This window comes from Lissotriton vulgaris, chromosome 9, assembly GCF_964263255.1.
Source record: "Lissotriton vulgaris chromosome 9, aLisVul1.2, whole genome shotgun sequence".
NCBI lineage: Eukaryota > Metazoa > Chordata > Amphibia > Caudata > Salamandridae > Lissotriton > Lissotriton vulgaris.
Genome location: NC_141697.1, coordinates 601,635,625 through 601,707,713, shown reverse-complemented (window position 1 = coordinate 601,707,713; position 72,089 = coordinate 601,635,625). Strand labels below are relative to the sequence as shown.

General features: G+C 45.9%; 1 non-coding gene across 1 annotated transcript; it reads left to right on the top strand.

Annotated features, from left to right (window-relative positions):
* Window positions 1-57,613: 57,613 nt before the first annotated feature.
* On the top strand, window positions 57,614-57,919 carry LOC147691942 (Nuclear RNase P). The gene has a single exon (XR_015300208.1).
* Window positions 57,920-72,089: the final 14,170 nt, after the last annotated feature.

The window sequence follows — 72,089 nt, the reverse complement described above, 5'->3', positions numbered from 1 at the left end:
CAGGGACGTTATAGTTAGGAAATAGAATTTAAAAGAAATTGGAAATCCATTGAAAAAACACAAAGTTTAGAGGGACGTTATAGTTAGATTCAGATTTCACTTGTACAAAACCATAGAAATTCAGCAGTTAAAGTTACCCGAGCTAACTATAACTTAAAAGCCTGCAATGCAATTGTATGACATCGCATATTACATCACTCATGACATGGTAAGTGACATGACTGATGGCATCTCAAATGACATCACTGATGACATCATCTAGTGAGTGTAAGTATTTTCTAAGAATTTATGATTGTTAAACATATATACTAACCTACTACAAAAGTTAAATTAGTATAATAGGTGCACTACTACTGAGTGATGCTACTTCTAACATATATTATGTGACTGTCTGCGTGACTATGTATCCTTGTCTTTATGGGTGTGTCAGTGGCTGAATGGGTGTATAAGTGGGCAAATAAGTAGCTGTGTGGGTGAGTGATGTGCTGTGTGAGTGGCTGTATTGGTGAGTGAGTGGGTGTGTCAGTGGCTGTATGGGTGAATGAGTGGTACTGTGAGTGGCTCTATAGGTGGATAAGTGGGTATGTAGTGACTGTATGAGTGAGTGAGTGAGTAGGTGTCTGATTCAATCAATCAATCAGGGATTTGTGAAGCATAGTACTCACCCACAAGGGTCTCATGGCGCATGGGGCACAGGGGGATTTCGCGCAGCTTCGTATCACCTGAAGAGCCAGGTCTTGAGGCTCTTCCTGAAAGCTTGCAGTGTGGGGATTTGCCTGATGCCAAGAGGGAGTTCATTCCAGGTCTTGGCTGCGATGGGGGTGAAGGATCGCCCCCCAGCTCTGGCTCTGCGGATCCATGGGATTTCGGCTAGGACAAGGTTGTTGGATCGGAGGCTTCTTTTGAGTGCGTAGAAGGAGATTCTTTCGTTGAGGTATTGAGGTCCAATGTTGTTGAGGGATTTGTAGGCGTGAGTGAGGAGCTTGAAAGGTCGCTCTCTTTTCTACAGGGAGCCAATGGAGTTCTCATAGGTGTTGGGTGATGTGGTGGTGTTGTGGTATACTGAGGACAAGTCTAGCTGTGGTTTTCTAGATTGTCTGGAGTTTGAGGAGTAGAGATTTGTTTATTCCGGCATAGAGGGTATTTCCGTAGTCCAGTCTGCTGGTTATAAGTGCGTGGGCGATAATCCTTCTGGATTTGTGGGGATTCACTTGAAGGTCAGGTGGAGGATGCGTAGGGTGTTGAAGCATGTGGAGCATACAGCGTTGATCTGTCAGTGCATGGTGAGGGAGGAGTCGAGTACGATGCCGAGTTTGCGAGCATGGTCGTGGGTGTTGGAGATCGCCAAGGGTGGTGGGCCACCGGTTGTTGTCCCATGCTGAGAGGGTCGATCCAAAGAAGAGGAGGCGACGTCTTTCATACCTTCCTGGAAGCAGTGTCTGGTGATGTCGGGTTCTTTGGAGAGGGAGAGGATGAGCTGGGTGTTGTCTGCGTAGAGTACTATGCTGAGTTCGTGTTTTCTGACGATGGCGGCGAGAGGGGCCATGTAGATGTTGAAGAGCGTGGGGCTGAGTGAGGATCCTTAGGGTACTCCGCAGCTGATCTCTGTGGGTTCGGAGAGGAAGAGTGGGAGTCTGATTCTTTGGGTTTGGACGATGAGGAAGGAGCAGATCCAGTCTAGGGCGGTTCCTTGGATGCCGGCATTGTGTAAACTGGTGGTTAGTGTGTGGTGGGAGACGGTCTCGAAGGCTGCTGATAGGTCTGGTAGGATGAGGGCTGCCATGTGGTCCTGTTTGAGGAGGGTGTGGATGTCATCTGTGGTGGCTAGGAGGGCGGTCTCAGTGCTGTGATTGCTGCAGAATCTGGATTCGAGGATCGAGTTGGCATCTATGAAATTGGTGAGCTGGTTGTTGATGATTTTCTCTGTGACCTTGGCTGCGAAGGGGAGTAGAGAGATGGGTTGGTATTTCTTGAGGTCCATCTGGTCGGCGGAGAGCTTTTTGAGGAGGGGCTTGACCTCTGCATGTTTCCAGTCACCGTGAAAAGTGCCTGTTTCTAGGCAGCAGTTGATGGTACGTCGCAGTTCAGGTGCAATGGTGGATGCAGCTCTGTGGAAGATGTGGGGTGGGATGGGCAGGGGACCGTGCTTTGCTGTGCGGGAGGCAGGGGCACTAGCAGACAGAGCTGAGGCAGAGCTGCATGCTGGGAGAGCAGAGCCCAGGGGGTCTTGCCTGACCTCAGCACGCAGCAGTCGCCATCAAGTAGGGATGGGGGAGGGCGGGACCAGCTGAGAGGCAGGAGCGGGAGGGGCCGTGGGGGCTGCAGTTGTGAGAAGCAGGAAAAACAAGGGCACAGCTGAACGAGCAGCTTAAAATAGGCACAAAGGTGAATAAAAAATAAAAAAAGCAAAGATACAATCAGAAACAAAATGAAAAAGAGCAAAAACACAATAAGTCACAATAAAATCAATCTATAAAGTAAAAAAATAAAGCAGGCAGAAGCAATTAAGATGCCAGAGACAGAGGCAGAAGGCAAAGGAGAGTCCTGGGGACTCAAACCATGCTCTGAAGTGAGGGAGGCAGGGGCACTAGCAGACAGAGATGAGGTGGACCTATGTTCTGGGAGAGCAGAGCCTAGGGGGTTGAATGAGTGACTGGGTGTGTAAGTGGCTGTATGGGTTAGTTAGTGGCAGTTTGGTTAAGTGAGTTGGTGTGTGAGTGGCAGTATTTGAAAGTGAGTTTCTGTGTGAATGGCTGTATGGGTGAGTGAGCGGATGTGTGAGCGCTTGTATAGATGTGTGAATGGGTATATAAGTGGTTGTGTGGGGGTGTAAGTGTATGTGTCAATGCTTGTATAGGTGAGAGAATGGCTATGTTGAGAGGCTGTATGGGTGTGTGAATGACTGTGCAGGTAAAAAAGTGGATGTGTGAGTAGCTGTATGGGTGAGTGTGTGAGTGAATGGTTGAGTGAGTGGCAGTATGAGTGAGTGAGTGGATGTGTGGGTGGCTCCATGGAGGAAGGAGTGGGAATGTGGGTACTGGTATGGGTCTGTGAATTGGTATGCGAGTGGTTGTGTGGGTGTGAGAGTAGGCGTACAAGAGGTTGTATGGGGTGTGAGTGAGCCAGTGGTTCTGTGGATTATGTCATCAGTGAAGTCATTTGAGATATCATCAGTGAAGTCACTGACCATATCATAAGTGATGTAATATGTGAGGTCATAAGCAATGCATTGCAGGCATAAGTTATAGTGAGCTCAGGTAACTATAACTGCTGGGTTTCTATGGTTTTGTGTGACTGAAACCTGAGCCCATCTATAACATCCCTGTAAACTTTGACTTTTTTTAGGGAATTTCCATGGTTTTTCAAATTTTATTTCCTAGCTATAACATCCCTGTAACTTTTGTTTTTCAGTGAATTTCTACGGTTTGTCAAATTATATGTCCTAGTTATAATATCCCTGTAACCTTTGGTTTTTTAAGTGAATATCTATGGTTTTTTAACTAGTTGTCACGTTTACAGAGTGGTGGAAAAAAGGGAAGGGCCTCCAACCAGCTCTCAGGAATCCTTCTGTGTCGGACTTAATAGAGGTAACAGGAGGGCTTCTTCACCTCGAGGACCCTCAGCATCCAATAGGACTTCATCCTCAACTAGTAGTGCGCCAGGAGACACATTTTAGAAGTGGTGGAGAAAGGGGGCAGGGTCTCTGACCAGCTCTCAGCAATCGCGCTGCTTGGGACTTACTGGAGGTAACAGGAGGGGTTCTTGGTCCCCAAAGACCCTCAGCATCCAAGGGGACATAATACCTCAACCTGTAGTGCACTAAGAGGCACATTTACAGAGTGGTGGAGAAAGTGGTCATGTCCTCTGAAAGCCTCTCAGCGATACCATTTTGTGTGGGACTTATTGGAGGTAACAAGAGGGATTCTTGGCCCCCAAGGACCCTCAGAAGCCGAGCAGACTTCATCCCGAACCAGTAATGCACCAGGTGGCACATTTGCATTTGCATTTACAGAGTGGTAGCGAAAGGGGTTGGGCCTTTGAAGATCTCTATCTCAACAATCTCACTGTGTGGGATTTACTGGAGGTAACAAGAGGGGTTCTTGACCCCCAAGGACCCTCAGCAGCCAAGGGGACCTCATACCCTACCAGTAGTGCACCAGGAGGTGCGTTTACAGAGTGGTTGAGAAAGTGGTTGTGGTCGCTGAAGGCCTCTCAGCAATCCCATTTTGTGTGGGACTTACTAGCCGTAACAGGCGGGATTATTGGCCCCCAGGGACCCTCAAGCAGCTGAGGGAACTTCACTCTCCAACCTGTAATGCACCAGGAGGCGCGTTTGCAGAGTGGTGGAGAAAGAGGACGTGGCCTCCGAAGACCTCTCAGCAATCCCGCTGTTTGGGACTTACTGGATGTACTAGGAGGGCTTGTTGGCCCCCAAGAAACCTTTCTCACAGCGAGGCTAACGGATGCGGCTCATTTGCTGTAGAAGCTCTGGATTTCTCTACTCATACAGACTGATGAGTTCCTTAACGCACAACGCCGAACTGTCCCACTCTCAGCGAGGATGACGCACACAGCACGTTTTTCCACTTATATGATTACTCACGTTTTACCAAGATTGATGCCAGTTCCTTAACGCACAACGCCGGACTGTCCCACACTCAGCGAGGCTGACGGACACAGCACGTTTTTTTATTTATACGATTACTCACGTTTTACCAAGATTGATGCTATTTGTGATTCCTACCACACCACGACCACGCGTCGTTTCTCCATATCGTGGTACTGGGAATTGTTCCCACAGTTTCCTGATAAGTTTACAGGATTGACTACTTATTATAACCAATATAGGATTGATCAACCAATTGTTTCTCACCTGACACATCCCATGATACCCCTTGTCCCCGTTCTGAATAAGACCCGCTGCTGAGGACTACACTAACCCTTACGCTACAGGGTCGAAATGTCAACACCTCCCGAATAAGCCCACACCCTTCACCCGAACCCCTATACTTGAAAAAACAGAAAAGATTACACTGTGAAAATAACAGTCTAAACAAATGTTATATCTTACTGTACATATAGGGGTAGGCCTGAATTGTGATGAGAGACTGTTTTCTATTTTTTATTGGATCTCATATACCAGAAGATATTTGTAAACAAAGTATTGCCTTTCTTTTCTGCCCTTTTTCTATCTCCTCCACAAGAGCACTGATCTGTCACATATCACTTCTCTCTCCTGATGATAACCATGTGGATATAACATTGTATATTCCTTCATGAACCATTATGTGTCAGTTTGGATAAAATTCCACATGATTGATTAAAACTGCGCTTTGAATCATTACCCTAGTGGCCTTTTGAATTTAAATGTATATTTCCTTCATACTGTACGTGCCTTATTAGTAAGCATGGGCTGAAAATTCGTCCCGCTCGCGGAATTTGTGGATTTTCCGCGATTTCGCGATCCGCGAATCTCGCGAAATCGCGGTAAAATCCACGAATCAGCGGGGACGAATTTTCAGCCAAGCACTTACAGGGTTACAGCAGCAGGTGCAAAAGTTGAAGCTATTTTTTTGTAACCTTTTACAAAAGGTTTAAAAAGAAATTACATTCAACTTGGGCACCTGCTGCTGTAAGCCTGTAAGTGCTTCCTGGCGCCTCGTTGCCTACTTGCAACTATTCTCTGACCCTGCGCTGACCCTTGAAGCAGGGTCAGAGAATAGTTACAAGTAGGCAATGAGGTGCTTGTCACGAAAATTAAACCTCAACAGGAAGCACTGACTGATATAAAAACAAGCATTTGCAATGCAATAGGTCTCGCATTAGGGAAGTTTGAGCTATTGGTCTTGTAAATGACAATTTTTTTTATTTATGTGTTGGTTTTGAAATTAGCTAAATTAATAGCTTTGTCATTTACAATGCCAATAGTTAAAACTTTCGCAAATGTGAAACCTATGGCATTTGTAATGCAACATGTTTTGTATTTACGTGACTTAGATGTATTGATATTACAAATTACAATGGCTTTTAATTTTTTTAAATAATTAATACTTAAATAAAAGTGATTTTAATTTATAATGGCAATAGCTTAAACTTTTGGAAATAACTTTTGTGAAGATTATGTTCAGTGTATTTTATTGTGACGAAAATCCAAGAACAGAAATGAAATATTAACATCTTTTTGTGACATTTGTAATAAAGCTTGAAACATTGAGAGAACATATTTGAACCAGTTGTTGAATGGTTGCGCAGATTGTTGCTGGGGTGGCGCTGAGTGGTGCTGTGGTGGTGCTGAGTGGTGCTGTGGTGATGCTGAGTGGTGCTGAGTGATAATGTGGTGTGCTGAGTGATGCTGTGGTGGCGCTGAGTGATGCTGTGGTGGTGCTGAGTGATAATGTGGTGGTGCTGAGTGATGCTGTGGTGGCGCTGAGTGATGCTGTGGTGGCGCTGAGTGGTGCTGTGGTGGTGCTGAGTGGTGCTGGGGTGGTGCTAGGTGATGCTGTGGTGGTGCTGAGTGATGCTGTGGTGGTGTTGAGTGATAATGCGGTGGTGCTGAGTGATGCTGGAGTGGTGCTGAGTGATGTTGTGGTGGCGCTGAGTGATGCTGTGGTGGTGCTGAGTGGTGCTGTGGTGGTGCTGAGTGATAATGTGGTGGTGCTGAGTGATGCTGTGGTGGTGCTGAGTGGTGCTGTGGTGGTGCTGAGTGATAATGTGGTGGTGCTGAGTGATAATGTGGTGGTGCTGAGTAATTCTGGGATAGCGCTGAGTGATGAAAGGCACAAAAAGCAGTCTAACAAAGGGCAGAAGGGCAGAAAAACAAGGGAAAAACGAGTCTAACAGAGGGCAGAAGGGCACAAAAGACGAGTCTAACAGAGGGCAGAAGGGCAGAAAAACAAGGGAAAAACGAGTCTAACAGAGGGCAGAAGGGCACAAAAAACAAGTCTAACAGGGGGCAGAAAGGCACAAAAAGCAGTCTAACAAAGGGCAGAAGTGCAGAAAAACAAGGGGAAAACGAGACTAACAGAGGGCAGAAGGGCACAAAAAACGAGTCTAACAGGGGGCAGAAGGGCACAAAAACAAGGGAAAAACGAGTCTAACAGAGGGCAGAAGGGAAGAAAAACAAGGGAAAAACAAGTCTGACAGAGGGCAGAAGGGCACAAAAAACGAGTCTAACAGGGGGCAGAGTGAATCCCGCCCTTATGTTTCTTATTATTATGTTTCTTATATAGCGCCTGAATCGACCCCCGAAGGGGTATCTCCGCGCTTGCCTTGGGAACCCGTCCTGGCTTTTCCCTGTGAGATAGCCCCTACAGGGCATCCCCAAGGTGAAAGCCAGGCATCCCGCCGCGGGGGGCCGTTGTGGAGATTAAGCAAGCTTAATGCCCAGAGTTGCAGAGTGTGAACCCATGATTAGGTCAGGCACCGAAGCGAGAATTATCGAGTCCATGGACATTTGAGCTCAAGACCCTGCCGCGTCAGGAATTGAACCCTGGTCCCGGGTCTGACCTCTGCTTCAGGGTCTGCCTGCTCTAACCAGTGAGCCACACTTCGCCCTGCGTGTTCGTCCACGAAGATGCCACAGTTTTGTGCAATACCTCTACACAACTGGAGTACTTTCTACTGTCTAATCAGTAAGTGCTCCCTCGTTGGCTAAATGTATAGGGCAGATTTACAATAACTGGCGCAGCGCATTGCTGGAGCTCCATCGCAAGCGCGACGCAGCTCCAGCATGCTCTGGGGGTCCTATCTCCCCAATGCTGTGTCAAGCCTTGCGCCTGCAAAAGTGACGCAACGGAGGCGCAAAAGAGGCGCAAGCGGCTTGTAAATCTGCCCCATAGTGCATTTACTACACTGCAGCTGCGTAAATGGCCAGAAGATGTGTCTCCAGTGACCATGTGTGCCTGTGCCTGTGTTACAGGCACACATGGTCACTGGAGACACATCTTCTGGCCCTTTACGCAGCTGCAGTGTAGTAAAAGCACTATACAATTACCCAATGAGGGAGCACTTACTGGATTAGCCAGTAGAAAGTACTCCAGGGCAAATCGCAAAAAAATCCGCGATTTCGCGGAGAAATTCGCAAATTCTTTTGCAATTTCATGGGGAAATCCGCGAATTCGCAGAACGCAGATTCGCAAATTTTGTCCATGCTTACTTATTAGATATATACATATATCTTTCAGCTAGTGAATGCTACGACTCTAGAAATTCATGCTACTTTAGTCTAAGACCATTTGTTCTTTGTACCGACTAATACCCAGGTCCTTTCACTTTATTGGGTTACCCCATTTTTATAATGGCCCCAAGGAACTTCCGCAGTGAAGGGGACTTCGTCCAACAACCAGTGGTGTGCCAGGAGGTGCATTTCCAGAGTGGTGGAAAAAGGGTGCATGGCCTCCGTAGACCTCTCAGCAATCCCGCTATGTGGTACTTACTGAAGGTAACAGGAGGGGTTGTTGGCTCCCAATGACCCTCAGAAGCCAAGGAGATTCCAGCCCCAAACAGGAAATGCGCCAGAAGGGGCGTTTGCAGACAGGTAGTAAAAGGGGGCGGGTGTCTAGTGACTTGCCGGGCCCACTTTTTTTGTTTCATTAGGGTTGGTGGGCTGCTTGTCCCACCTTCCCTTGCCCCATTTTGGCCCCGGGGACCCCATTCCCTGGGGCCAGGTCTTTTTTAAATGGGGCGGGGTCCACGTGCCACCCACATCCTGGGCTGGTTTCGGATATGGAGACCCCATCGCCCAGGTCCCGGCCTTTTTTTATTGCTTTTTTATACAGGGGATGGGAACCCCACCCTGAGCCAATTTTGGCCCCAAGGACTCCATCTTTACAATAATACTAGGAGCCCTCCACAGTCCAATTTACCCCTGGGGACCCCATCCCCCTGGGCCCGGACACTTACAGATGGGGAGGGGGCTGCTCCAACCCCGTCCGCGGGCCCAGTTTGGCCCCGGAGGCCCATCCCCCTGGGTGAGTACATTTGTTGTGGCTGTCCTCAGGGCACCCACTCTCCACCGGGATGGCGGGAGGAGCCTGAGGCCCCTGCGATCCCAGCTGGCTCCCAGCCTCCTGTGGGAGCTGGCTTTGCTTTCGCACACAGGGAGCTGCTGGAAATACAGCTCCCTGTGTGAGAAAGCATTTTTGCTCTGATTCCAGCAAATAAGAGCATTTTTAATGCTCTCGCTTGCTGGAAGTGGAGGTTTGCTGTGGCATGACGGGAGCAGTAAAGCTCCCGCCAAGCTACAGCAAGCATCTATGTCCTGGGGAGGGTCCACCCGGTGGGCGATTACCAAAGAAACACAGCAGCCCGTGCTTCATTTTTAAAAACATTTTCACCAGGATGCACGGATCCAACACGACTCCTGACCAATATATATATATTTTTTAAACGTGTTTTGCCTATGGGAACCCCCCCTCCGAGACTTAGGAGTCTGGGTATTTCTATCCTGCTCATTTTAAAAAATGTTTAAAGTTTTCTCTAGGACTCGGCTCAAGCAGAGTCCAAAGATGGCTGCAAACGCTTCCTGGTTGAAAGTGTTGTCAGCAAATCATTTCTCAGCAGAAGATCGGGAGGGGTCGCAGATCCTCTGCTTCCCTATATATACAAATTTCGATTTTCTTTAATATTTAAAAAACTACTCAACGGATTTACACCAAATTACAAAAAGACACTTCCCTGAACCAACATCTACTTTTCTGCCAAATTTGGTATATTTTCGTTCAGCAGTTTGAGCTGTCACCGTATCTAAAGTTCATATAGGAATTAACATGGGGAAAATTCGTTTTGGGCCCCCCTTTTTCTCAGCCACTGCTAAACGAATAACCCCGAAACTTTCCAGACTGCACCTGTAGTGAGTGGCAAACTAGTTTTGAAAAATTTGTGAGGATTCATCAAACGGCGCAAAAGCTGTTGGCAAATGAAAAACGCTCCTTCTATGGAAATGGAAATTGCATCCTAGCTATAACTACCTACTGGAAAACACCAGTAGGAACTTTTTGCTTTTCTCTGTTTTTTTGTGTGATGAGATATCTGTATCTTCTATGTACTAATAATTTGATACAAATAAAAAAGAAAAGGAGTAGCTATCACAGCATCTTTGTATTTAGATTACTTTTCACCATTGGAAACTACTATTGTCTAGATTCAAGCTCTAGAGTCCTTTCTTACTCACCAGAAAGCACATTGGTAGCTGTTTGCATCTCTTCTAGTTGCTCTCCTTCTTTCTAGATGTACTTTCTCCAATTTAGATTCTTACATCTCATGCAGCTTTGTATGTTTCGTTGTTATGTTAGTTTTCTGCAGTAGAACCAATTCACATTACTGTTAGAATAAAAGTGTTGGTTTCCAGACCTTGCTTGTAAGTAATCCACAGACAACCTTGCAGGTTCTTTTTGAATGTCTCTCTTTGTTGGCTGTCAAATATCTTGCTTGCTTGAAGTTTGAAGTTTCTGTTACTTCTGTCACTTAATGGCCTTGCGGTGCATACATGGATGGACATCCAGAGTGGGACCAGAACCAGCAAAGATAGCAGACCCATGTTAGCAGCACTCTGGGCACTCATGGTGTCAGGAACAAAGAGAGCACAATCAGTGAATGGGAATAAGTGAGCCTTTATAAAGGAATGGCCTGTATTTCCTGGGAGCAAAATGTTTGGTGTGGTCACCACTTGTCTTATCAACCCTCTTGGAAAATTGAAAGAGACTCGTGAGCCTTAGGAGGCAATGCTCTAGCCCTTTGTGTCTTTTTGCATTCTTTAAGGATCTCCACCAGTTTCATTCTATTAGATTATCTCCTTCCCCGGTCAAATGTCCATGTGCCCAATTGGAATTGACCTAGCAGCCCTAGTTGTGACTGTCTTTCTGGATGTTGGAGCCACAAGTTAACTTTTTTTCTGTCATTACTGTGAAATGACAGCCTTCCTTGCCTGTTGTGGCTGCTGTCTTACTCCAAAATGCCAGTGCTTAGACCATATGTGTATCTCTCCATGGACTCTCTGCACATCCCTGGTGGCCTGCCTCTTTATGGTTATTTATATGTCTTTCACAAAGCTCTTCTTGAAGCTCCATGTTTGCCTTTGAACCCAGTGTTTCTTGGGACTGTTTATGGTCTTCTCGTGTGCCTCTCTTCCTTTGTTAAATATATTTATTTAGGGTTGCCCCCACATCCATCTCAAGTTCTAGTTGTTTGGGTGGTGGGGAGGGGGGGGGGGTATGTTTAAATGTTGTAAATGTTATCAAAATGTGTACTATTGTTACTCTCTATCCCTGGCGGTTCAGTCTGTTCGATTGCAATGCCAGGGCTAATGGCTCCTTAAGTGTTATATTAATTAACACGAGTTTGTAATGACCTCCATTTTAAATGCAATAAAATGATTTTGAATAATATATCTCTTTGCATTTCTCGTCGTGTCTCTTAAAAAACATCTTGGTGTGGACTGTTGGTAGTTTTTAATAGTGCCTTTTGTATGCCTCTTCCTGAATTCGCTAACAGTGTGAGGCAAATCATTCTGATGCGTCTAGCTTTCTGACTGTCTCGTCGCTTCCGGTCTGTGTATGAATCTTGCAGAACACATCTAAAGGTCTCTATATCTGTGGCCCTGGGTGTTGTCCGTCTCTGCCTTGAGCACGTGAGTCCTCCTCTTCTCCCTCACTGATTGTCTCATCCCCCTCAACATCGGCTGCATGGTACTGAACACCACGGGATCGCTCCTGGGTCTCGGCAGGGCACCATGCACTCCCGGACATGCCTCCTTCTACAGCCCCCAGAGTGCCTCCTCCTGCACTTCCTTTCACATTTACACTTGTAACCTCTTGCATTCCCGGACCCCCCAGCGTATAGCTCCAAATCGAAATGCTTCCCCCTGCTTCTACTGCTATGTCTCCCTGATTCGTACCCGTCTGAATTATTATCCTTCTTGCACACTACTATGTGGATCGTTTTGTGAAGCAATACTCCCGTGTCGGAGTCTCCTCCTTGGCTATCCTGTGACTCCGAATCTTCTTTTGTCTCGTTTTTTCCCCCTTTCTTTTTTTTATCTTTGGAACTCTTCTTTTTTTCATCTTTGGAACTCTTCTTTTTTTCTTTTGCTTTATCTTTCTTTGCTGTTTTTTTCTGAGTTCCACTCGACTTTTCTCCTGAGCTACTCCGTGCCTCCTTTCCTCTCCTGCTCGGAGACCTTCCCTGTTTGACTTTTCCTCCTCCTGTCTGTTGTGTCACTCTCGAAGGTGCCCGAGCCTCTTTTCTTCTGTCTGTGCTTGTCTTGTTTGCCTTACCTCCTTGCGTCGCCCTTGACGGAAGTCTCTTTGACTTGTCTCTTGACTTCAGCGGTGGCCTTTCTCCTGGTCTTCTCTGTGTTCCTGTTCCTGTTCTTGTGCTGGCACGTGACGTACTCCTCTGTCGCACTCCTGAATTGCCTCTCGATTTCAACCCCGGCCTTTCTCCTGGTCTTCTCTGTGTTCCTGTTCTTGTACTGGGGCGTGACGTACTCCTCTGTCGCATTCCTGAATTGCCTCTCGATTTCAACCCTGGCCTTTCTCCTGGTCTTCTCTGTGTCCCTGTTCTTGTGCTGGCCCGTGACCTGCTCCTCTGTCTCGTTCCTTGCTGACTTTTTGTGGAACCCTTGCTTGTGTTTCTTTGCCCTGATGTTCCCTTTGCAGGTTTCTTGGATCCTGGTTTTGCCTTGCCTGTGTCCGTCCATTGTTTTTTTCCCACGCTCTTTTTTGTTGGTTTCTTCTTGGACTTGACTGTTTTCTTAAGTAATGAAAAGAGTGGCATGTGGTACAACTTCTGGCCTGTGTTGTGTTAGTATGGGACAGGCATGTTTATGTTGGAAAGATATGTGCCCCAGTCTGGGTGCATAATGAGACATAGCAGGGCCCACTCATCTACCACCCTCCCAGCCAACCACCAATCAGGGCTGCTAGAGTTCCATGACGATCAGGGAGTTCTTACCACAGCGTGATTGGCTCTGTGGAGGCATGTCACAATAGGTTCATCTGTATGTAACAGTGCGGGCAAAACATTCTGATATTGTCATGGGGCTAATCTCTAATGATGCACTCTCCGTATTGTCTTTTAATTCTGTGGAATCGGTGTGTTTCCAGTTCCTCCTTAGACGGAGCTCATTGTCCTACCAGCTAAATTTTCAGGATATTCACAATGATTATTTATGAGGTGAATCTACATAAAATTCATTTCAATGGAGGTCACTAGGATATTTTCTGGACTTTCTAAAACGTACGTGGTTCTCACTTTGTTTGCTCAACGAGTCCAGCTCTCTACAAGTATGTGAGCACTCCTCACATTCTTTAGCATACTGGCATTTCATTTTATTTAAGTATAGCTTACACCTAAGCACCTTGTAAAGTATGAATAAGGCATTAAGGGAAAAAGGCAAACAAACGTTTTATTTACAGTTGGGAACGAGCATGCAGTTAGTTAAGATTTATTGGAAAACGAAAAAAGACAGAAGACAGAGTTGGTTTCAGAATGTGGGAGATTGAACAGTGAATAAAAATGAGCAGAGGGCCACCGAGAGCTGGTTGTGGAGAGTGGGCCACCTACAGCTGGTGGTGGAGATTGAACAGAAAATCAAAAGGAGCAGAGGGCCACCTAGAGCTGGTGGTGGAGAGTGAACAGAAAATCAAAAGGAGCAGAGGGCCACGTAAAGCTGGCGGTGGAGAGTGAACAGAAGATCAAACGGAGCAGAGGGCCACCGAGAGCTGGTGGTGAAGAGCGAACAGAAAATCGAAATAATCAGAGGGCCACTGAGAGCTGGTTGTGGAGAGTGGGCCACCGAGAGCTGGTGGTGAAAATTGAACAGAAAATCAAAAGAAGCAGAGGGCCACCTAGAGCTGGTGGTGGAGAGCGAACAGAAAATCGAAAGAAGCAGAGGGCCACAGAGAGCTGGTTGTGGAGAGTGAACAGAAAATCAAAAGGAGCAGAGAGCCACCCAGGGCCGGTGGATGAGAGTGAACAGAAAATCAAAAGGAGCAGATGGCCACCTAGAGCTGGTGGTGGAGAGTGAACAGAAAATCAAAAGGAGCAGAGGGCCACGTAAAGCTGGCGGTGGAGAGTGAACAGAAGATCAAAAGGAGCAGAGGGCCACCTAGAGCTGGTGGTGAAGAGCGAACAGAAAATCGAAAGAATCAGAGGGCCAATAAGAGCTGGTTGTGGAGAGTGGGCCACCGAGAGCTGGTGGTGGAAATTGAACAGAAAATCAAAAGAAGCAGAGGGCCACCTAGAGCTGGTGATGGAGAGCGAACAGAAAATCGAAAGAAGCAGAGGGCCACAGAGAGCTGGTTGTGGAGAGTGAACAGGAAAATCAAAAGGAGCAGAGAGCCACCCAGGGCCGGTGGATGAGAGTGAACAGAAAATCAAAAGGAGGAGATGGTCACCTAGAGCTGGTGGTGGAGTGAACATAAAATCAAAAAGAGCAGTGGGTCTCTAGAGCTGACGGTGGAGAGCAACACATAGTCATCACGTTTTGGAAAAAGAAAACATAGATTTGAGATCCATGTGAGTAAATATATGAGAGAACAAACAGGAAGGGATGTTAACTGGACTGAAAAGTGATATCTGCTTTGCCTTCAATGACATTCATTGGTGTCATGCACAGTGATGAGACGTTCAGGCCCTTACTGTCAATATGAAAAGAGACCTATGAGACTCTGCCACCTCACTAATGTACAAGTTGTTTATGCCCCTCACGGAGGGTGGATGACAATTGTAGTACAAGGGATACTGAGGCCTTGTCACAACCATTATAATAATTGAGTATTGTTCGTGTTTAAGAAAACATTTCCTTAGACTACGTTCCATTAATAAGGCTTGTTAAGCTTTTTTTCACCAAAGTCTCGCATGACTATTGCACAAATTATGTGCTACAGACATGTAAAAGCAATGGATTTTAACGTCTGGGTTAAAAACCTTTAAGTGCTAAGTTCTAAAGAATTCTATTGTTCAGGCATTAATGTCAGGCACTTAGTACTGGGACTGCGCACTGAAAGATTACTAAGAGCAAATGAGATGCTTCTACATTAAAGAAATAATTAACACACTTAGGGCCTGATTTAAATGTAGTCCGACCTGGTCCCGCCGTCGCTTTTCTGATTGTTTTTGATCCAGCGCCCCTATAGAAAATGTCTCAACAACACTACCCAACACCATGATACTCACCATTAATCATAAATTCTCACAAGGCCCATAAATAACCAAGACAAATATTGGGCAACTGAATCATGTGACCAAATTAATCGGAACTATTCATAAACTATTTACATATTATATACAACTGCAGTTTATCATAATCATGTAAATATAACAGAACAATTAATTAAGCCACTTAGGTATTTGATATTTTTGATATTTATTGGCATTTATAAAGCGCTAACTTTCGCTCCGGAGGGAGCATCTTGGCGCTGAGCACAACAGAAGGTCGTCTAGGGGGGCATGGATCAAATAGCTGCGAGAACAAAGGAGTCGGACTGAGAGTAAATCCAAGTTTTCAGAGAATTCCTAAATAGGCTTTCTGAGGGAGCGTGCCTAAGGTTGGGGGGGGAGACGGTTCCATGCCTTAGCCGCCAGAAAAGAGAAGGTCTTTCCACCCTTGGATTTTAGTTTTATACGGGGTTCAGGGGTTAGGTAATGGATCAACTGATGGTAACTAGACTAAGAATAAACAAGACCAGCTTGTCATTTCAAAATCTATTTTATTACTTTTATTTTCAATCAAAGAGCATTTCTAGTATATTGAAAACATTTTATTAGCAATTTAGAAAGCATCATTTAATCAATTAAAGGCACATTTGAGGGTCATCTCAAAACGGATCAACTTGCAAAGAATTAAAGCAGCAAAGGTCTCATTCCCTAAATTCTATTTCCCTAACTAAACTCATTAGAACCTAAAGGAAAAGTCATTAGTTCAGTTTATCCTTACGTGAGTCAAAAGCCCGACAGCACTTCATGCCCTTCAGGAATCAGGAACGAGCCAGCAAAGCTCCTCCCAAGGCGTCAGGTTTTATACCTTTTCTCTATCTAAAACGATTAAAAGAATACTTTTTCTTCGTCATTCAGCATTTTCATTGGCTGACAACTGTCAGTTCATGTGAGATCATAACTTTTTCAATCCAAAGTTGTGCCTTTCTAAGACGTCTTTGTCCTTTGTCCACAGGCGACATTAGCTTCCGAGGATTTTGCAACATCTTATTAAATAACAGTTCGCTGCTTCCTCAGCTTGGCTGTTCTGCAGCTTCCTGACTTTGAAGTTATTCAACACAGAGCACGTCTTGCACAGTTCCATTTATTTATTTACTGACGGACATCATTGTGGCAAACTTTTCCACGTTCTTAGCTGTGCTCGGCTCATCACGACAGGATTCCAAAGACCCTTTGAAAAAAAGCTAGGCCTCAGGCCTTTTTCTCGAAAACTAGTATGCAAAGAAACACAAAACATTAATTAATTCGAGTAATGATGATTATTTAGTTACCCACCCCCTTGCTAAATATTAACCCATTAGTTTATGTTAACTAGCTTTAAGCACATAAATGCAGTATTATAAAAACCTTCTTCTTAAGGCCTCCAGGATTCTCCACAAGCCTTTGCCACATAAAAGACATGACATAGACAAAAGCACATTCAAAATAAGCACATGCCATTAATTAAACAGCCGCAATTGATGTTGACAAAACAAAGACAAAGTTAGTTCATTATTTTTCAACGTACTTGCAATTGCAACAAAGTGCACATAAAGTTGATTAGTACATATCCGTGCAAAAACTCATTAATATGATTAATAATTATGGAAGTTTAACTTCGCGAGTCAAAAACAAAACTTATTTCTGAAACTCGCTTCATCAAGTCCCTCATCTGGTGATTTCAAAATCACCAAATAATACCCCAAATTTTAACAAATTTTAACTTTTGAAGACAACATGTTTTGAACACTCTGTGTTAGTATTTCTAAACTCCTGTCTCAGCAGTTTGTCTACAACTCTCATATTGTGCTCTTCGAAACTCTTCCAATTCTATCTCCTTCTCCTGTTCTTTTCTGAGTTTATAAATCCTTCTCTTTTCCCTCACATGCTTCTTTCTCTTATGTATCATGCAACTGATTTTTAACAAAAGTGTCACTATGACTATGATTATTACAGGATAAAGTACTTTGCCAATGATTGAACTGCCAATTTCTCGAAACCAATTTCCAATTGCTGCAAATCTTTTACTCAAATGTTCTGAAAAATTGTCATCTTCTAGGGGTTCTATTTCAGAATGAAATTCAGTGATGTTTTTAATAAGCATTTCTATATTCTGGCTCTAATCTGTGATATATGTACAGCAATGCTGGACATGTAAAATCCCACAAACTCCTCCTTCTTTTGCTTGCAGAATGTCTAAAGCAAGACGGTTCTGAATTACCATGCTTCTAGTGGCAACAAGTTTGGTGTTAACTAATTGGAAACCACTTGCGGTGTCTGTGGACAATCTATCTACAATTGTGGAGACTTTTCTGATTTTAATCTCATTCAGAGTTATTCCCACCATAGGAATTGTTGCACCAAATATGTCACCCATGATTTCTGAAAAAAACTTTCCCTCCTGTACCTGTTCAGGTTTTTGCCGATTTCGAATGAACCTTCTGTATTTCTGTCTACATTAAAGATTTTTGGAAAAACCAAACCAAGATAACACGTCCCTTACCAATGGTCTGGGAGGCTAAAGTAAGCTTTGTTCCCAGAAACAAAATAAATTCCAGGAAAAATTGGGTCTTTGCCACCTTTAAATCCCCAACCACCTATGATACGATAAGTATCCTCACATTGACTTGCACCCACAAAAAAGTTATCATATAAGGTATTGTCTCTCCTAATACAGAATTTTCCACTAACCGGTTCATCTATGTGAATAGCAGCATAACCATTTCTACCATTAAGCTTCTCATCCTCTATCTGCCAAAATCTGGATTTGTTAAGTAAGAACAGGGTTAACCCAAAGAAGTCGCTGGGACCTGGGTAGCTAACGTTAAGAGTAAGGGGTCCCAGTGAAAGAAAGAACATGTAATTACATAAATTATTAGAATAATGCTAATCAACAAAGAAAATACCTCTATAATGTTTTAATCACATTATAGGAAAAGAGCGATATTACACATTCACAAAGCGTATACAATTGAAGTGGTATAGGTGCAACCCTCCTCAAATTACATAATACACCAGCGGACTTTCAAGCCATTCGATTGTTCGAGTGGCTCTCCGTCCAGCACTAGGACCCAACAGGGAATCCGGACTTTACCTTATTAGTTTTGAACCAATGTCATGGACCTTTTTCTGGAATAACTCCATTCCCATCGGATGTACGCAGGTTGGCTGCCCCTACTATACCGCCCGTCCTGAAGAAGACCCATGTGCAAGGAATTTGACTAATCCTGCTTTCCAAGGGTCGAAACGTCGACATACATCCCTACCCTCCATCAGCCCCGCTCAACCCACTATTCTTGCATAAAATGGACATTGGGGCATGTTTTTTGAAACTGTGACATTGATTAACCGTTTATTTTGTCTACTACTGAACATTGGAATTTTATTATTACTATCTGATCAATATCGCGCTTTTATTGTCACTAAACCCTCCCCCCACCCTACCTTCACTATATCACTTCCCCTCCACCCCCAGGGGCACCTATACCACTACAATTGTATACGCTTTGTGAATGTGTAATATCGCTCTTTTCCTATAATGTGATTAAAACATTATAGAGGTATTTTCTTTGTTGATTAGCATTATTCTAATAATTTATGTAATTACATGTTCTTTCTTTCACTGGGACTCCTTCCTCTTAACGAAAATCTGGATTTGGTCTGTTTCAGCATCTCATTTCTCTTGTAAATCGCCCTTCTCTCCTCAACTAAATTTAGAAATGATTTTTCTTCAGCTCTCATTTTGCAGGTTAAATTGTTTTTAAAAGCGTACTCATAGGTGAGTTCATTAGTTACTAAAAAATAATTCCCTCATCTGCTTAGCAGGTTTAATATTGTTCAAGCTATTTACAACTTTCAGGTTAGCAAAAATGTCATCATAATCCGAGTAATAGTACTCCAGACGACCTGTTTGATAGAACAAACTAGCTATAACACTGCATGTAATGCCATAAGTAAGGGGTAGCATGTTATATTTAACCCCCTCTGAAACAGAAGCAGGAAGCTTCACACAGACATAACAGTCCTTCACATCCATAACTTTTACATATTCTGACAATCTTGAGACAGAATTAGTAGAAAAATCACCAACAGATCTATCTTGGTGGATCTCTGGTTTGTGCTCAATAACTCTATTAGTTTTGCCTGCTACATCATGAACAGCTTGTTTGGTTTCAGTTTTACTAGTCATGTTAGCTTTATAATCTTCTTTATCAATCCCAAAAGAAAAGATAACCGCCAAAATCAACCAACCCAAAATTATTAGGATCACACAAATAGAAGACATTTTACAGCATCTTCGAAAAATAGCACACCTTGAATTGTCAGTATTAGGCATCTTTTTTTTTTTACAAAAGTTTTTACTTAAATCAGAACAAAAATTTAAAACAAAAATTAAAAATACTTTTAATATACACCTCCCCTTTAAATTTTTTCTTTTTTAGAAACCCTCTTACAGCTTTTCTTCGACCTTGCGTCTTACATCAATGTGTTTTTCTAATGGTTGAAGAAGAAAATAAACTATTTCCTGCTTTTGATAAAAATAATTTACCTGAAGAACTGAAATACAGTTAATGCAAAAATCTGGGATTTAACTGGACATGAAATGGGTTTAATGGAATATGTAGATCCAGTGCAAATTACTGTAAAACAAGGAGTAGATTTCCCAAATATTCCTCAGTATAAAATGAAAGCTGAAACTATTGAAGGTGTCATTCCTGTGATTGAGAAATTCATAAAACAAGGTGTTTTAAAAGAAATTGAGAGCTGCCCATGTAATTCACCGATTATGGGGATCAAAAAGCCAAACGGAACTTACAGAATAGTTCAGGACCTGAGAAAGGTTAATCAAATAGTTGTTTCATGTTGCCCAGTTGTACCAAACCGAGCGGTAATTCTATATCAAATTCCGCATGATGCAGAATGGTATACGGTCATAGACCTATGTAATGCCTTTTTTACAGTTCCACTATATCCAGAGAGCCAACACATTTTTGCGCAGGTTTACAGGACTGCTGTTACAAACTACAAATCTGTGTTTATCTTTGAAATTACCAATCTCAACTTTAACTGGTTCTGTTAAATCTGTTTTAATGTGTTGATTTGCTACACCAACTACTTGGATGGACTCACCAGAGAGAGGAAGGTTTTCTATTTCCACTGATCTAACAGTAGAACGGGTAGCACCAGTGTCGACAAGAAAAGTGATTTCTACATCATGCACTTTACCATTTACAAATGGACCGGACTGATCTACCTCAAGAGTGGCTCCAAGCACACACTCTTCCTCCTCTCTCAGGCACCGTCATGAGAAATCCTCTGAATCACTCCCTTCAATTTCTTTTAACCAAAATTGTTGAGAAACATTTGACACATTCACTCTTGGCGATCTATTTACCTGTTCACCTTTGCAGAATCCTGTCTCAGGACTGTACCTTTGCCCATTCACACAATTTGGAAGTGGCGGTTGTGGAATTTGACTCTGCTGATTCACTAACTGTTGCTGTAGCTGTTGCTGCTGATTTATCTCATTCTGCATCTGTGGATTTAATGATGTATTTTTTAAATTTCTGGGCGGATTCTTACATTCACGCTTCTGTAGTGTAGTTCCTATTTTCCCAATAGGAACTGCGCATTGGAATAACATAAACAGTAGTATTGACGTAGAAGTGCGGATCTTCCAGGCCTCCACTGACTATGCTAAACTTAATTGGGTTTGTTACCAACTAGCTCAGAGGTCACTGGAAACTTTCTTCTCTGAAAAGGAAGTGATCAGCTTCCTTGGTACAGACAAGAAGGGATTCAGTTTTCCAACAACCATGCAACATGACAACTTTGCTCCTCAGATAAGAGTCAATCTCTAGGGTCGTGTGTACAATAGACAGTTATTTTACTCAGTCAGTTGTTGTGCAGATTACTTTCACAATATGTAGAGAATAGAGAGACAGGCGTTTTCAATAAAGGGTAACATTTATTGAACAGTCTTTCTTCTCGTACAAGAGAAATGAATTGCCACAATTGCAAGACTTGTTATCATAAAAAGTACGTACAGTAAGATGAGTATTGCGAAATAATACTGTAAAAGCATTGATATGGTTTCTTAGCCATACAATGGTTTAAAATGAATAAAACATATATACATTCATACATACATTAGGCTAAAATACTCAACTGGTGCTTCTAACTACGCCTACTCCGGTGTACCTGACCTAAGCCTAATACTTGGGAGGGGAGTAAGTAGCTTTAAGTTAAGTTGGTTTTGCCAAGGTTTGCTTCAAGATTTCTCTCTAAGGGTTTAGTCAACACCATACCTCTGGAATAGAATGATGGAGGTCTGGTATCTCCTTCAGGGGTCGATATCCCAGTCACCCGCAAGGGTAGCCTGGAAACGCCGGAGCTGGATTTCTCTGCAGGAGAAAAGACAGCGTCTCTCTCAGCGCGTCGAGGAAGAGGAGGGGCAGCTTGCATCTGCTGGGCTCTTGCAAGGGGACGGCTGTTCAGCTCCTAAGTTCACCACACCATCGTTCGCTAGTTAGCAGCGATAGCAGTAGCGATAGCAGCTATGGTATCATCAGCATAACAGCAACTTCAGCAGCGTTTGCTTAAGGCAACGTTGGTAATATTTATACCTGAAAGGTGCCTTGCTTGACGTAAGTTTTTGGACATAAGACGTCAATAAAGATGTCACTAGGAAGTGATCGTCTATCAGTGCTCATTAGAGTTCTATTACTAATCAAAACGTGGCAAGCGGGGCTTTCCCAGGTTGCTGAGTTTTTATCTTGTTGAAGAACTAGGAGTGTTAATCTAGGAATCTTAGATAGTAACTTCTGCTATGTCATTGCACTAATTAGCTGCAAAGGAAGTGGCAGAGAAAGTGATTCTGAAATGTGGCTCTGTTCATGTGAGGCCAGAGACGAGTTTCTGAATATTGCATTTGATCGGTTATGCCAATATAGGGAACAAATGGATTTATAGCCGTATAGGGGCATAAGGTCACAGTACCGATCAGGGTCCTAGATTAGAACGCTACACTTCCAGTGTCCAATTTCGCCGCAATTAAAACATGGGAGCTTCTGCTTGAGCTCTTCAATATTTACATTAAATTTTGGCTTGTTAAAATTTCCTTTAAATTTGCTTTGATTCTGGTGAACATTTTTATCTTCTACGGTCGCTAGTCGCTGTTCAGCTACCTTCACCTGTGCCCACATTGCTTTTTCCTTAAGCTTATTTTGCTTGGTATCTATCTCATCACTGCAGTATTTTGCCTTTCTCAGAATGTCGTCAACTGTAAGTGATTGCCAGCCTACAATCCCATTTCAGATCATTTCACCAATTTCAGGTCTCAGGCCATAAACAAACCTGTATATGAAGTGGCTCATGTCTTTCTCACTTAATTTTTCATAGCCACTGTATTATTTAAATACCAGCAGTAATCTTTCATAAAATAAATGTACTGACTCTTTTGGTTCTTGATTTGTTCTGTCAATTTTAACCCAATCTACTTCTTTCGGGGCAATTTTGTTTTTCAACCACACAATTACTTTGTCATATAAATCCATGACATCTGCTGAAGGAGCACATGTTATTTTATCTCAAGCTGGTTCTTCTTTGGGGCAACTTACAGAAATGTTACATTCTGTCCAAATATCTGATGGGACAACAATGTCAGAGAATCTATCAAGATCAATCCACAGAACTTTCGAAACCTTAATAATCTGTCTACCTGTCTATACCATTTTACTGGCTTTTCTCTCAGCCGAGGAAAATCATTTGTAAACAGTAAAATGTCCTGTCTTGTCCAAGGGACATGAACATACCCTCCGCCAGCTATTTCTCTCATAGGAAACTCATTTGCGACTTCCCCTCTTTCTCTATTTTCTTCTTCTCCTTTCTTTGTCCATTTCACTCTCCATTTACTTAATTCACCTAATCTTTTTAGAAACATAATTAATTCCTTTACATGAGTTATCCTACCTGGGGGCGTGGCTTGGACGCCGATCGGGATGGCGGCGTGAGCTCGCAGCTCCGCGCGGAATCCCGCTAATTCTCCTGTTTTTCGGGACCCTAGGCGACCCGGAGACGACGTTCCTGCCCTCTGAAGTGTAAGGGGACAGCTGGGCGGAATCGGAGAGTCGCTGGGGGGCTGCCGGCCCCGAGGAGACCGAGAGAAGTGGCGGCCGAGGTGTAGCCCAGGGTGAGAAGAAAATGGCGGCGAGGAGGTCGGACGGTCCCGAACTTCAGCCCTGAGTCCAGCTGTCGCCAAGTTGCAAGGGACCCCGCACCCGGCTGCCCGACACACTAGAATTGGCGGTGCGATGTCCTGAGACCAGGGGACGCTGACCCGATTCACCCAGACGATCGGGGGCCCTCGTTGGCCACCGCCCTAAGACTCATCCTTCCCCCCGCAGGCCGAGGGGGGTGACGGAACGGAGCTCGTCCACCTGGTCATTGTTCCTGAGACCGTCGGCGGGGACATAGCACGGCCTGGTGCCCGGTGGCTGGCACGGACCTACGGGCGTGCTCGCAGAACGGGTGACCGAACTGGTGACGCAGCGCCCTGACATGGCGGCGATCGGAGGGCCGATGCCCGGGAGCCGCGAGGGGGACTCGGCGACATCAACTCGGCCGAGTGAGAGTCCCTCCCCGGAGCTTGATCAGGAACAGCGGCTGAACCGGCGTTTGGATGCCATCCTTGAGGCGATCACCTCCACCAAGGAGGCATTGCACAATGACATTGCCCAAGTGGCCACGGGCCTGGGGCTGCTACGCGCGGATCACGCGAAGCTGGCGGATCGGGTCAAGGATCATGACCAACTGTTGCTGGACCTGAAGCCATCGGTGGTGACCGCGGAGCACAGGATCACGGACATTTTGGCCCGACTGGACACACTGGAGCGGAGGGCGGAGGATGCCGAAGGCCGCAATAGGCGGAACAACGTGCGGGTCGTAGGCCTGCCGGAACGGATTGAGGGGGAGGATGCGGTGGCCTACATGGAGAACTGGTTCCGCACTGTGGTGGCGCCGGAGGGGCTTACTCCATTTTTCACTCTGGAGCGAGCTCACCGGGTGCCCGCTCGCCCGCCGGGGCTTGGCTGCCCCCCCCGACCGATGGTGGTGCGGCTCCTCCACTACAAGGACCGAGATCTCCTCATCCAGCGGGCCAGGATGTCGGGCCCTTATGAGGTAGAGAACAGCAAGGTAACGATCTTCCCGGACTACACGCAGGCGGTCCAGAAGGATAGGGCATCGTTCCTCGCTGTGAAGAAGGAGCTCAGGGAGGAAGGCATCCAGTACTCCTTGCTCTACCCAGCCAAGCTGCGGATTATTATGGATGGCACCACGCACTTTTTCCAGACTCCGGACGAAGTTTGGCATTGGCTTGAGTTGTATAGAGCGGGGACGGACAGATCACATCAAAGTCGGCGAGACCAGCCCAAGCAGCCCCGGGTGAGGCAGTCACAACGCATCAGATCCCGCAACAGGCGCCAGCGGGAGAAACGGGAGGCTCAAATGGCGGCGGAGAAGAGGGATGCACTCGCAGCGACAGCAGCCATTACAGGGTCGCAACAGAACAGTGAACGGGCTGACACGGACTCGGGAGGGGAAGGCAGCAGAACAGGAGAGGAACTTTCGGAGGCGGAAAGCCAGAAGGGGCCGATAGTAACCCCACAGACTTCGGAGGTTATTTTCTGCGGCTGAGATAGCCCTGGGACTAGATCGGGACTTCATGGTAGGGTGATATCCTGTTGATGGAGGGCGGGTTGCCGGGAGGGGGAGCTGTGTGTTTTGGAGGGGATGAAGTGCGGGACGCGGGCTCCGCTAGCTGGGGTCGGCGACGACTCACCCCCCTTGGGCCCTTAAGGTCGACTGTGGTGGAGACCACAGGGTAGGTGTGGGAGAAGTTGGTTCAAGGTTTGGATGGGGGCGGCCATTGGGTTCGTGTGCTCTGTCCTGGGGAGTGGGGTTTGGGGAATGTTTCAGTTTTGGGACTGTTGGGGGGGGGGCAACTGCATTGGGGGGGCCATGGACCGTTGTTATCTGATTTGGACTGTACGAAGTTGGAATGGGGACATTACCTAACTTGAAATGCCTAACGTGGAATGTCCGGGGGCTGCGGACTATGGTGAAACGTCACAAAGTACACGCATACCTGGTGCGTAGGGGGGTTCAGATTGCTATGCTCCAGGAGACTCATCTCACCAAAAAAGAGTGCGCTGCCTTGCAGAAAAGATGGCGGGGCCAGGTCTTTGGCACCACTTACTCAGCGTATGCCAGGGGGGTCTTGATCTGGGTGAGGGCGGGGTTACCCTTTCAAGTACTGAATCAAGTAGTAGATCCGGATGGCAGGTTTGTAGCGGTGGAGGGGAGGTTATATGGACGGGATGTGGTTTTCTGTTGTGTTTATGCACCGAACACTGACCAAGGCCGATACTTTGATAGCCTCTCGGGGTCCTTGGCCTCTTTCCTGGCGGGTCCGATAGTGCTAGGGGGGGACTTCAACTCGATTACGGATGTGGCTCTGGATAGGTCCCATCCCCCCCTAGTAGACTCCCCTGTGCGTAGGCTGGCCGCGCACAGGAAGGACTGGCAAGAATGATGGGGGTTGCTGGATGTCTGGAGGGAGAGGCACAGGGGAACCAGGGATTATTCCTTTTATTCCGCTCTCCATGATCTACATGTCAGGATCGATTCGGTGCTTTGCGGGGGATCCCTAGCCCCATTGATTACCCATGCGAAGTACCTGGCTAGAACTATATCCGATCACAACCCCCTATTGGTGCATATTCAGTGGCAGAGGGAGCGCTCAGTGATACCAACATGGCGGCTTCGGCCGGAGACGCTAGAGGATTCTGTGTTTGACGATGCGGTCCGGCAAGGCATTGATAGTTATTTCGGAGTGAATGAAGGCACGGCTGCGAGTAGATCTACTGAATGGGATGCAATGAAAGTGGTGGTGAGAGGGGTGTGTTTGGGCAGGTTCTCGAATGCTCGTACGACTGTGCTGAATGACCTAATGAAAGCGGAGGAAACTTTGAGGGACTTGGAGCGCCGCAGGCCAGCTAGGCCAGATCTACAGGCCCGGTTGTTGGAGGCGAAGGAAGTGGTAGCTGCGGAGACGGAACGTTTGAGGTGTTATGACTACAGGCAGTACATTATTAGGGCACACGCAGAAAGGGACAAGGTGGGTACCCTCTTGGCCAGACTAGCTAACCCGGAACTTAGGGGCTGCCCGATTCTCAGCATTAATAATGCGCAGGGAGTGATGGTGTACTCCCAGGCAGCTGTACTGGACCGCTTTAGGGGGTATTATGAGGAATTGTACCGGAGTCAGCTGGGAGTGGGGGTTCAGGACATCGCGGAGTACCTGGGGGAGAGGCAGCTCCCGGTCCTGGACGAGGAAGACGCGAGGGAGCTGGGTAGCCCGATCACGCTTACGGAAATTCGGGTGGCCATTAAACATATGGCCCGTAACAAGACGCCCGGGGTGGACGGACTCCCAATCGAATTCTATCAACACTATGTGGACAACCTGGCACCCAGGCTACTGGTGGTGTATACGGAAGCCTTCGAGAAGGGGGCATTGCCTAGATCCATGCGGGAGGCCTTGATAGTACCGCTCCTCAAACCTGGCCGGGATGCCGCGGACGTGAGGTCTTATCGCCCGCTATCCATGCTGACGGTGGACTATAAGATCCTGAGTCGCATCCTAGCCACCAGGCTGGCCCCGCATATGACGGGCCTGGTGCACAGGGACCAGGCCGGGTTCATACCCACGAGGAGCACGGCGATGAATATCCGCCGCCTGGTGGGAATAATGGACGCCATCTTGGATGGGGAGGGAGCGCCGGCGGTTCTATCTGTGGACATCGAGAAGGCCTTTGATAGCTTGGAATGGCCTTTCCTGGATGGAGTGCTGGAGAGGTTTGGCATGGGCGACTGGTTTCGAAGGTGGACGAGGGTCTTGTTTACCTCGGCGACGGCGAGAGTACGATTGGGCGGCCTGGTGTCTGCGGCATACCCGGTGGGCAGGGGAACACGACAGGGATGCTCTCTCTCCCCTCTGTTGTTTGCCCTGGCGATGGAGCCCTTGGCGGTCCATGCGAGGTCAGGCGACCGATACGCGGGGATAGTGAGTGATGGGCAATGGCATTATATATCGCTATATGCGGATGACTTGCTCCTGTACCTAGCTGATACCTCGGGGGCATTGGTTGGAGCGATGGATCTGTTGTCTGAGTTCGGCCGGCTGTCGGGCCTTAAGGTTAATTGGGCGAAGACTTGCGTGTTTCCACTGAGAGCGGGATCGCCAGCCCCTAGCAGCGATTTGGGTGTGGTATGGGAGCCCTCTTGCATCACCTACTTGGGTGTCCGCATTTACCACGCGGCTGCGGACCTTTTGGAGGGCAACATTGGCCGCTGTGTCCGGGCGCTGCGGGGCAGCTTGTCTTTCTGGTCGACCCTCCCGCTGACAGTCCTGGGCAGGATAGCACTGTTGAAAATGATGGCGCTCCCCCGCTTCCTCTATTATTTCCGAACGCTACCGGTCTGGATTCCCCAGGGGGTGTTTAGAGAACTGCGATCAATGATAATTGGCTTTCTATGGGGGCATGGCCGCCGCAGAGTAGCCCTGAGCACGCTACTTCGCCCCAAGCTGGAAGGGGGCATGGCCGTGCCCGACCTCGAGCTGTATTATCTAGCGGCGCAGTTGCAGGTCCTTATGCAGAACGTAGCCAGGGTGTTCCGGGGACCGGAGGAGGACCGGGATCGGGGAATACAGCGCCACGTGCTGTCCTACATCATCATGCAGCAGCGGCTCGAGTTACGGGCCCTCACCATGGAAGAGCGGACGCTCCGGCTGTGCTGGCAGAGGAGCCTTCGGAGAGCGAGGGCATCGCGGCCTTATGCCCCGGAGATCCCGATCGGGATGTTGACGGCATTGCCGCACGGAGGAGATTGGTCCCCGTTGTTGGATTGGGAGGAGGCGGGGTTGCAGGTGGTGGGCGACTTGTACATAGATGGGGCTTTGGCGCCGTTCGAAGTGCTCCGGGACCAGTTCGGACTGCCTGAGGGGGGCTTCCTCTTACATGCGGCAGTTGTGGCTGCCGTGCAAAAGCACTGGAAAGAGGGGCTCTTGGAGCCCGCGACGACTGTGGCGTGCCAATATGTGGTAATGGCGGCTGGCACATTCAAAGCTGTGACGTGCCTCCATAATAGGATGCTGAACGAAGGGTTGGAACCACTCCACGGGCTCAAAGCTAAATGGGAGGTGAGCGTTGGCCGGCCCATACCGGATACGGCATGGGGCCACATCCTGCGACGCACGTGGAAGGGCTCTAGGAACGCGCGCTTCCAGCAGGTCCATTTCTATGTGCTCCATAGGGCCTATTTAACTCCTGAGAAACTACAGCGGTACTTTCAGGTGCCGGATGCCTGTTGCCCCCGGTGCTCGTCCCCAGGGGCGGACATGGACCACTTGTTTTGGGGGTGTCCACAACTAGGGACCTATTGGGCGGAGGTAGGGGAACTCCTGAATGAAGTGACTGACAGGGAGGTAGAGTTCGACATGGCGGCGTGCCTCTTGCTCTGGTTCCCGCATACTAAGCACACCAAGGTGACAAGCAAATTCATAGACCTGGGTCTGATATTGGCACAGAGGGAAATATCGTGGCACTGGAAGGCCAGGGGAGGTCCCTCACTGCGTAGATGGAAGAATGAGCTGCTGCGGTGGTCTGACTGCGAGAGTGTGCTCCGGATGAAGCAGGCAGTAAAGTTGGGGAATGAGAAGGCACTGGATGCGGCGCGTGCATGGGAGTTAGTGGTACAGGCTTTGCGTGATTCTTTGGTTGAGGATGAGGATGGCGAGAACTAAGCCGCTGGACACCGCGGGGCGAACACAGAAGTATGGTACTACGCACTGTAATGGACCCATCCAATTCGACAGGGCGAAGCGCACGCCTCAGCAGTTGCCAGGGGGGGGGGCTTTGGGGGGGTTGGTTGCAGGGTGTTTGGGGAGGGCCGGAAGCCATTGGAGGTTTGCTTGTTAGGGCCTTGGATCTACTGGGTGGTGGACACAGAGTGGAGGGTGGACTGACTGGGTAGAGCGGCCTGGTGCGAGGACCCATAGCGCCTAGGGCAGGCCCCGGCAAGGGCGATTTCATTGATTATCACGGAGATGGCTGACGGGACTGTTGTTGTGGGTGGGGGGGTAAAAGCGGATACACGAAACGACCTTCCGGCCAGGGTCCCAATGGGACGTACACTGTGATGTGTTCCTTTTGAGCGATGTGATATGCCGCCCGGCCCCCGGGATGCGGGCTGAATGGCTGTGTACGACTGTGAACTCTTATTGGACGGGGGGAGCCCACCAGTGTACTGGCTGTTTAATTGTATCCTGTGGTTTATAACTCTGCAATAAAAATATATTTAAAAAAAAAAATGAGTTATCCTACCTGTGGTGTTCAAATTTTCAATATCTTTTTCAGAAAAATCCACTCTGTAATGCTTTTGCAATTGTTTCTGTCTAGTCAAATCTATTTCAAGTTCAGCAGCCATTTCCTCTAATTGATCATACTTGTTTTTTGTTTTCCATTGTATGCTTTTGCATATAAACAGTAATTCATCATCCTGATACTGCTTTAAACTGTCAGTTCCAATTGTGCCAATAATTAATTCTTCCAAATCTGCCTTCAATTTTGTAACATCAAGGTGTTTAAATTCAGGGACTTTTGGGGTTTGTGGAGTCTGTGTTAAATCTGTTTTATTTATGCTCTTTTACGGAGATCCGGAATCAGATCCTGCAACAGATGGTGTCTGATCATTTGACAAACTTTGATTAAAAGTTAAATCTGGCATCGTTTTTCCTCGATGTATTTCTGATAAATCTGAATAAAATTTTTCAGCCACTTTCTGAATTTCGAAATTTAATGGAACAGTCTGAGCTGAGTGTCTATTTTCTCTTTGGTCAAAAACCGGTACAACAGGACCAATTGTTACTGGTACTGTTACTGCTTCCATCCCTTTAGTTAATTGCTGTATTAATTCCTCTTTTGCTCTTAAATATTCTGAAATTTCTGGTATATTCCTAAGTCTCTCTGTTCTTTTTACATTCCTCGGGAATTCGTTTCTCTGTTCTGGAATCTCATGATAATTTCTGTTTACTTTTGGAGTACTAGAATTACTTCCTGTCCCTACTCTTTCAGGTAAACTTAAAAATCTAGGTGAATTTTCATCAAATTCTCTGGGAGGTGCACTTGGAGAGGTTCCTGAAGAAACTCTCAGGGTAGACTGTGAATCTGCTTGATAGGGTGGCGGGTTACGTTTTGTAGAATAAATTTCTTCTAAAACCGCATCATCTAATTCTTCATCAATATTAATTTTCTTTCAGGTATTCTTTTGACCTGGTGTTTCAGTAATCATCACTCTTACTGGGTACAAACCATCACACATGTCTGCTTTTCTCCAACGTTATACTCTATCTTCATGAGTTTCCCTATTAATTTCTAATTTTGGGCCTCTTGCTATACCTCTAGTTTCTCGTTCGAGTTCCATCATTTCAACCTCCCATCCAACTAAAGCCTCAAATTGAGTAGGTCTAGGCTTTGGCACAAGAGCCATCATTTTTTCTCTCAAGTTTTTCAGAACTTTAATGTTAAATGACCCATCTTCCGGCCATGCTAATACACCATCATCTTTGGTATATTGCATCCAATTTTCAAACCAAAGGACAGTATGATAACCATATTCAGCTTCCATATATGCTGCGGGTGTTTTGTACTTATGAAGTAATTTTCCACCACGCGTTTCAATTTTCTTATCAGGGCTGAATATATTTTTCAATTTCTGAAACCATGTAGGCTTCTTTTCCACCTTTCCGTACCAATAATTCAGGTTTTAAAACTATTCCGCTTAATTTGGAAAAGATCGTAAGTATTCCTTGTTGTTCCGCTACTCTAACTAATCCGTGCGCGAAACTCACCAACAAACCAATCAGGTTAAGCCACGTCACTACCTTGCACAACCAATGAAAGTACTGTTTTCAGAAAGAACCAATCAGCTATCAGCTTGTTTTAGTCACGTGAACCAACCAGTGCGCTTGCTGTGACGTATGTTAACCAATCACAGCGCGAACCTTGTGCTGCATACTGCCGCTGCAGCTTCACTGTCTCCACTCCGTAAACTCACCCCTCCTTAACAAAATATTTTCACAGCGCCATTTTAACAATTCTTTCGATGAAATTCAATTAGTAACTACAGAAAAACAAACCATTTGTCTGTTTCGCTAAATAAAGTGATAGTTTTCTCAATCATTCAAGTGTTCTTTCTCGTGAAATAGATGACGCTATACTCACAAAATCATTTATACACATTCAAACAGAAAACCCTAACCATGTATACGTGAAATCTTTGGTAGGACTTTAACCTGCCAATAGAAAATCTTCATTCGCCAGTAAGAATAGACTACGCTTCCTTACCCTTCACTCAAGCTTAGATAAAACCTATTACTCTTTTCACAGCGAGTTTTAAAACAAGCTCTTAGTCCCTATACTCAAAGCTACGATTTCATAGGCAATTCTCACTATACATTTTACCTAACACACCTAAAATCCCTAAACTTGTGCTGTACGTCCACAACACTAGTGATATGTCAATACCACTATTTTGGAACAGAACAAATGCACTGTGCAACTTCACCTGTTATACTACTCTTTTGCCGGCAACCAGGAATTTTCACACTGCTGGACAAAATCTTTCGACTACATGTAACAAGAGAACAAACTTAACAAGTTTTAGACATGGATTCTATGTTACTACCATGTAGCATGTCCGTTAACATAGTAACCGTAACTCTGCTACCAGAAAATTGATCCAGCGCCCCTATAGAAAATCTGTCTCAACAACACTACCCAACACCATGATACTCACCATTAATCATAAATTCTCACAAGGCCCATAAATAACCAAGACAAATATTGGGCTACTGAATCATGTGACCTAATTAATTGTAACTATTCATAAACTATTTACATATTATATACAACTGCAGTTTATCATCATCATAATCATGTAAATATAACGGAACATTTAATTAAGCCACTTAGGTAATGGATCAACTGATGGTAACTAGACTAAGAATAAACAAGACCAGCTTGTCATTTCAAAATCTATTTTATTACTTTTATTTTCAATCAAAGAGCCTTTTTAATATATTGAAAACTTTTTATTAGCAATTTAGAAAGCATCATTTAATCAATTAAAGGCACATTTGACGGTCATCTCAAAACGGATCAACTTGCAAAGAATTAAAGCAGCAAAGGTCTCATTCCCTAAATTCTATTTCCCTAACTAAACTCATTAGAACCTAAAGGAAAAGTCATTAGTTCAGTTTATCCTTACGTGAGTCAAAAGTCCGACAGCACTTCATGCCCTTCAGGAATCAGGAACGAGCCAGCAAAGCTCCTCCCAAGGGGTCAGGTTTTATACCTTTTCTCTATCTAAAACTAACTAAAAGAATACTTTTTCTCCGTCATTCAGCATTTTCATTGGCTGACAACTGTCAGTTCATGTGAGATCATACCTTTTTCAATCCAAAGTTGTGCCTTTCTAAAACGTCTTTGTCCTTTGTCCACAGGCGACATTAGCTTCTGAGGATTTTGCAACATCTTATTAAATAACAGTTTGCTGCTTCCTCAGCTTGACTGTTCTGCTGCTTCCTGTCCTTGAAGTTATTCAACACAGAGCACGTCTTGCACAGTTCCATTTATTTATTTACTGACGGACATCATTATGGCAAACTTTTCCACTTTCTTAGCTGTGCTCGTGTCTTCACAACAGGATTCCAAACACCCTTTTAAAAAGCTAGGCCTCAGGCCTCTCTCGAAAACTAGTATGCAAAGAAACATAAAACATTAATTAATTCGAGTAATGAAGATTATTCTGTTACCCACCCCCTTGCTAAATATTAACCAATTAGTTTATGTTAACTAGCTTTAAGCACATAAATGCAGCATTATAAAAACCTTCTTCTTAAGGCCTCCAGGATTCTCCACAAGCCTTTGCCACATAAAAGACATGACATAGACAAAAGCACATTTAAAATAAGCACATGCCATTAATTAAACAGCCACAATTAATGTTGACAAAACAAGTAGACAAAGTTAGTTCATTATTTTTCAACGTACTTGCAAGTGCAACAAAGAGCACATAATGTTAAACCCTTATGTTGTGTATGCGTTTTAATCTAAGTTGATTAGTACATATTCGTACAAAAACTCATTAATATGATTAATAATTATGGAAGTTTAACTTTGCGAGTCAAAACCAAAACTTATTTCTGAAACTCGCTTCATCATTTTCATGTCCACCGCCTTGGCTGCCCGCCCGCTGTTTTTAGATATTTGCGGATCTATGGAGGAAAGACCGTCTGAGTCCCACCGTCTCCACCAGAATCTTCCTCCTGCATCAACAGTATCGTAGGCAAAAGTGGCTGTGTGGAAGGACTCCTGCCAACATTACTGCTGTGGTGATTATGATGTGCCTTTCCGTAAAGGCAACTGTGATGGAGAAACCTCCATACATGAGTTGGCGGAATCGAAGAAGAAGAGATGAAAACTTACCTTTTTTGGGTTTTCACATCCGTTTCCATCTTGTACCCTGTTGTCCAGGTCCCTCCTGTGCTACTTCTACTGAACCACAATGCTAAGCAATCCCGGAGTCATCAGTATCTAAGATAGGCTTCTGTGTCACTTACTCACTATGAATCATATGTTAACCTTAGCTTTGGCCTCGTGTATTTTTACATTGCTCCAACGTAATTTTTTTGTATGCCATGCATAAATGTGTATCTTGCAACTTATTGTGGTAAAATGTACACACCTGTATTGACACTTGTAACCAAGAGTGTCACCGAGTGGAAGAAAACGGCCCATATGCAAAATGGTGGGTCACTGATCCCTCCCCTCCTTCCCTTCAGGACGAACGAGAGTCATGGCAACTGTTGTCAGGAAGCAAATGAAAGCGGTACCTTTAATTGGGCGTACACCAAAGAGGAAGCCACGCCTCTGCATGACGTTGGATTCACAGCAGTGGTGAAAACCCAGAAGTACAGCAGATGGCGTGTGACAACACCGTGGAGGAAGACGAAGGAGATGCAAGAAGAACGGACGGCGAGGAGTGCGGAACGCTGAAAGCACGAGGACAAAAAGCAGACGAGCCAGGAGGCCAACGACCCTACTTTCCGCCATGCCACACTCCCGAGGAAGGAGTGTAGCTGCGTCCGGTACGGCAGCGGATTGCGAGCTGGGTGGGGAAGCGGGGAGTTGCACTGCCGTAGTTCAGGATAACACTACCCCCTCTATCGTACATAGTTGTACATACTGTAAATTGACCTGAATCCCTCCTTCCTCGTCTTCCTCCTTTTTCCCTGCACCCTTTCCCCACCTCGTACCCCCCCACTACCTGGATTATAAAGCACGTTTCACCGGTGCCCCCTCACTCCCCAGGTTCCCCGGGGCATATAGAAAGAGACCTTGAGGCTTAATGGTCCTTTCTTTTTGTTCCCATTCCCTGCCTGAAAATACGAGAGAGCACCAGCAAACCAAGACCCTACCCTGACGGAAGAAGCGCAAAGACCCAGGGAATACTGGTAGAAGTCCAGAGTCACCACGGAGCAATCTGAGTTTGCTCGAGAGAGACTTACCTTCCGCAATCGAAACCCCTTATTGAAAATAAAACCCTCTTTACCTAGAAGACGTCTCAGATCCCTCACTGTACCCACGTCACAACACTTTAAAATATATTTGTTTGGTGGTGGTCGTTGTAGTTGTTGTGCTTGTGGTGCCTGTGGGTGTTCATTTAATAGTGTATGTTGTTAGTGTACTATCCCATTTGTTAACAAAAGGGCATTGCATATTACCTACATATACATGTTGACCCTTTTACCACATAAATGTGTAGTGAGGCAATAATGAGTTGTACTTACCTGTCTCCACACCACAAGGGACTCACTTTGTCAAGAATCTGCCGCCAGCACAACAGGGACATCTGTATCGGCTCCTCGCAAGCCCGCTGGCCTGACGGCGACGGAGTACTGCTAGCCAGCATAGAAGACCTCTGATGCAGTAGTAAACACTCTGTTTATGCCACATCTAAATAGGCCGGACGGAACACCGTCATCTCGATGGAGTAATTGGAACCGCAGCTGCGACGGAACAGCGGTAGTCCTGCCAAGATCTAAATCATATTTACAACAAGGGGTGGTGAGGGACAGAGTCTCTGAATTAAACAGAATACTCTCACCCAGTCAAGAGATCAGGGCTAGATCCAACACCGTTTTTTAGCTCACTGCACCATCCCAGTTTCAGAACCTGGCTGTATGCAAATTAGTCTGTTCCTGTCCCAGTGCATGATGGGAACAGGGCAAACCAAACTACAAGAGCCAATTCTTACACTGGGAAGGAAACAAGCTACCGGGGACCGGTTTCTGGCATTTCAGCCTCTTCGGCCCGGCTTGCTTGAATCCTGATGGTGCAATGAGCAAGGGACTCACATCTGAGTATACCCTTCCACGCTTAGGGTGGACAAAAATATTTACAACAAGGGGTGGTGAGGGACAGAGTCTCTGAATTAAACAGAATACTCTCACCCAGTCAAGAGATCAGGGCTAGATCCAACACCGTTTTTTAGCTCACTGCACCATCCCAGTTTCAGAACCTGGCGGTATGCAAATTAGTCTGTTCCTGTCCCAGTGCTTGATGGGAACAGGGCAAACCAAACTACAAAAGCCAATTCTTACACTGGGAAGGAAACAAGCTACCGGGGACCGGTTTCTGGCATTTCAGCCTCTTCGGCCCGGCTTGCTTGAATCCTGATGGTGCAATGAGCAAGGGACTCACATCTGAGTATACCCTTCCACGCTTAGGGTGGACAAAAATATTTACAACAAGGGGTGGTGAGGGACAGACTGATTTGCATATAGCCAGGTTCTGAGCTGGGATGGGGCAGTGAGATAAATAACGGTGATGGATCAAGCCCTGATCTTTGGACTGGGTAAGAGTGGTCTGCTCAATTCAGACACTCTGTTCATCACCACCCCCTTTTGTAAATCGGTTTTGGCCACTATAGGTGTGGCAGGGTATACTCAGACATGAGTCCCTTTCTCACTGCTCCATCAGGATTCAAGCAAGCCGGGCCGAAGAGGCTGAAATGCCAGAAACCGGTCCCCGGTAGCTTGTCTCCTTTCTGGTAAAGAATTGGCTTGGTAGTTTAGTCTGCCCTGTTCCCATGATGCACTGGGCCAGGGACAGACTGATTTGCATATAGCCAGGTTCTGAGCTGGGATGGGGCAGTGAGATAAATAACGGTGATGGATCAAGCCCTGATCTTTGGACTGGGTAAGAGTGGTCTGCTCAATTCAGACACTCTGTTCATCACCACCCCCTTTTGTAAATCGAAGATCTAAATCAGGCCTTAAGTGCCTTAAGTGCTTGTCTTTGCATAGCATCTCATTTGTGGCCCAATAATAATATTTTTGTACTTCAACGGATTCACTGATCAGTCACAATGCAAAAAAAGACCATTCTATAAAATTCACAGACATTAAAACTGAGGAAACAAATACAGCACAAAATGACCCCAGTCCTACAGAAAGGGCTGTAAATGCATAGATGATGACCTGCTTGGGACAGCAGACCCCCATGTCTGCATTAACATGGGCAGAAGGATGACTTTTCTTTTGATTGCAGCTCTGACCTTGAAAGAACAGGGCTGCAATGAAAAAATAAAATTGCGAAGAGCATTTTGGTAAGCATGTAGGGGTCCTCACAGCCCCATTCTTAGATGTGAAGCTGACCCTCACAGGCAGCTCCCCCTTTCTGAACGGATACCATCCCCTTAGGGGGTCAATGTCCAATGTATGGTTTGAAACTACAACTGAAGTTCTATTCTATTCATAAGGAATTTCTTAAGTACATGGCTACCAGAAGGGTGTCCCCGTGCTTTGACAACCTGGTATCATACAGATAGAATCCCAATTAAAGCATGTTCCTGGATGGTAGTTCTGATTTGGTTTGCCCTAGGTCCTGTGCGAGCACGTTCCAGAGCTTGGGCATTAGAAAAGCAAAGGACCTTCCTCCACCCCAGTCCTCATAATCCTAGGGATTCCAAAGAGTTGCTGATTGTTAGATGGAGAGAAAGCAAAAGACATACAGATGATGGACAGAATGCAGAGCAAATCAAACATTCACCCCCAGTCAAGAGCTCTGGGTTAAATCCATCATTCTTTTGCTCACTATGCCACCCCAGTTTAGACTCAGCCTTATGCAAAGCAGTCTTGACCCTGTTCCTCATGAGAACAGTCCAGCCAGACCTGCCAAACCAGGTCCTCCCTAGGAAAGCAAAGGACTGTCCTCCACTCCTAGTCCATAATTGTAGTGATCCCAAAGAGTTGCTGATTGTTAGATGGCAGCATTCTAGTGGGGTTGTATGAAATAAGAACATTTTGAATCAGTTTGGGACCCCTTTTATGCATTGCTCTGTGGGCCATACACAGTACATTAAAGGGTGTCCAACTGAGCACTGGCAGCCAATGAAAGCTTACCAGGGGTGTGGTAGCAGGGTGATGTTTGGGAATGTTCTGCAGGATGTGTGCTGCATCGTTTTGAATGACTAGAAGTCATTTATGATAGACTTTGGCCTGCCCAGGTACAAGCAATTCTCATAATAAGGTCTGGAGATGACCAAACCTTGTACTACTATCCTGTGCGATACATCTGGTAACCATCTGAGCAGTTTTCTCAAAATCCTTAGTGTGCTAAAGCAAGTTGATGCCAGTTTTTTGGCTTGTGCTGCCATTGTCTTCTTATTATTGAGCAAAAACCTAGGCTTTTGATTTCTGATTTTGTGGTAGGTTGACTGTCAAGGGACCAGTTCACTTCCATCCATCTGGAAGGGTTTTTTCGCACCATCACCTGAGTTTTCTACCGATTAAGTTTTAGGCTGCTTACATCCATCTACTCCACAACATGTTTAAGACAGTTGTTGAGGGTGGTTGAGGGTTTTGTCTGTTGGGTGGGAATGTGGAAATCTGAAATAATTTCCGGCAGCATAAGCTGAAGCCATTTTGAATGTGGCATCCATGTTGTTAGCTACGTAATTCTTCCTCTTCACTGTTGCTTGCCCTTCTATTCTGCTTGAGTCATCAGCTTTAGTTAACTCCTTCTGTCCTGGACCAAAGCAATGTATGTGCTGAGCAAAGGCATGTAGCTGCTGAAATGCACCTGGTTAAAGATGTAACGGTCAACTATTTTCTGCTGTTGTAAACAGTTCTGTTCCCCCTCCCACTTTGCCAATCTCCCATCTGCCCATGTTTGCCGGTAACTATTCCTATGTAGGCCTGTACCTTCTATTTGTATCTACATGCTTACTCTGCAACAAAGTGGGTATATAAGCACCATGGTCTGTGTATTCAATGTACTACGGCCTGGAACACTTGAGGGTGTTGTATGGACGTGGTCCCACTCATGAGTGGTTAATAAACTTCAATTTCAATTCAATTTGTAATCTTTATTTGATGCTTAAAAAGACACCATAAAAGCACATGTACATTATACACACATTAATAAAAACAATTTCTATTAAAAAGAGTATAAATGTTAAAAAGTAGCTAAAACTGTATTACAATTTAGACTGGTGGGGAAAGGAATTCATTTTTCGGGGATCTGCTAGTATTAGAGTCCAATTTCTCTGGTATTTCTTAGCCGAAGTGCTACCCGAATAAAGTTTATAATACAAAATAGTGTGTGGGCATCTTCTGCTTCTTGTAGGAACTTCACAGCCAATTTTGCTTGTCTTAACTTTGATTCTTTGAGAATCCCCACTAAAAACTTGCGTCTTGGAACTGAGTAAAAGGAACACAATAAGACGAAGTGAAGGGTATCCTGCAGAGATCTGTTGTCGCAGCCGCAGGTACCCTTCTCCGCCACGGTGTGAGTGAATCCAGGAGGAACCGCAAATAGGTGATGGAGCATGTTGAGTCTGAAACGAGTCATATGATAACGATCCTGGGCATTGTACATGACCCTCAGGTATGGTTCCATTCCCTGCTTCGCAGTGAGTTGACAGTAGGAAAAAACAGTAGGTTTATACCTTTCTCTCTCTGTCCTAATCATCCGTAACCGTTCTGGAAAAAGTTTTTTTACCATTGTTTTACTTTCAACAGTTAGGGCTTCTGGGGATGTGAAAAAGTTTATACAATCAATTTCTTCTAGAGAGTCCTTAACATACTTTAGCCAGGGGATGTTGTGTCCTTTATCACGTTTGAGGCAGTCTTTAATGATTTGTCTGGTTAGAGCCGCCTCAGGGTTGATCCATATTTTGACCCAAGCCAATAGAGGTTTGACTTTAATGCGATCTTCTATAAATGGCTCTCCGACTTCCTCGTGAATGACATAGGCCGGGACACTCTGTGGCACTTTCAGGATTCTTCTCAGGAATTTATTTTCTTCTACCTGTATTTGCTGTATTTTGTTGTCAATAAAACCCCAGATTTCTGCACCGTAGGTTACCTTCGCACAGCAAATTGATCTGTACAAGTTTAGTATTTGTTCAGGAGACCACCTTCCTAGTCTTTGGCCGTACCCGATGATGGCTCCTGTTGAGGCCGCCAGTTTCGTTGCGTGTTTCTCCGCCAAAGGTTTAAAGTTAAGAAGGCTGTCGAACAGTACACCCAAATATGTAAAGGTTTTGACCTGGTCAATCTTATGTGATCCAATATGGTAAGTGAAATTCCCCTTTTTCATTGGCCCTGTTGACATGATATAGGATTTTTCCAGGTTTGTCGATAAATCCAGTTTATCCATAAACTCGACAAAACCGTCAATCAGCTTTTGTAGGCCTAGGGGGGTTCTGGCTAGTAGTACCGCGTCGTTGGCATAAAGTAATACCGACACTGCACAGTGGCCAATTTGGGGCGAGTCCACCTTTAGTTTGAGGAGTTCTTTTTCCAAAGAGTTGATATAAATGGAGAAAAGGAAAGGCGCTAGGATACAGCCCTGCCTCACTCCGCTGGTGCAAGCAAAGGGGTCTGTCTTGTTTCCCTCTTGGTTATACCAAGAAGTGTGGCTCACGGTGTAGAGCAGGCAGACCCGGAAGCTGAGGTCAGACCCGGGACCAGGGTTCAATTCCCGACGCGGCAGGGTCTCTCTTGAGCTCAAATGTCCACGGACTCAATAATTCTCGCTTCGGTGCCTGCTCTAATCATGGGTTCTCACTCTGCAACTCTGGGCATTAAGCTTGCTTAATCTCCACAACGGCCCCCCTGCGGCGGGATGCCTGGCTTTCACCTTGGGGATGCCCTGTAGGGGCTATCTCACAGGGAAAAGCCAGGACGGGTTCCCAAGGCAAGCGCCAGGAAACCTCCGGGTAGCTGTGCGCTCAATAAATGCAATAATAATAATAATAATAATAATACCTCACGCTTGCCGATGTATTCCAGTGAAGAGATTGTAGGGTATCCACAAGGGGTTGATCCACTCCTAGCTCTATCAATAGTGACCAGAGTTTTCTTCTGTTTACACGGTCAAAGGCCGCGGAAAGGTCCATGAACCCCATAAAAATGGACCCCTTGCCAGCGATGGTATATTTTGCTGCCAGAAGATACAGGTTCAGACATTGGTCTGTGGTGGATCTGCCCTCCCTGAAACCATATTGGATGTCTGAGAAAACCTGGTGCTCCACTGCCCATTCCTGCAGGCGGTGTAAAATGACTCGCCCCAGTACTTTCGCTGTCACATCGATGAGGGAGATGGGGCGATAGCATTGAGGGTCGTCACGGTTCCCCTTTTTATAAATCGGTACTATGGTTGCTGTTGACCAGGAACGAGGCAGTCCTGCCACCACTGCCTCGTTCAGTACCCTTGTTAGTAACGGGGCCCATAGTTCGATTTTGCTTAGGAAGAGGTCCGGTGGTATTCCGTCCGGGCCGGGTGCTTTGTTTTTGCTAAGCCCTGTTATTCCCATTTCGACTTCTTTCAGGGAAAAGTCCAGTTTTCTGGGCTGTGTTAACCTTGGTTCCTCACCCTGGGTTGGATGTCCTGTGTGGCTATAAAGGCCCTGAAAATGATTCTGCCATTGTTCTGGTAGGATGGTGTTCGTTATTTTCGGTGCTCCTTGGTCCTGGAAGCATGGGGTGTTGATGATCTTCCAAAAACCTGATGTGTCTCGCCTTTCTGCGGCATCCCTTAAGTCCTCCCAGGCTTGAGTTTGTAGGCTCTTTTTGCGAGTGTTTAGGGCTTTTTTATATTCTAATCTATTCTGTGCTATTATAGATTTATCTCTTGGTTTGGCATGAAGGCTGAGTTTCAGTTTTTTATGCGCCTTGGTACAGAGGGAATCGAACCAGCAAGGGGTGGAGGACACTTTGCCAGATTTAGAGGTCGTCAGGAGATTATTTACGTGGCATGCAATTTCTTCAAATGCCCTAACCACTAAAGCTCCTTCCACTCTGGGGTCAAGGCATATGTTTATTGCCTTTAGACCCTCGGATATCAATTTTTTATAGAATTGATCCCCGTCGGTCCTTGCCCACTTGATTCTCCTTCCTTGATCCACTGCCTTTTCTATCACGTCCATTCTCTTTCGACCTATTTTAAAATCAAACCCTTTAATGGTAAGTATCAGCGGGTTATGGTCACTAAAGATACTTGCATCAATTATAATTTTACTAATGTTTCTTTTTAGTGGGGGCGAGACTAAGATAAAATCTATATAAGACTGGCAACCTCTACCTCTAAATGTTGGGTTGAGGTCTCCATTTTCACCCAGCTCAGCAAGATCCAAGGTGTGGACCAAATTATACCTTTTAGTTAGTCTCTCAAGGTACCATCCCTCTTTTACATGAGCAAAATGCGGCCCTTTCACTATGGTGCAGCCTGACCAGTCTTTGTTAAATGGTTTTAGTTTGTCACAGAGGTGACAGTTAAAATCCCCCAAAAGTATTAAACTTGGGGGGTTTGGTGTCTTGTTCGAAATGATCAGTTTTTCTAAACATGAGTCCAGCTCATTAACTGCTACTCCTTTTGCCATTGTGCCAGTGGCATTGTACCAGTTAACCAAATAATGGTTTAGTCTTTTAAAACAAAACCTTATTACTTGTAAATTGTGTGAGTCCCAGTTAAGATTTGCCCATGTACCCTGGATGTGTAAATTAACATATATTACTAATCCCCCGCTAGCTCTCCCTGATGATGCCTTTCTAGCCGGTACGAAAAAGCATTTGTATCCTTCTAGGCTATAGTCCTTTGGCTCAGCAGCCCAGGTTTCCGGCAGGCATATAATTTGAAATTTATTTATGTAGTTAATCCATTCTTGGGATTCAAATTTGGCTGCTAATCCTGCTATATTCCAGGATACAATTCGTAAATTTTCGTGGTTGTCCACCCTGTGTTGTTCCGCTCCCTAAATACACTACCTGATCTACTTCTGTGGTTAATGTGTCAGTACGGGGTTGTGGACTGCTATTAATATCAAGTCTGCTTTGTTCGTTAATTATCCTATGCTCTGGGGGTTCTGTCGGATCGCATCTTCCCTTCCTAGTTTCTGCGGTCTGTTTGTTACTTCCCTCACTGTCTGCGGATCCTGTGCTATTCACAGCCCCTATTCCCATTCCTATTATCGAGTGTCCTATCTCCCTTGGTCTTATTGGTATGCCAGGGGGATATCCCCATACATGTCAATCGACCTCTTCGAGTGCACTAAACCTGTTCCAGTGCGCATGCTGCATTAGAAAAGGATCATGATTTGGGGTCACATGAAATGGCATTTGCCACTGGACCGGTCTATATTGGGGTTCCATTTGATAGGTCCTATTTGTCGGGGGTCTGTTTCTCTGCGCAGGTCTTTGAGTTGCGTAGGGATAAAAGTAAGATAAATGTACAGGGTGGATTTGTGAGTGGGCGCTACTAGGGGGTGCGTTGCAAATAAAGTTAACTGCTGCCATGTCTCTAAAATTCACTGTAATTATATCCCCTGCTATTGTTTTTATTCCACTACCAATCCACTCACCCCTTCTTACTGACAGAATTTCTCCGTAAATGTTGGGGGGTAGTGAACTGTGTATTTGTAACCACTGTGCACATTTGTTTTTTAACTCCACTTGTGTTTCCCTTTTGCCTTCTCTTAATGGGGGGACTCCTGTCAGCACTACTACAAAAGGCAAAGCTTCAGGAGGCAGGTTGATTGTCCTGAAGCGGGTTGATGTTTTTTTGTCCGTAGCCTTTACTGATGGGGTCGGAATTGTCTTGGGGTTGACTTTTGTGGTTTGATCGGTAGTTCCAGCTTTTGTTTGGGCGGTTCCTTGACATGTTTTATTTGTCTGGGGGGTTGTTTGGCTATTGGTCTTGCCAGTCTTCAATGTTGTGATATCATTTTGTGCATCTTTTAAGTTCATTTGTGGTGCCCTAGGGGGGTTGTTTGATGCTGGTTCCGTTGTAGGGTTAGCCTTATCTTTTGTTGGTTTTTTGGTTGGGCCCCCATCCTGTTTTACTGTTGTTGGTACTCCATCTTGAGCTGGTTGACCTTTGGGGCCGACACCTTCATTATTTAACAACGATGTTAGCCTGTCGATTTTGACCATAAGAGGTTTAATCTGCACGGTGATGGTATGTTCAAGGTCCGTTTTTAGATCAGCCACCATGTTGGTGATCCAGCAAGGTATTCCCGCTGTTGGTGGGTTTATAGGTGTCACCAGGTTGTGATTTGTGGTTAATAAACTTATTATTTGAATTCCAGCTTCAGTGCCAATCTCTATTTTGTTGGTCTACAGACCCGTGGACAGAGAAGGGCGACTCCTGCACGGTGTGCCCATTAAAAGGCATATTTCCACAGTTGGCGCCAAACACGTGGGTCCTCATCCGAGATGCGGCGTCCAAAGGAGTGGTCTTGACGGATGAGTGGAATATTACTGAGGAGACGTCCTGCATGAGGAGACCCTTGTCTTTGCAGACCGAAGTGCTTTTTCTGTTTTTTTCGATCTGATCCTCCAAGGTGGTGGCCGGTTTAGACTGAGGTATCCTTTGGCGTAATTTTTTTTTGCATTGATCATTTGGTCGACCAAGAGATTGACAGCTGGAATTTGAAGACTCTTGTTTGGTAAGGTCGCTGAAGCAGCACTCTAGATTTACTTGGCCAAGATTTTGGTTTTGTTTGTGGGATTTATTTTTTGCAAAAGAAAAAGGCAGGTAATGTGGAGATTTTTCTCTACTTTTGAATATTTTGTAAAAGTAAAATTTTACAAAAATTTTGTGTCATGCCTGTTTCCAGCACTCTCCGTAGGCTGTGTTGCTGTCTTGGTGGTACCAAAACTGATTAGGAAAGAAGTCAGCCGGCTCCCCCAGACCTAATGGACATATGTATGTTAAATATGGTATTTCTTCCATAATGTATAGTACACTGTGGAACACATATAGAAAAAAGGATCCTGATCAACAATGGCAAGTGAATGGGTCATTTGACTTTAAGAAGATTCAATATGTAGAACAGTGTTTGTTTAAAAGTTAAAGTCGACAAGATATGTTTGATTGTGTACGAATGTGGGAGAAAGAAGTGCAAGAGAGAGTGAGGAAAGAAGAAGCTATAGCAGAAAAAGAACAGCCAAAAATGATATATCAAAAAGCGTTGGAATTAAAAAATAAAGAGATGAAGGCAATAATAGAAAAGGAGGAAAGGGAGCGTGGTTTAGAGGTAACTGGCCAGTACCCTATTAGGCGCCCCGTTGATCTCATACTTAATAAACCTCAGGATGATTCCATCTTATTAGATCGACCTCCGCCCCCATATAAGTTTCCCTCTGCCCCATAGAATGATCTTTCTGAAGAACATTTTTCTTCAGATGATAAAAACATAGATAAGCAAGTTGGGCGGCAGACTCGCTCTACTTTGACTAGTGATGAAAAGGCTCCTATCAGATCCACTGCTCGCAAAAAAGTTAATGGGACTACTTCTGCTCTAGACCTTGTAGCAATGGTTCAGCAGTGGAAGGATTTAGAGCAGTTATATTTTGCAGAGACGTTCACCTGGGAGGTAATACGTGGTTTTAGAAATGTTTCTAAAAACTTAGAGCCCACTGATATCAATTCTGATTATATAAACAATTAAGTGATGGAACTTTCCGTTTTTCAAATATACCTGATCTAATTAGGCAAGTAGTTAAATTAAGACATAATACACTACGTTTAAAAGCGGAACAAAAATCAGCTAGCAAAGTTAAAACTGCGCAAACAGTTCAGACCGCAGCCCAAAAAGTAGTAGTTTTGGAAACAGCCAATGACCCTAGTGATACTAAAGTTACTATGAAACCAATGCGTGAAGCTGCACCTTTGTATGTTCCTCCGAAGGGTGCCGATAAAGATTCAGATGATGCAAAGGGATATTTTTTTCATAATTGGGTCTATACTTCTTGGAGTAGAGTAGACGTTATGGCTCTTATGGCTGCTGTGACTGATCCACTGAAAAACCCGGCCGCTTTCTATGAAGAAGTGGAAGGAGCCATTAGATTCTGTACCGTGACCTTGCCGGATTTCAAAATGTTTTTTGGAATTATTTTTCCCCCTGATATGTGGAGAACAATTCGGAAAATAGATGATAATGTAGCATTGGTGATACTTGGGTGCATTTAGAAGAAATAGATGCGGCTAGGGAACCTGCAAAGAAACCACAACAGGAGATATTAGATCTTCCCAAAGCTATTGTGACTAAGTTGAAAACTCTCATACCCCTAAGTAAATAGATTGGACAACGTTAGAGTCTTATAAACATAAAGCGGACGAGTCCGTTTCTGATTTCTTTACACAATTTGAAGACATTCCATGACTTTAGTGGGCAGTCATTGACGGATGACACAGGTAAGCATCTGCTCGTCGACAAATTTGTTGCTAACTTGTTGCCAGAAATAGCTAGTCACCTTAAGGCCAGTGAGAGTTTGTAGACTACGTCTTCCCCCGTCTCCCTTTTGACTATGGCCCAGTATTATGTGCGTCATGAATTGGAAGCAAAAGGCAAAGAGGATAAGAAGGTTAAGGATTTAAAGACGAAAGTTATGTTGGCTCAAGTATATGGCCCACCATTCAGAGTGTGGTGGTAGAGGCGGACGTGCAGTATATACCCCTGGTATACCCCCTTTCTCTCAATCAACTGTCTTCTGATCAGTGTGCTTATTGTAAAGAGATTGGACATTAGCGTTCTGAGTGCCCCCTTTTGCGAGGTCAGCAGTTTCAACAGGGTAGAGGAAGTATGAGAGGACGCCTAGGGAATTCAGTACATGGGAGAGGAATAGGAAATCGTACCAGATTTGAGGCAGTTGAACACGGGCCAAATTATTCTAATACCTTTGACAGACGGAATCAATATCAAATGTCAGATTATTCGGCTGAAGATTTTGGGGATTCTGATTATGCATAGGAATGCCTAGGATGGGGTAAGGAACTGGTTGAGGTTCCCAGTAGATTAGAAAGGTCCTTACGTTGATGGAAATGCCTTGGGCTCTACTGATCAGTTCCTGGTTGATACAGGAGCTACTCGTAGTGCTCTGTCTAAAACTATTGTTTCCTAAGGCACCCCTGTCTGGCGCAATGATAACATCGATAGGATTCAACGGGACACCTACATCTAGCCCACTTGTTCAGCCACTTGCATTTAGTTTTGATAAATTCACTGCAGCATGTCCATTTATGCTTTCCCGTACCACGCCTGATAATATTGTGGGCATTGATATGCTTAAATATTTTCGTGCTACAATACTTTGTTTCCCAGAAGGTGTGCATGTTATCTTAAAAGATAACTATCCAATGGTTGAGAGGTCATGTCTCATTAAAGAAGATATTGCTCTGGCATTGTTACGTAGTACTGTGTGGGCTACATCAGATACCGATGTTGGTTATTCCACCAGTGCATATTTAAGTGAAGGAAGGGGCTTCATTGCTTCGGCTTCTCCAATATAAAATATCTCGGGAAGGTGAAGAAGCATTGACGCACATTGTTCAGGATTTGATCAAGGAGGGGGTTGTGGAAGAAGTCCCTTATAACATTTGCAATAGCCCTATCCTTCCTATTTTTGTACCTCATTCAGTCAATGCCTTGTTAAATCAAACAAAGACACAACATCTGACTAGTGCCCACTTGACAGGATATGAATTGACACTTTTGGTCCCTCATATCCCGTTGAAAAGATCTGATTCACTTTTCGGGACTATCTTGGGTATGGTACTTATTTACCTGCCCTCTTCCTTTGTGCACAGGCTTTGGGTCTCTAATAAGTATGGGCGAATTTTGCGAATCTGGCGTTCGCGAATTTGCGAACTCGCAATCCGCAAAATCCGCGAATTTTTTTGTTTTTATAGTGTTCGCAAGGGTTTTTGCCAGTTCGCGAGGATTTCGTACCACTTCGCAATTGCAAACTTACTTGTCGGCACGCACTGGTCGCGACTATGTTGTTTCTACGTCTGGTTCATCATCACAGGTTCACAGCACCCTCTGTTTCAACACTGCCACCCTCTGTTTCACCCATGCCACCCTCTGGTACATCAATGCCACCCTCTGGTTCATCATCATCACTGTAGATTATGGGAGGAAAAAGCAAGCACACCTCTGATTTTTTTGTTTTTATACTGTTTGCAAGGGTTTCGGCCAGGTCGCAAGGGTTTTGTACCAGTTCGCAATTTCGAACTTACTTGTCGGCACGCAACGGTCGCGACTATGTTGTTTCTATGTCTGGTTCATCATCACAGGTTCACAGCACCCTCTGTTTCAACACTGCCACCCTCTGGTACATCAATGCCACCCTCTGGTTCATCATCATCACTGTAGATTATGGGGGGGAACAGCAAGCACACCTGCCCTGCTTCAACTGACATGAATTAATTTGGGGTTGATTTATTAATGTGTCACTGTTTTAAAATTCCAGTCTGGCACCTGCTTCCTTATCTGTAATTTGCTTTCTGTTGCAGTGCAATTTTTTTTCCAGGACCTTTGTGGCCTACTTGTAGCTATTATATGATCCGGCTGTGAGGGTCAGAGCAGGGTCATACAATTGTTGCAACTAGCAACTGAACTCTGGAGGGGCCCCAGTCAGGAAGCACTACAGGGAATGGTTACTAATGATGAATTTGAACTTTTGCACCTGCTGAGTGCTTTCAGTTTAGCAAAACTCGTTTTTCTGCAGAACAGCAAATGTAATGCCCCAAACAAACTTACTCGTGAAAGTTGATTTCTAATCCAAAAGTGATCCAAAGAAAGTCAAAAGGCCTCAAATCCCAAAAAGGGTAGGCAAATGTCAACCTGAGGAGTTATTCTGATAAAAATCATCATTTTCAGAAGGTCTATGCTGCTTGCTAGTGGATTTCTTGTGCAGAATTGCAAATTTTGTAATTTCGCGAGTGCAAGATTGTTGCTGCCCGCCGCACCTACATGTTCGCAATTGCGAACTTAAGCCGCAAAATTCTATCACAAAGAAAAAAAAAATCTGCTGCGTGCGAATTTGCGGATTTTCGGTAAATTCGCGAGCGTTCACGGATCGCGAATTTACCGAAAATCCGCAAAATCCGCGAGCGGAACGGATTTTTCGCCCATGCTTAGTCTCTAACTTTCTAGATGATGCACACCTTTTGCACTACTGGATTGTGTGATAGCACATCTTTTATGATAATCCCATTTGAGATATCGTTGGATTTTCTTCTTTGATGAAACTTACATCCAATGTATTATTATTTTAGAAGATGTGCCATATTCACATTGATTGTATTGACTATATATACATATGTTTGTTCTTCCAGCCTTGAGAAAGTGTGAATACTTAGTAGTACAGACGAAACACGTGTTGGCTGCTTCATATGCTGTTTTTCTGAAAAATCAATAAAATGAATGATGTCTACTGAACTCCTGTGAAGTATCCTGTGCAATATTGGATCCCCTTGGAATTATAGGATTGTTGGAATTGACTTGTGGAATCGTGATAGACATGTGTCTATTATTTTGCTTACTGTCTGGGACTATATTCAACTGATGAGGGGTGTGCTGTATTAGCTTATATTTCTGTCATTGTGGTGCATGTTGATTTCGACGTGCCAATAGCACTCTTGGGTGGTGAGTGTTTCAAGCTAGCTAAGCACCCCGCTGTACTTACAGTAATTGTTTTACTATTCACACCATTTGACTGAGAATTTGTACAATATTGGATTATTTTGATGTGTGGTATCTCCCGTTTAGGGAACACTACTACCCTTGTTTGTGATCACATTGAAAAGATGTTTGACTTTGAATCCTGCTACATTATCGTCACTTCCAGCTACTTAGTCTCAGTCACAAGAGCCACACGGTTGTGTATCCCTTATTGAAGAAAACACAAAGGGTCGTATTGACCTACAAGATACACCTCTTTTTAGTGTTGATGGAGAATTTTGTGTCGATGAAGCTTGCCTGAAGTTGCCTGATGGCACTACATCTGCTGCTTATGCAATTACAACACTTCAGACAGTAGTTGAAACAGCTCGTATCCCACAGAAGTCAGCTCAAGCATCCAAGTTGATAGCACTGACAAGAGCATGTGAGCTTAGTAGAGATTTGCTTGTTAACATTTACACTGATAGCCAATGCTCCTTCGGCGTGGCACATAACTTCAGGCAGCTTTGGAAAGAAAGAGGCTTTCTCACTTCACATGGGAAACAAATAGTGCATGGGGAAATAGTACATAATCTCCTTACTGCCTTGACCTATCATAAGAAAGTGGCAACTGTTAAATGTAGCGCACACAAGAAAGTGACCAATAAAATAGGAGTAGGCAATGCCTTTGCAGATTACACAGCTCCGGAGACCGCAATGCAGTGAAGTACCACATCTATGTAAGTAGTTAAATCACAGGCTGAACGTTGGCATGATGCCAGGCAAGAGGTCCTGGACATGCAACACACTGCCTCTGTTGATGAATTAGACAATGGTCTAAGGAAGCAGCATTGGATGATGAGGGCTGTTGGAGGAATAATGAAATGACAAAATGGAAGTTACCCACAGCCTTTTTACACTCTATGATTCATATGGCAAATGGGCCGGCACATTTTGGAGCATCCTTGATAGTAAAGCAATTTATGCAAGTTTGGGATCATCCAGAGATTGTCAGTACAGATAAGAAAATAATACAGTCTTGTCTGATCTGTCTCCAGTATAATCCGGAAAAGGAACACAAACTCCAACAGGAGGGTTTTCAATGCCTACTGCACCTTTTGAGGACCTGCAAATGGACTATGTGCAGTTTGAGCATTGTAAAAACCTAAAGTATATTCTGGTAGTGGTTTGTGCCTTTAGTGCTACATCAGATACCGATGTTGGTTATTCCACCAGTGCATATTTAAGTGAAGGAAGGGGCTTCATTGCTTCCGCTGCCCCAATATAAAATATCTCGGGAAGGTGAAGAAGCATTGACGCACATTGTTCAGTATTTGATCAAGGAGGGGGTTGTGGAAGAAGTCCCTTATAACTTTTGTAATAGGCCTATCCTTCCTATTTTGAAAAGAGACACTGATACTAAAATGTACAGATTCATTATTGATTTACGAGAGGTTAACAAAATAGTGGAGCACCAATACCCAGTAGTCTCTGACATCACGACACTTCTTACTAAGGTTCCTCCTTCTGCCACTACATTTAGTGAAATTGATTTGAAAAATGCATTTTCACCCTGACAGCCCTTATTTGTTCGGCTTTACTTTGAATAATAGATCATACCGATTCTGTAGAGCTCCACAAGGGTATACAGAGAGTTCTAGCATTTGTAGTCAGGCATTGAAAAGGCAGCTTGATTCTTTTCCTGTGCCGAAAGGGATGGCTCTTATTCAATATGTCGACAACATCTTGTTGGCTGCCGATACCCCTGAACAGTGTAAAGAAGGAACACTGTCTTTATTATCATTTCTTGCCTCTCATCATCACAAAGTCTCTTGGAAGAAATTGCAATTTTGTAGACAGCATGTTTCCTATTTATGCCACCTCCTTTCTAAGGAGGGATGTGCACTCACACCAGACTGCATTCAGCAATTTTAGATACCCCGTGCCCCGTACTCAGAAGGATGTTAGTGCATTGATTGGCCTTACTTCTTTCTGTAGGCAGTGGATCCCTAGCTTTTCGTACATTATTTAACCCTTGTTGGCCCTTTTGACTAAAGTCACTCCGATGCCTCTCCCATTGACTACCGAATGCCAGAATGCCTTCCAACAGCTACGTCATGCTCTTTGCTCGGCACCAGTATTAGGAACTCCAGACTACAATAAGACTTTCACACTTTATGTACACGAGAGGGGAGGTTGTGCCCTCTTGGTTTTAACACAGACACACGGTGATAAACAATGTCCTTGTGCATATTATTCAGCTGTTCTTTATCCAGTACCCCGCACGCTATCTGGTTGTTTTCGAGCTGTAGCAGCAGCGGCTGCGTCCATATGTCAGAGTGAGGGAATAGTCTTGTCACATAGACTGTTTGTGTTAGTACCTCATTCAGTCAATGCCTTGTTAAATCAAACAAAGACACAACATCTGACTAGTGCCCGCTTGACAGGATATGAATTGACACTTTTGGCCCCTCATATCACGTTGAAAAGATCTGATTCACTTTTCGGGACTATCTTGGGTATGGTACTTATTTACCTGCCCTCTTCCTTTGTGCACAGACTATGGGTCTCTAACTTTCCAGATGATGCACACCTTTTGCACTACTGTATTGTGTGATAGCACATCTTTTAGGATAATCCCATTTGAGATATCGTTGGATTTTCTTCTTTGATGAAACTTACATCCAATGTATTATTATTTTAGAAGATGTGTCATATTCACATTGATTGTATTGACTATATATACATATGTTTGTTCTTCCAGCCTTGAGAAAGTGTGAATTCTTAGTAGTACAGACGAAACACGTGTTGGCTGCTTCATATGCTGTTTTTCTGAAAAATCAATAAAATGAATGATGTCTACCGAAGTCCTGTGAAGTATCCTGTGCAATATTGGATCCCCTTGGAATTATAGGATTGTTGGAATTGACTTGTGGAATCGTGATAGACATTTGTCTATTATTTTGCTTACTGTCTGGGACTATATTCAACTGAAGAGGGGTGTGCTGTATTAGCTTATATTTCTGTCATTGCGGTACATGTTGATTTCGACGTGCCAATAGCACTCTTGGGTGGTGGGTGTTTCACGCTAGCTAAGCACCCCGCTGTACTTACAGCAATTGTTTTACTATTCACGCCATTTGACTGAGAATTTGTACAATATTGGATTATTTTGATGTGTGGTATCTCCCGTTTAGGGAACACTACTACCCTTGTTTGTGATCACGGTGAAAAGATGTTGGACTTTGAATCCTGCTACATTATCGTCACTTCCAGCTACTTAGTCTCAGTCACAAGAGCTACACAGTTGTATATCCCTTACTGAAGAACACACAAAGGGTCGTATTGACCTACAAGATACACCTCTTTCTAGTGTTGATGGAGAATTTTGGCTCGATGAAGCTTGCCTGAAGTTGCCTGATGGCACTACATCTGCTGCTTATGCAATTACAACACTTCAGACAGTAGTTGATACAGCTCGTATCCCACAGAAGTCAGCTCAAGCAGCCAACAGTTTGAGCGTTGAAAAAACCTAAAGTATATTCTGGTAGTGGTTTGTGCCTTTAGTAAAGGGGTGGAGGCATACGTTACATAATACAGCTCTTACTACAGCAAAGGTGCTCCTAAAGGAGTTTTTTCCCCGATTTGGCACTTGTCATGTTTTGTGGAGTGACGAAGGACCCCATTTTATTGGGCAAGTTGTTGAGTATCTCATGAAAGGGTTGGGAATTAAGCAGAAGGTTCATGCTGCTTTTCGCTCACAATCAGCAGGACTAGTGGAACGTTACAACTCTACACTGAAATTGAAACTGGCTAAGATACAGGCTTCCACATCTTTGAAATGGCCTGATGCACTGCCTCTAGCATTGCTATTTATTAGATCGATACCACATACATGATCTGGCCTCACACTGTATGAGGTGGTTTTTGGAAGGCCAATGAATATTTCGGGGATTCCTAGGCCACGCCCTATACATGGAGTACCATATGTATTGATGAATGACTATTTGTCCCAGTTGACTGACAGTTTGTCTTCTATTTATCAACAGGTTTGGGAGACTCTTCCCGACAGGTCGCAAGGTGAGGGCCACTGCTTGCGCCCTGGTGACTACATGGTGATTACATCCTTCCAGAGGACCAGCTCTCTTGCACCGAGGTGGCAAGGCCCCGAACAAGTGCTGCTGGCTACCAGGACTGCAGTTCGAGTGACAAACCGGAAAAACTGGGTCCATGCGACACACTGTCAAAAAGTGTTGCAAGACCTAGTGAGCCCAGATGCATTGGCGGATCACTGCGATATCCTGGTCACAGAGAAAGGAGAAGATGCGTCGCCTGAAGGATCTGAAGAAGTCTTCCAGGACCACACGATTCCTCGTACATCCCGATATCAGCTGTGACCTAGGAAGAAAGAAACTTCATGGTTGAAAAAGACTGTTTGAGCCACTGTCCTGGGTGGTTAAAAACTAACTTCAAAGGGAGGTCACCTTTTAGTGTCTTATTCGTCTCAATGTTAGTGAAGAAACCAACGCCCACCCAGGACCTTAGGGCCCTATCTGTTTTGTTGTTTGTCGACGAAATGAATATGCCTAGGAAAAACAAACAGACTTGTTTAAGAGTTTGTAGCAAAGGAACAATGATTGTTGCTCAACTTACTTTGACTGTTGTTATTGCTGCTATAATAACATGGGTTGTAGAGTAAGTAGTTACTGTCCGAAATCTACTGACTGCTTCTACTCCTGTGCCCATTGAACACCATTACTTAACTCTTCCTTATCCTGAGCAAAAACATAGAATGACCTACCTCAATAACACTTTCATTCAGATGTTGCACCATACACACAATGCCACGAACGTTACCAACTGCTGGGTATGTGGAATGATGCCAGCTCATCAGAAAAAGGAAGGAACGCGTTTTATTCCCTTGCTGTTTTCACATAATGGCTCCTGCAGAGCCTGGTTTGCATTGTTGTGGGCTTCTAAAATTGCTAATATTACTTATGCTGATGTAGGAAGACTAAATGCTCGGTTGAATAAAGAGTGTTACCCTGATGAGGAAGGAGATCCACAAGCTAAAGGAACTGTATGGGTAATGGAGTATGGTCGAGGAATTTCCTCCACGAACTTTGTTTTCCCTATCACTCGAACAACCAAGGGAAATGGACCTTCTGTTATCGCTGTACTAGAGGTCGAGCAGATCTCTGCGTGAGCAGTATTGGCAATATTCCTGTGGGGAAAAGTGACTGTACTTCAGTGTTAAATTTTACTGGAATGAACAATAGCAGTTTTTTGTCCTGACATAATACCTATTTCATTTGCGGAAGTAAAGGTTATTATCATCTACCTATTGGTTGGTCAGGTAGCTGCTACGTGTCCTTTTTGCTTCCACCTGTGTTTGTTGACACCTGCATCCTACCACAAAGACTATACACTCTATAATGACATTTCCAAGACCAGATTCAAGAGGACAATAAACAATGATGAGGTGGATCAAACTGATAATGCACTACAGCAGTATATTGACTTTTATTTGGGACTATTCTTCTTTGTTGGTGTGGCCTTAAACAGTAGAAAGATCAGACGCTTGACACGTGTTGTAGGGGTTGTAACCAATCAGACAGCAATGGCGCTTGGAAACATCACAGAAGAACTACAAATTGCGAGAATTGTGACTCTCCAAAATAGAAGGGTCCTTGACGTCATCTTGGCTGACCATGGTGGAGCATGTCACATCATCGGGAGTAGCTGCTACATTTACATCCCGACCACACCCCTTCTGTTTTTGATGCAATTTTCAAGATGCATAAAATAGCCTCTGAAATCCATCAGGATTCTGACACGAGGACTTTGACTGGATGGCTATGGAACAGGTTTCGTGTAAGGGGTTGGAAATTATTGTCAGCCCTATGTATATTTCTTGCAATTCTTTTCAAGTGTTGCCTATCTATTCAATGCAGCCGGATGCTTTGGTTCCTTTGTATTTCTACTTGTACCTCGTGTATACCGACTAAACAAAATGTTAAGAATGTAAATGCTCGACTAGCAAGTTATCAAGAAATTAATGAAATGATGCAGATCGATATAAACAATATTTTTCGGAGTCCCTCAAAAGCATAAGAAAATGTCTTCAGCATGTGCTAAAAGGGTCGTCTGTGAAAATCTGAAATAATTTCCGTTAGCTTAAGCTGTAGCCATTTTGGTTGTGGCATCCATTTTGTTAGCTATGTAATTCTTCCGTCTTCACTGCTGCTTGCCCTTCCATTCCGCTTGAGACATCAGCTTTAGGTAACTCCTTCTGTACTGGGCCAAAGCAACGTATGTGCTGAGCAAAGGCCTGTAGCTGCTACAATGCACCAGGTTAAAGATGTAACTGTCAACTATTTTCTGCTGGTGTAAACAGTTCTGTTCCCCTCCCACTTTGCTGACTAAGTGATTTCCCATCTGCCCATGTTTGTCGGTAACTATTCCTGTGTAGGCCTGTACCTTCTATTTGTATCTACATGTTTACTCTGCAACAAAGTGTGAATATAAGCACCATGGTTTGCGTATTCAATGTACTACCTCCTGGAACACTTGAGTGTGTTGTATGGACGTGGTCCCACTCATGAGTGATTAATAAACTTGTTATTTGAATTCCAGCTTCAGTGCCAATCTCTATTTTGTTGGACTACGGACCCGTGGACTGGGAAGGTTTACCCTTGCACCAGTGTGCCCATTATAAGGCACATTTCTACCGGAAAAGGGAAAGATAATAGAAGTGTCATTGCATAGACTATTGAGGAGAAACCATATGACACACAGATTGAAAATTGTTGGGCTCCCTGAGGGGCCCCACAGTTGAGAGAGTAAGCATATGTTAGTGTGGTCTCCTCACAGATTTGGGAGGTTCTGTTATGGAGGAACAAGTTTAGCCACATAAGTGTAGATCCGAATATTCTTACTTCCTTTAACTTAGGAACTGAGCTGAAGTCCCACCTTGATCTAAGATGGTTTTAAGCCCCTCTGTGGCTGTGAGCATAGCCATTTCAATGCTGCTCCCTGGACAAAAACCTGTCTGCGACGGATGTAAAATATCGTTAGTTTCCAAGGTTAGTGAGAGATTTTTATTGACATATTTCTCCAGGACTTTGCTGGGTCCCGCCAGAAGGGAGATGGACAGATAGTTTTGGCATTTTTCAGGGTCAGCCAATTGTTTATACAATAATGGCTTTACAAAGGCATGTTTCAAAATTCCTGGCACTGTCCCGAGCTAAGTGAACATTTAAACATGTCTGTCAGCACAGAGATTACTGCTTTCTGTCCTTTTAGCATAATGTCAGGGGGCGCTGGGTCTAGAGGAAAGCCTGATTATAGGGACTTCAGAATGTCTTCAGTGTCTTCCTGGGTCATTTCTGGCAACAAGTTTAATTTTCTCAGTTGTGTACGTGGGGTCATATAAGGTTTAGTGTATTCTCCTAACGTGAGTAGGCTATTGTTCACCTTCTCCAGAAAGAAGGTGGCTAGCATATTGTAGCGCGATTCTAATGGATGGTGGGCGTTCTGTTAATTGCAGGTTTCATCAGACTACTCAAAACAGGATAACCATGCATATAGTCCATTGTGAATCACAAGAACATGATATCACCTTTTCATAACGAGTCGCAAAGTGGAAACTGAAAGTCGCAAAGTCATTTGCAACTCCTAAAGTATCATTGAGATTTTGGATTTTGATGCATCAAAGCCTGCAAATCTGCAAACCATAGGACTTGTGACCATCTGACCACATAAACCCATTCGTACCCCAGTGCAACAGCTCATTTATTTAGAGGAACACAGTGAAATTAGTCAGCACTGGCATCATAGCCCCATTTTGGGAAAATATGGACCACCTAGGAAGACAGATTCTCTCTCCCTCCATCCACCCAGAAATGCCCAGATGGAACAGGATTTTTACATTTCTGTGAAATAATAACACAATTAGATGGGACAAAACCTGATCTCAATAGGGGCAATGTATGCTCCCACAAAGCTAGCTACAAAATCCACAAAAACATCTCTCAGCCTCTTTGTCGTCACACCGGACACGCCGCGGCCGCTGCCTCGCGGGACACGCTGTCTTGTTCCCTCCTTCCTGACGCCGTTGGATGTGTGCGATCCTCTGGGAGCTGTTTCTGCGGTGAGTCAAGCCCCCCTCACCTCCCCCGTTCCGGGGCAGCCCCTCGGGCGGTTAGCCAGGCCATTGCGTTTGTCCGCCTTGAAGTGGGGGGGTTACAACTCTCGGGGGTCATAGGCCAGAGCCCGCAGCGGAGGAAGCTCATCATTTTGCTAATGTTCGGACCGTGTCTGTAACTCAAGTACCTATGGGCAGGCCTGAGACTAGAGCCGGGAATTGTCCCAGCAGGGCATCACCTGAGAAGGAGAATGTGCTCCCAGAGACCCGGGGCCCTAATGGGGTGGCAGGAGATGCGCAACCGTCTATGTGGCGCTCGCTGATGCTCAACCCCCTCCGGGCATTGGAAGTGGTTCACGGCTGGCACCCCTCTGAGTGCAATGGCTGAGGTTAGGGAAAATCGCATCATAACCCAATTCGGACTCCTGTCCTCCCCCTCTTGCCCGGTCAATGCCACTATGCTACCGCGCGGTCAGGGCAGGACCCAACCTGGTGTGGCCAGGGGGCAGGAGAGACAGTGAGTTGGGGGGGGAGGGGCAGAGAGCCGCGGGACGCCCACCCCCTATGCTACACCATGCTAGTTGTTGAATCCGGGCCACCGGCCAGCATGGGCATGTTGTTTCCGGGGGGGGAGGGGGGGGGGGGGGGGGGGCGACAGCGAGCAATAGGGGCTTCCTCCTGATTCCGTTGGAGTCCCCCTCTGCAGAAGTACTCTGTGGCTGGGCCGCCCCGGCACCAGTTCCTCGGCCCACGTGAGCAAGTTGATGGGAGGCGCTTAAGCTTAGCTCCGTCTCTTCAGAGACCCCAGTGCCCGCTGCTGCCAGTTACTGCCCGGCACGCCAATGTGCCCCCCCTGGTCTTGCGACTCCAGGGGGGGGGGCGTGGGAGGTTCGGTTTTAGGCGGCGAGTGTGTGTGGAGGCTGGTTCCTTTCCCTGCGACCTTGGGTCCGGTTACCGGTGGCGGATCCCGGTTTGCCCGGGTGGAATGGTGAGGGGGTGCCCCGTCCCCAGGGTGGTCTGGGGCCCACGCTCTCTCAGCTGAGCACTTTAGGAAACCTTTGGGTTTTCCCTGTTCCCACGGGTACCAGATATATCAACTCCTTCCCTCTTGTACCAGGTCCATAATCATCACGGGCGCGTACAGATCACAGTGCACTCTCACCCACCGCTCGTGCAGAGTGCTGATTATGGACTGAAGCCCCGGAGCTTGGGGCTCGGGCAGCAAAAGTTATATGCGCACAACTAGGGAGTCGTAATGAAACACTATGTAACTTGTTCACACCATCTACTGGTGGGGGCCGGTGCATCCTGCGGTTAGGGGGCAGTGGGTGCCGCCCCCCCCCCCCCCCTTCGGGAGGTCAGGAGCAGTTGGGGTGTCGACAGCGTGGGGCACCAAGGTTCCAGACAGCTGGAGAGCAGATTGAGAGTAGCCCCTGGGCCTTGAGGGCCTAGCCCGGAGTAGGCACGTTGGGCCCTTTCCCCTGCCCATGATGCCAGGTTCCCAAGCTAACGGGGGATTGGCTGCTGGGCCACTGCTCCCACTATGGACCGTGTAGGTCCCCCCACTAGGCGGGGAGCATCGCCTTAAGCCTACTCGGGTTCCCCTGCTGCAAATGTCGCCTGCAGTCTTGCAACCCCCTTTGCTCCTTTCCGTCACACCGTCTGTCCCTTCTGGTCTTGGACAGCATATAGCAACGAGGGGAGGGGGCCAGGGGTAAATGGAGGCCACGTACACTGGGACAGCATGCGCGAGCAAGGCCCCGACCTTGCAGTGCACAGCGCGCGTAGGGGCCAGGGTCGGATTGGGATCACAATTCGGCCCGGGCACTGACGAAAAAAGTGGCCCACATTCAAGAGGCGTGGCCCATATTTAAGGGGCGTGGCCCACATTCAAGGGGCGTGCCCTTTCATGAAACACCATTTGCACAGACAAGGAATGAAAGTGGGAGGATACTGTTCTTGCACAGGACACAGGGCCAAGGTGACAATGGCCTACATGCTGAGCAACAAAATAGCAAGGCCCCTTTTTGTCACAAAATTATTCCAGCCCTCCAGCACAGGAGCACCTGAAAAGCAGCAAAGCCCCTGCTATTACTAACCTACTTAGCCCTCCCCAGACCTTCAGCTCAGGAGCACATGAACAGAGGTAAGGCCCCTGCAATTAGTAAATAAATCAACCCTCCAGGCCTTGGGAAAATGTCCTGGCAGGGGAGCACAAAACACAGCTTTCTGGGTCATCTAAGGTAGCCAGGAAGCCATGGGGGGAGGCTGAGGTGAAGCTGGTGCATGGGAAGTGCCTTCCCAGTGTGTTCTGGCAGTTTGAGTATTTACCATTTACTGTAGTATTACCCTTGTACCTGTGTATGGTACCCTTTTGTAACTTGCACACATCACTTTTCTCTTGTAAGACACTGTTGGCTACCTCTCACTTTTGTTTGCTTTAGATACTTGCACAAGTGCCACCATTGCCTACGTAACGTTTGTTCTTGTGCTGGAGTGTCTGCCATTAATTGCAGTATTATACCTCTACTTGTATTTTGTACGCTTTTGTAACCTGCACACATATCACTTTTTCCTCCTGTAATGTATCGTTTGCTCCTCTTGTATTTTGGTTGCTCACTATTGTCACTTTTGATTCATGTAACTTAACGTTTGCTTTTGTAATTTGTCCACTTATAATTTTCTCCTCATGTATTATTGCTGTTCCTAGTGTGAAGCGCTAGGACACCTTCGGGTAAAGTCTGCGCTATATAAAATCGCATAAATAAATAAATCAAAAAAATTCCAAACATCACCAGGCCCCCACAGCAAGACCCATTCTTCCTCGCCCACTATGCCCTGAATGTGAAGGGCTGTGGGCGAGGTGTTAAGACTAACACCGTTTCTGGGCTGCATGGGCGCCAGGGGCCCGATGTGCAAACGGCTCAAAGGCCTGAGAAACACCTGGCCCCCAGGGAGGCCGATTATTGCAAACAATCACCCTTGCCCAGCCCAGCCTCTGCTTGATTTCTTGGCAGGGTAGGGGTGAAGGAGAGCCCACAGGTGACAATCGCTGTCTGGCCGCACAGCGAAGCTGCTTTCTTTTTCTCTGTCTCTGTGCACTCTGTGGGCCGTTTTTTTTTCTCCCCTTTCCTAGTCCACTCTCTGTGGACTGGGACAGGGGAGAAAAAAAACGGCCCACAGAGGGCACTGAGGCATCGGCCCTTCGGCCCATTCCCGAATGCCCGCCTTGCCAATCCGCCCCTGGTAGGGGCCAGTTATGCTCAATAGCGAGAGGCAGGGCTCTATGCTAATAAGGCGTTCGGTGTGCATTTTTAAGGGGTTACCCTACTAGCCTCAGGGTCGGGAGTGCGCCCTTCCATGTCACGCTGGTGGCCGGGTGCCATCTCCCTAGACTGAGGTGTTGAGGAATACGGGCACAGTAACAGTTCAGGGCCGGTCAAGGTCTTAAGCAGGGACATGTTCATTTGACATTTAATTAACTCAATTTAATGCCCCAGGGTGAGCAAGGGATCACATCGCCACGTCACCTAGTACAGGTTCCTCAAGTCATCAAACATTGTAATTTTCTTTTGGGTAGTAAACAACCGCCTTTTGCTACCTAGTTGAGCAGTAGCAGCTTAGGATCAGAGGCGAGCTGGCAGGGGGTTGTTTGTATCACATGTCGGGTAATATTTAGAGGGGTCTGGCGATGGTTGAGTGATATTCCTGCATGCGCTCAGGTTGAGGTACAACTCCGCGAGTTCTGCTCCCCCCCCCCCCCCCCGCTGCTGCTTTACTTGTGGGACAGTGTATGTGGGGTCGCCAGGGTAATGGAAATGGATGGTGGCTTAAAACTGCATATGGCGTGACTCTCAGGCGTCATGTGTCAATGCACTGCAAGTGAAAGTTTTCAATTTTATCACAAGCTTCAGTTGCTGCTTACTACCTTAAGCAACCATCCCCTTGACAAAGCCACAACCCAGACAGGTCAGGGAATGATTCTTGCTGTATTTGGATTGGATGAAATGACGGAAACAGCAAATTACTAGTCGGGTGGCACACTATGATATGCACAGTATTTTGCTGGCACAAATTAAGCCATACCGTGGGTGCGTAACACGGCTTGCGGGTAAGCATGAGCGAATTTTGCGGATCTCGCGTTCGCGAATTTTGCGGATTCGCAATCCGCAAAATCCGCGAATTCCCGCAAATTTTTTTTTTTTGTGTTCGCCCGTGTTTCTGCCAGTTCGCGAGGGTTTTGTACACTTTCGCAAATTGCGAACTTACCTGTCGGGTCGCAAGTTTCGCGAACTTGTTGTTTCTACGTGTCCAGCCTGTTTGGGACACTCTTCTTCATCACTGCCACTCTCTGTCACCACTGCCACTCTCTGACTACTCATGCCACCCTCTGGCCCACCCATGCCACCCTCTGTTTCATCACCACACCCTCTGGTTGTCCAGTGTACATTATTTTCGGCAAAGCAAAGCACACCTTCCCTGCCTCAAGTGACCTGAATTAATTTGGGGCTGATTAATGTGTCACAGAATATTTTTTTAGCTGGCACCTGCTTCCTTAGTGCGCCCTGATTAGTGATCTTTTGCACTTGCTAAGTGCTTTCATTGTTGCAAAATTAGTTACAACACCTGCCCTGCCCCAACTGACAATAATGAATTAGGGGCTGATTAATGGATTTTAACTTCCAGCCTGGCTCCTGCTTGTCTCCCTTAGCTGTAATTCAGGACCTTTGTGGCATATGTGTAACTATTCTGAGGTTCAGAGCAGGGTCACATAATAGTTTCAACTGGCAACTGAACTCTGGAGGGGCCCCTCAGGAAGCACTACAGGAAATGGCTACTAATGATGAGCCTGAACTTTTGAACCTGGTAAGTAGTTACTTTCAGTTTTGCTAAGATCGTATTTCTGCAATTTTGCACTTATTCGCGGGGCGCGAACTCACGCGAGCAGTGCGAGCAAAATCCGCTGCTCGCGGATTTGCGGATTTTGCAGGAGATCGCGAATCTCGCGGATTTCCCGAAAATCCGCAAAATCCGCGAGCGGAACGGATTTTCCGCCCATGCCTACTTGCGGGGCTGTAAGGGCATGCTGGAGCAAAGGGGAACAACGTGGGTCCGTCCCAGGCTCCATTTGCCTCTCAGGTGATCTGTTGCGGTGCGGAATGCGCTGTGGCTGCAATATGGAGCGGTGCCTGGGGCCCTCAGGGCTTTACAGTGGTGGGGTGCCGAGTGTGCTTTATAGCCCTGGCAGGTATTAGGTTTTCGGATCCAACAATGGTCCAGTGTGCTGGACACTCTTAGGGGGAACGTGAGGTGTTTGGGCAGGTCAAAACTTCGACTCCTGGCAGATCCACAACTGTGACTGACACCTGGTAACATCAGTTTATAAAACACACGTGCAAGATGTAAGCGTTTTACTATGCTGTAGCGTCTGTGCTTCTTCCCAGTAATTTAAAGGCGAATGCAGCATGGCAGCCTGCTAGCAACGGGTCAAGACAAGATGTAACGTGCCTCCTATTATTTCTGGTATATAAAAAGTCCCTTTGTATGGCAGGCACGTGGCAGGGATGTTCTACAGTGGGGCCACTGCTACCATAACCGGGCAAGCCTTCCCTAGATCAAAACGGGACCGCACTTATGAGAAAGGGGAGAGTGTCAGATTATTTGCAGTAAGTTCAAGTTCAAGTTCAATTAGTCTTTATTTCGAATAAAAGATTCATAAAAGACAGCAAGTAAAAAAGCATTTCCAGTATACAACATAGTACAATAAAACCCCCAATACATTAGATATGGTATGTAAGCAATAAAATTAATAAAACAATTTACAGATTCTTTACACGGGTAAGCCACATCCAACCCAGAAATTTTGCTACACAAATCACAGATTTAACAGTGCGTAGATCTCTTAATTTAAAGAGGGCTGTGTGGCTACCCCCACAATTTAAAGTTTTGCAGATTGGTCTCAACCATTTTAGTCTGGGCAATCGATAGGCAGGACATGCAAAAAATACATGACCCAAGCTTTCTACTTGATCGGGGCAAAAGGGGCATTTGTTGCTGGAATTTGTTGCCCACTTTGCAGTAAAGGACTTGATCGGTAGGGTTCCCACTCGGAACTGATGGTACAACTTACGATCAAGCGACTTACAAATCAAGTCCCAGTATGGTTCGAGAAAAGGGGTTAATTTGTGCATAAGAAACTGTCCTGTTAGGTTGTTAACAGATGAGAGGGAGACCAGTGCGGATTTTTTTACAGCCCAGAAAAGCTCTTTGAATTCCGCTTTTGATGGGAAGCTTGAGCATTCAGGATGTAACCATAGCTCTGGGAGGCCCATCAGGTACAGTATCTGCTTTACCTCCCGAAGCCATGGAATTTTCTGGGCACCCCACAATGCTCTGACCTCACCCAGTTCTTGGGCAAATAAGCTAAGTTCTTCGGTCGTCCAGAGGCGACGCCAAAGAGCAACAAGACGGTACTGGGCCATCTCACCCAACGGTTTGCAACCTAAATCTAAAAGCAGAGGAGTAATGGGGGAAGATTGGGGGAGACCCACTAACTTCCGGAGGAACTTATTCTGAGCATTAGTAAGGGCCGACAAACCTATATACCCCCAGATATCCGCACCATACAGTGTAGCCGCGTTCACCTTGGCATCGTATATTTTTAAAGCAGGTGTAATGCGTTTCGTCAAGGATTTTTTCTGTTCCTTTAACAGGCAACCTGTAAGGCGAATGAACTTAAGGGTTAGCACTTCCAGCTGGGGTTTCCAAGTGAGTTGGTGGTCCAAAGTCACGCCCAAGTAGGACATGACTTTGACCTGTTCTATTGGAACACCCTCTAAAGAAAATGAGCTGGTAATGGGCTTGTTTTTATTAAAAATCATAAATTTGGTTTTGTCGGCATTAATTTGAAGGTCATTTTGTGAACAAAACTCAGAAAATCTGTTTAAGGCAGCCTGCAGGCCGCTACGGGTCCTTGAGAGGAGCAGGGTGTCATCAGCAAATATTAGCAAGGGATATTTTGAGCCCCCCCAGGGTAGGTGCATCTGTGTGAGTTTCGTTAAAGAAAGCAACCACCCGGTTAATAAACAGGAGGAACAAGGTAGGGGCCAGCACGCAACCCTGCCGGACACCACGTTCTACAGGGAAGCTAGCGGTCACCTGGCCCTGGTTGCCCCATCTTACGCACGCAAAGTTGTCCTCAGGAAGGCGTCTGACCAGGTCTAATAAGTCTGGGGGAAATTCCATGCTTTTTAGGGCATCCCAAAGTTTGGCCCTGGGAACCAAATCAAATGCTGACCGAAGGTCGACGAAGGCAGCATAGATGACACCCCACGCCCAAAAAGACCACCTTCCAGTATAACATAGTGAGCCGAAACACCTGGTCTAGGGTGCTGGTGCCTGATCTAAACCCTGCCTGCAAGGGGGAGAGTATGTTGTTTTGCTCAATTCACCCCTGTATTCTAGCTAGGGCCATTCGTGCTACCACTTTTTGGATGGTATCGATCAGGCTAATGGGGCGGTAGTTTTTTGGTAAAGATCGATCCCCTTTCTTAAAGACCGGTATTATCTCAGCCCCTTTCCAGGACTGCGGTATTCTTTCCCCGGCTGCAATAGAATTTGCTAAGATAGTGATATAAGGGACCCACAGATCTTAGTTTGATTTAAAGAGGTCGGCTGGTACGGCGTCAATGCCTGGAGCTTTCCCGGACTGGATGGATCCTAATGCATGTTCAGTGTCAGAGCAGCTAAAAATGAGTCTATTCTCATATGGGGCTAATTGGGTCCCTAATGAGGGCACTTCAGCCGACTGGGGAACATTCTGAATAGTGAATTGAGCAGAAAAAAATTCCACCCAATCTCCTGCTGAAACATGATTTTCAGGGGATAGTGTATCCGAACCCCTTCCCCGCCTGACTATCTCCCAAAATCTAATTTGGTTGGAAGACTCACATGCTTGAAGGAGGTCAAGCCAATATGAGTCATCCCAGTCCCTTTTGGCATCCCAGATAGTGTGTTTGTAAATCTGTCTCGCTGTCCTAATGACCGGGGGATTTCTAGATTTGACCGCAGCAATGAGTATGTCGTGGGCTTCTCTGCAGTTTTTATTGTACCAGCCTTTACGTTGCTTAACCTTCAATTTCCGGCATGGTCTGGTAAGGAGTTCTTTATTTGCCACAAAGCATGCCTCATGAAGGTCAACGTTGTTAGTCGTGGGCAGGTCACTAGGAGATGGTGCCAACATCTTATCTTTAGTAGTAAGGGCCAATTCTTCTATCTGACTGACAAGCTCAGGGTCAGCTATCACCTTGGACCATTTGACCCGTCTTCTGTTATCACACAAGACGAGGTCAGATGTGATACAGTCCGATTCCTCCTGGGGTGGCACTAGCCCTGGGACCTTGAGTGCAAGAGAGAGGATTGTGATCACTCTCCGGCCTGTTGTCTATAGTCATGTCAGATATAGATGCCCAGGATTCGATGTTAATAAGTATGTAGTCAATGCGACTTGCGCAAGACCCATTATCAAATGTTGGCTTCCCCTCCTTATCAGATAAGCTGCGGCCATTTACGGCTCGAAGCCCCCATTCTAAGCACAGCCCAAGCCAATTGAAGGCAGCCTCCGTTCCCCTAACAGCCTTGGTGATTGTTAACGGGGGGATGTTCCATGTGGAATCCTCATCTAGGCCAACATCTTCGGCAAGATTCAAAATGGGCTCAAATGAGCAGTTCAAGTCCCCAGCCACTATGGTGAGTTGGTCACTTTTGTGCTCATTCAAGAGGGCTTCCAGATCATTAAGGGTCGGTTGCTTCTTGCCGCCCTGGCATCCTCTAGCATAAATATTAATGAGCAATATTTCTTTGCAGTTCGCCTTGCTTAAGGATATGCAAAGCAGGTCGGGATTTGTCCCCGCTATTTCTCTAGTATTAAAACCCAAGCTGTTTTTTATCCAGATGGAGAGACCACCCGAGGCCCTGCCCTTCATGCCCTGAGTTGCTGGTTTGTAGAAGTTAAGGTAACCTTGTCTAAAAAGTGGGGCAACTGACCAGGTTTCTTGGAACAGGATGACGTCATGGGAGGAGATGCAATCAGCCCAATCATCGTTGTCCAAGCGACCCCTAAGACCCGCTATGTTCCAAGATATTATTTTAAGTTGGCTATCTGGGCTGTTAATACAAGGGGAAGCATGTAGAGCCGGGATTCCTGCATCAGCCGGGAAGGGATAGTGGTCAATGGGAGATAATGTTTGTTGGGCTGAAGGCAACATTGGACAGCTTGTGCTATCAACTCTTGTAGTGTTCATACTAGGGACTGTCAGCTCCCCTTTTGTGTTCTCCCCCCCGAGTCAGTCAACCTCCTCCAGGCAGCCGAACATGTTAGACGTAGGAGCTCCCTGCCACCAACTACTCTGGCTTGGTCCCTCATTCCTATAACCCCTATTTCTGGACATCTGAATTGTTGACCAAGTCCCACCTGTCCTGTGGAAATTTCTAGGGGGATAGAAAAAAATAAGGGGTCTAACAACAACAGTCTGGTCGTTTGCGCAAGGGCCCCATGAACAGAGGTGCTGTGCAGTATTAGGGTCGGCAAACGTCACCACTATACAGTCCCCCATGATGGATTTATGGCTCGGTCCAACCCACGGTACTCTTCGCACCATTAGTACCCGGCTTCTTTGATGGCTAGGGAGCTGTCTATTTGTATTTAGCCAGTGTATTACCTTGTTTTTAAAGGGACCAGTGGTCCTCTTTTGTTAGTGGATCAAGGGTCGGTACACCGGCTAAAACAATGACGTATGGACTAGCTTCCGGTGGTAAATCAATGTAGCCACCACGGAAGTTGGGTTTACTAGGTTCAAGTGGTGGCTGGGCATTGAGGGCTGACTGACTAGTTTGCCGATCAACTAATGGCACAGGTTTTGATCGTGCAGTGTTCGGCTGGGTGTGTGAATCAGCCCCTGATTGAGGGGCACTGGACTTAGGTTTGGGTGGCACTGGGGGCTCATTCGAAGGACATACTCTTGGATTTGGGATAGTGGAGATGCTATTTCCTATTATTGTGCGCGGTTTAGGAACAGGTTTGGGTCGCTGAGAAGGAGCAACTAGTGCTTCTACTTCTATAGGTTGTGAAGATGAACTCCCCCCCCTGTGAAAGTCTAGCTTCCATCTGCTTGAGACTAAGGCTGGCCAGTGTAACGATTGTCCTATCCATCTCAAGCAGATGGTTTTCTATTCTAGAAAGTTTTAGTTCCAAGGGGGTGAGTAGTTTCTTAAGAGTGACCCAAACAGTTTGTACAAATTCCTCATCATCCCTCTTGTCCCTCTCCACCCCACGCAAGCTTCCCTCCCTTAACCCCTCTTCACACGAGCCAGGGGATGCTACCACCTGATTAACATTCGAAGCTCCCTCCAGAGCGTGGGTGGTAGCATTGTCAGTGTGGGTTTTGTCATTTTGTTCACCATGTGCACAGGCATTCAGTGGGCGTCGGCAATTAATGAACTGGGCTCTCGCAATTTTTGCCTTCTTGCGAGCAAAGGCAGATCTGGCCAAGCTCTTTTTTTGCTGAAGCGCCTTTTTTTTGCAATGTTGTTAACCCTTGTAGCAACCCTAGGTGATTTGCTCTTCGCCTGTGAACTTATACTGTCTGCAGGTTTAAGTGGCGCTACCTCCTCCGGTGGATTTAGTGGAGGGTCCCTATCTAGGTCACCTAAGGGCAGAGAAGGGCAGTGATGTATGTCTGCTAAAGTAAGCAGGGGGCGAGGACCTGTTGTACGCTCAGGGGTAAGAGCTAGAGCAAGGTTACCCAGAGACGATTTTTTCGAGGAGGCAATATTAAGGGACAATTTACGGGCAGCATCAAGTTCAAGGGAGACTCTGTGTTGCATTTTGTTAATTTTGTGGTCAATCGCCAGGTTGGTCTTGAATAAAAAGTCGTCCAGAGTCCCACTAGGTCCACCGAGTCCCCTTGCAGTTTTACTTCGTGTAGCTCGTGTGCACATAATGGTCAGTGGGCAGCTTGCCACAAGAAAATGGAAACAGACTCACATGCAAATGGCGTGCCGTAGAACCAAATAACGTGGCCCAGCCCAGACCTCTTAGGCCTCGAACGGTCCCACCCTTGTCCCGGGCTTCTCCCGGTCGCTCCCGCGATGCGGGGATACTACACTCCTTATGTCTCTACAGCTATGTCTTCATTGGGTGATAGGCGGTGCGGCGTGGCCAGCGGGGAGAGCAGCCCAGGTGTTGCTGATTGGGCGCGCAGGGGCTCCTGGACACTGGAGTCCCCTGCCTGTGCTCGCAGCCCCGCTGGTTCACTCGCCTGTCCCCGCGCTCCTCCAGGAAACCTTGGTGCAGCCTCCTAGCAAGCGACGCGCTGCGGGACCCACGAAGCGGGTCCGGCGAGTCGTAGAGACTGTGGTGGCAAGGGGTCAGCTAGGCAGCAAGTCCGCCGCGCTCCTCAGGCGTCCGTGGTGCAGGCAATCCGTTCAGAAAAGGGTCCCACAGGCTCAAGGTGAAGTCAGCTTTTACCTCCGTTGGCGGGGGGGCGTGGCCAGCGGGGAGAGCAGCCCAGGTGTTGCTGATTGGGCGCGCAGGGGCTCCTGGACACTGGAGTCCCCTGCCTGTGCTCGCAGCCCCGCTGGTTCACTCGCCTGTCCCCGCGCTCCTCCAGGAAACCTTGGTGCAGCCTCCTAGCAAGCGACGCGCTGCGGGACCCGCGAAGCGGGTCCGGCGAGTCGTAGAGACTGTGGTGGCAAGGGGTCAGCTAGGCAGCAAGTCCGCCGCGCTCCTCAGGCGTCCGTGGTGCAGGCAATCCGTTCAGAAAAGGGTCCCACAGGCTCAAGGTGAAGTCAGCTTTTACCTCCGTTGGCGGGGGGGCGTGGCCAGCGGGGAGAGCAGCCCAGGTGTTGCTGATTGGGCGCGCAGGGGCTCCTGGACACTGGAGTCCCCTGCCTGTGCTCGCAGCCCCGCTGGTTCACTCGCCTGTCCCCGCGCTCCTCCAGGAAACCTTGGTGCAGCCTCCTAGCAAGCGACGCGCTGCGGGACCCGCGAAGCGGGTCCGGCGAGTCGTAGAGACTGTGGTGGCAAGGGGTCAGCTAGGCAGCAAGTCCGCCGCGCTCCTCAGGCGTCCGTGGTGCAGGCAATCCGTTCAGAAAAGGGTCCCACGGGCTCAAGGTGAAGTCAGCTTTTGCCTCCGTTGGCGGGGGGCGTGGCCAGCGGGGAGAGCAGCCCAGGTGTTGCTGATTGGGCGCGCAGGGGCTCCTAGACACTGGAGTCCCCTGCCTGTGCTCGCAGCCCCGCTGGTTCACTCGCCTGTCCCCGCGCTCCTCCAGGAAACCTTGGTGCAGCCTCCTAGCAAGCGACGCGCTGCGGGACCCGTAGAGACTAGCGAGTCGTAGAGACTGTGGTGGCAAGGGGTCAGCTAGGCAGCAAGTCCGCCGCGCTCCCCAGGCGTCCGTGGTGCAGGCAATCCGTTCAGAAAAGTAATATTAATGCGCTGCTGGTTTGCCATAATGTTTAAAGCACATCAATATCTCAGAGGGATTTCATTGTGGGTGCAAAGTAACATAATTAGTAGCAGTAAATATGCGGGGATCAATTTGTATGTTTTGGGCTCTTTGCCCTTGTACTTGTGTGTTTGGTCCCGATAGCGTTAATGCATCTTAACGCTGCGTGAGGGCACTCAGAGGAGTTGCCATAGCCTGTAGTCAAGAATTGACAGCTAGAACACTCATCTGCTTGTAAGGCACAGGGGTAGCATTTCAGTGTCCCTTCAGGCTGTTTCTCAAAGTTATGGCTCTTTTAAATCGTTTAGGTGTGCATAAGGAGCGAAAAGGGTTTTGACTGGAATGTCTGATTATTGAAAACAGAACAGTGATTAATGGAGAATGGAACGTACGGCTCACTGACCCCGCCCATGTTTTGGGGCTCCTTTTCTCCAGACATTCTTATAGTGCACCGTCTCGAATTGTTTCCCTATTTGGGACAACAGTGTCTGCGTCTCTAAAAATTTGGGATTTTAGCTGTGGGCACACACTGTGGTAGCCTTTCCTTACTTTAGGAAGCTGGGATCTAAGGTCTGGGTTGAGTCTTCCTTTGCTGTCGACCACAAGCTCAATGTCGGGAAAGTACATTTCAAACTTATTGCTGTGCTGAGGCGATGTCCTCCTGCACTGAAGATAGGAGACGAGCTGAGAAAAGGTAATCTTTTTTTAATCACCTCACCACCACACCAGCTGACAGCTCTTCTTCAACTGTCACCCCTCTACATTCCTCATTCTACTACCTCACAACATTCCAATTTCACAGCTATTATTATGTGCAAACTATGATATGTCTTGCCCCACTAACATGGTATGCCACAATGTCACTCTCTGGAGAGCACAGTGCCACGGTGAGAGTGACTATTTCACAATTCCATAATTCGAAATAAACCAGTCAGTTTCAGTTTCAGTTTAATGTTTATTGCTTGATTAATTAAAATCATCACAATACCCCCCTACATAAAATAAGTGAGTTTCATCTACTCAAACAACTAGAAGTGTCATATATGCAAATGTACATCTGTTCTCTGTCTCCCATACATTTCAAATGTGTAAAATTCTGTTATTATAAAATCATTCTAAGATTATGTTTAGATCAAGTTACAGCAAAAAATGTAAATTATGTACCAACCAAATTAAAAGTATGGGGATGTGTTACATGCAATTATGATTAAAGATCATCCGCTTGCAATAAGCAGCTGTTGACTAGTCTCAAACTTGACTCCTCGGCAAGACAAGATGCATGACGAGCCCTCCAGCCAGCTTATTACTGCTTGTCTGCTAGATCGAATGTTCAGGTTGATAAAAATCGCCTTTAGGTATAGTCTCCTTTGGGTTAACATGGCTGGACATGCGCACAGCAAATGGGCCAAGGTTTCCTTTTGGAATCCGCATAAGCGACAACGTTCTGAGTTAAAATCTGTCAACCAAGAAGGGGATAAATCCTTGGAGACATGCACCCCCATCCTGAACTTTAGAAAGCACATCTTTAAAAAGGAACTAAAATGGGCAGATAAGTAGGCTTGTGGCTTTGAAGACCTGTATGAATTCATGACTGTCCATCCATGCCGTCTCTTTGTGAGCGCAAATTTATCTTCCAAGAAAGATTTTTTTGCTTGCGACATTCACAATTTTGTTAAAGGACGCTCGATCCATCTTGTTGTCCCATCCTGGTTGGAGTTCCAAAGTGGCCAAAGATGTACTGAGGTAACTCCCCCAAGAGTTTGGGGTTTCTTGCTCGTACTGTGACCTTACTTCGTCCCAGCAGAGTCTGTTTAGAGTGTCCACTTCGGATAACCGGAGGGTGTGGCAGAATTTTATAAAGTTGCTCATTGCCCTGTATTTAAGATCCTGAAGCCCAAATTCAAGTCTTACCTGGGCGGGCGAGGCACATTTTGGCAAATCAAAAACTGCTTTATAGATTTTTGACTGCAATTCGTTCTGGAAATGTGAATCTTTGCCACACCAGGGGACAAGACCGTATGACAAACTTGGTTGGATTTGAGCAGCCATAACTTTTAACAAATGCGAATGGTTAGGGCAGTCCAATTTTCTGCGCAAGGATCTG